We start from the raw sequence: 72,089 nt of genomic DNA, 5'->3' as shown, positions 1-72,089 counted from the left end.
ATGGAAGGTGTGCACAAATCGCAATGACAGAAATCGCATCCTGCTTTCGGGACATGGAGCAAGCTAGCTATCACTTGGCTATTGCATGGATCCTTTCCTACATGGTTACAATTGCCTTATCGGGCTTATCGTGACTAGAGGATCAATCCCTTTCTGGATCAAGTCACCTGCCAAATTAGGCTAGCCTCCTCCTCCTACTCAACTGAGGAGGTCAAGTCAGTGGGGGTCCGACAACATGTCCTCGACACTAGCCAAGCTTAAGGGAGCTTTGGCTCTGGCCGAGGTCAGGGTGACACGCCCGACACAAACAAATATATTACTAAGCTATCTAAAAAGGAGCAAAAGTTGTGAAATTGTAAGACTACCAAATTAGGCCAAATTGACTTAATAAAAAAGCATAGAGGATGGAATCATGTTGTAAGTCTTGAGGGAAGAATGAAGGTAACAGACCTCAATAACTAGAATTTCAATCATTTGTGTCACACTCCTAATCCAAAAATATGAGTCAAGGGTCACAACAATTACCGCATACTTATGAAAAACTCTCCACAAGTATGCAAGACTTTTCAAAAAAATATCAATATATTATAGTGAAATTAATTAAAATCACTAAAAGTCAAAATTTAAATTTATTGACCCGACACAAACAAATATATTACTAAGCTATCTAAAAAGGAGCAAAAGTTATGAAATTATAAGACTACCAAATTAGGCCAAATTGACTTAATAAAAAAGCATAGAGGATGGAATCATGTTGTAAGTCTTGAGGGAAGAATGAAGGTAACAGACCTCAATAACTAGAATTTTAATCATTTGTGTCACACTCCTAATCCAAAAATATGAGTCAAGGGTCACAACAATTATTGCATACTTATGAAAAACTCTCCACAAGTATGCAAGACTTTTCAAAAAAATATCAATATATTATAGTGAAATTAATTAAAATCACAAAAAGTCAAAATTTAAATTTATTGACCAATCTAAAGGATATCTAAATTTAAAAATCTTATATCAAATAATTTTTTAATAAAAATTTAAAATAATAATAATAATAGATCTAAGTTCAACAATGTTGACAGTACCAAATCTCACCTCTAAACTCTCTCTCAAGTAATACTCACATTCATAATTAAGTATCTGAATCTAAAAAAAAAAAAGAGATAATAAGCTTGATAGCTCAGTTAGTAATGAATATCTCAACTAGATATTTTAGATATTATCATATGATATAATGTTCAAAAATAATTATCATGAATAAACATAAGAATATATACCATGCTAAATTATGCAAATCAAATATTTTCAAATATTCACATGCAAACATAATCATAAATCTAATTCGATTCAAATAATATATAACTCAACAGTCTTAATTATGATCATACTTATATCCTATAGTGGGATCAGAACAGAAATAGTGAGTTCAATCAGAGTACCAACACATAACCCTCATTAGTAGGTCTAGAGAATCAATACAGAACCTTCATTAATAGGATTTAGAGAAACAATACATAACCCCTATTGGCGGGGTGTAGAACATAGTTAGCTTGAGAGCTCACATCCGATGCATATGAAAATAATTTTTTGCAAAGTAATATATATATATATATATATCATAATTCAAGTCAACATTTGCATATTCCATAACAAATCAATAATCCATAATATTTTAAAAATCTCAAATTTTCAAATCATTTTTTATTCAAAATATAATTTCACAAATCACACATGAATCAAAGACTAATTATTTTTTTTCAAAAAAAATTATGACATATGTCAAAAAGATGATTCATTATGTACCTCTATAGAATACTGAACAGATAGATTCAATTAATCATGAGAGGATCCTTCAAAATCTATTATTTAAAGTTATATTTTTGTATTAATTTTAATTCATAACTAATCAAAATAAAATTCTTAATTAAAACCCCAAATGAGATTGAATTGAAAATTGGGTGTGCCTCACAGATTGGATTCTCTTGGATAAGATTGGACTAGAATCAGTCTAATCATCGAAGATGGACCTCTAGCTAGATTCACCAATCCCAAGAAAAAGTAAACCAATAAGCATGATAGAGAGAGAAAATTATTGAAGAGAAAGAAATAATCTAGAGAGAGAAAATAAAAAAATAGAGGGTGAAAGTAGAAAGAAAGAGATGAGAGAGGAAAGAGAGAAGAAAGAATCTTTCTTATCTTTCTTTCTTTCTTTTTTTGATTTTTCTTTTTCTCTTTCCCTCTTTTTCTTTTTCTTTTTCTTTTCTTTTTTTCTTTCTTTCTTCTTTCTCTTTTCTTCCTTCGGTGGGTTCTTTGGCAAAACAGGGGACCTTCAGATCGCCCCTCCTTCTCAGAACAAAATAAAGCCCCAACTGGTGGTGGCCATAGCCGTAGTACCGATGATAGAAGACCACTAGATGGTGGTCGACAACCAATGACAGGATGGCTGGAGAAGAGAGAAAGGATTAGAATTCCAAGAAAAAAAATAAGGGATAAAACATGGTTTGAATTTTCAAAAGAATTCCAATGATTGCCGTTGAAAACCATGTTCTTAGAGCTAAGAAAGAGGGCAAGAGGTTCATCAAACAATTTAAGGGTTTACCTAACTTCTAATGATGATGGGGCCCCATTTTTGGCATACACAATCACGGATGTCCGAAAGAGGAGAAAAGAGGTTTTCTGATGATGATCTAGTGCCCAACTGTGGGGTTTAAAAGGGTGATGAGGGGGGTTTTAATAGGATGGGTGGGGGAGTTTGAGTCCTCAAACCTGACCTTTTCTAATAAAGTTGAGAGGGAGAAGACTCCAATAGGGAGTCCTCTTCTTCATTTTTTGCCCTACTTTAAAAATGGTGTGAGAAATTTTGGTTGTTTAGAAATTTTGGATATTACATTCTTCCTCCCTAAAAAAATTTATCCTCGAAATTTCTTATCTATGTTTTTGAAGAGCTATGGATATTTTTGCTTCATTTCATCCTCCAGTTCCTAGGTAGCTTCTCTTTCAGTGTAGCAACTCCATTGCACTTTGACATAAGGAATAATACATCTCAACACTTGATATTTATGATCCACTAGCCGCACAGGTTATTCTTCACATGATAAGTGAAGCGAAAATTTAGTGCAGGGGCAAAATGGTAATTTTAAAATTTTTTCAAAATTACTATTTTACAGCAGAATTATTAATTAATCTCATTAATTAATACTAATTAACCCTACACTAGGATCTAAATATGATACAACAGCATGCATTTAAATTTGAAATTCAAATTTGAATCAGTAAACATTTTACAGTACTGTGTTCAGAACACATCACCTTTTGCGGGTAGTCGATCACCGCAATCTGATCACCGTCGGAGGACTCTGATCGTCACATCATAGCCACACAAATGTCTGACCTCTGTGGATCATCCACACGAAGCTCCCGTCTGATCAGCTCCTCACGAATGCTAGTTCGTGATTTCATCCTTTTGATGGCAGATGTTGATCGAACTGCTTCGATCGATGTGTGCCAACTTTTTGGATGCTCCGGATCATCTGCACAGTTGCTTGAGAGGTTGATGGATCTCTCTCTGAAATTTGGTGGACTCACGACACTCGTGGCACACCAATCTCACTTCCCGAACCCTAGGTAGAAACCCTAGGGTACACACCAAAAACCCTGCGCCCAATTTTCTCTCTTTTCTTTCTTTTTTTCTCGGAAGGTTTTGGACCTTCACCTTACGCAGAAGCCTTGCTCACGTGCCAAAGTTTCTCTCCTAAAATTTTTATGCACGTCCCACCTTTCTCCTCTTTTTAAAACAACGTCGAACGTGTCTTATCCGCGTGAGAGGATAAAGACAAGAGGTTACACATTTGAATTCAAATCAAATTTGAATTCAAACAAAAACCAACTTATCCCTATCCTTTTGGGCATGAGAAGAGAAGGGGCGTGGCTCTTTGTGCGTGGAAAATGTTTCATGAGAAACTTTTTCTCGTGTAAGTAATGTGGCGCACAAAATGGATAAGGATGAAAGGGCAAATGATAAGTTATCCATTCAAATTCAAACATGCTTTGAATTTGAATGGCTAACTAATTATTTTATCCATCCATATGGCACACAAATGAGGGCGTGGGGAAGGGTTTTGCGTGAGAAAAATTTCACGAGAAGTTTCTTCTCGTGAATTCAAATGGGTGCAAGGAAGTTGGGTGTCGCAGGGAATTTAAAATAAGGTGGTTTGATTCAAATTGAGCCAACCTAGTTTAGAATAGGTCAAGCACAATTAGACCAGATTAAACCCAACATAATTAGGCTTAATTAGGCTCAATAAAATCCTAATCAAATCAAAAATTAACTAAACCTAACCCCTGATCAAATCAGGGACTAAACCACCTTAGCGATTAGGTCAACATTTAACCTAATCGGGTCAATCCAAACTGAATCCAATTCAATTGGACTTGATCCAAAAATAATTACTCAATTAAATTGAGTTAATTAGTGATTAAATCACTAATTAAACCTCTCATAAATATTGAGTCCAAATCCGATGGACAATCAGGCATCAGAGACCATCGATATGAAACCCTGATCAAAGAGTTCAAATTTCAAATTCAAAATTTAAAATTCAAAATTTTGACCTCGGTACTCAAAATGTGTGGAACTCATGATTAGAGAATCCTAATTCTCAATCATAGAGTCCTAGATAGATAAGACTCATAATCAGCCATCAGATCAGAAAGGAACCTCTAATGTGTGTGACCCCGCAGGTTCGAACCTAAACCGGTAGCACAGGAACCAATTCCTATACTAATCGAAATGACCATCTAGCAATGATACCCGACGATCGGATAGGTCGAATAATCGCAATCGCAATATTCAGAACCTACGTGAATATGGTTACCGTATAATTCATCCCTTTTGACCCCTGTGTTTAGGACGACTCAGGGTTAAACTGTCAACCCTGATGATATCATCCGAATCGTGCTCAACTCAATTAGTCCTGTGACTCCTCACTGGGACTACCTTGGCCAAAGTTTTGCTAAATTGAAACACGACTGTACACAGCTCCTAAACTGGAGTGGTCAATCCCATCTTGACACACGCACCGACAAGTCAAGTACTTGACTACACCCAGCAACCTTCCGTCATTGAATTAGAAATTCAGGTAGTCCAGTGCCTAAGTGCAGTGAGTTGCTTGCAAGTCACCGTGGCGGTCTCAGGTCGGAGGGACATTTATACCCATATCCCATCGGAGCAAATCTTGACAGCAGAAATAGCTCCGGAGTTGGTCACGTTCAGTGCAGATGTACCATTACATCTCACCTGTATGCCATACCAGTGTCTCCACACTCTTTGGTTATGAAGACAACCAACCCATATGACACACAACGACCTATGCTCGATAAACGTTGTCGTCTTTGGTAACAACGTATCATTTGGTCGCGAACATATTTAAGGACTAAGCGACAAATCCTCCTTTGTCGAGTCTAAATAGTCCTAAGGACTTCACCACAACACAAGAGTTCATTAGAAGATGAAACATTTGTGATAAAAAAATACCAAAATAACTTTTATTTATTTATAATTCATGTACTAATACAAAAAGGAGCACAACCGTCAACAGGCTGACGATTGGCTTTGGGACACTATTCCCAACAATAAGTCCTTCTAAATTTGCAAAGGCTCAAGTTTTATGTCATAATTTGGATCTGGCGTATATTTCTTTAACATATAAACATGAAAAATATTGTGCACTCGGTAAGTGAAGGTGGTAAGGCAATTCGATAAGCTACTTCACCAATTCTTTTCAAAATCTCAAATGGGCCAATATATTTGGGATTTAGTTTGCCCTGAATACCAAACCTCAAAATTTTTATTGAAGGAGATACTTTAAGAAATACATGCTCCCTAACTTAAAAATTTAACTCTCATCTTCGAACATCTGCATAACTCTTTTGTCTACTCTAGACTGCTTGAAGTCACTTCTTGATTAACTAAATCATCTCGACTGATTACTGTACAAGTTCAGATCTCAATAACCTTCACTTACTAACATCATCTTAGTGAATCGACGGTTGGCATCTTCTACCATATAATGCTGCATAAGGTGCCATTCGAACACTAGCCTGATAACTATTATTATAATCAAGGATAGGTGTTTATTCTATGAACCTTTCATATCCAAAATATAAGCTCTCATCATATCTTCTAAAATCTAAATAGTTCTCTCTGACTTTCCATCAATCTATGAATAAAATGTTGTATTGAAATTTAATTTAGTTCCTAAGGCTTTATGTAAAATCACAATATAAAACTAGTGTCTTGATTTGATACAATAGTCATAGAAATTCTATATAGCCTCACATTTCCTTTATGTATAACTTTGTTAGACTTTTCGAATTGAAACCAACTCTAATCGATAAAAAGGATGCAAACTTTGTTAATCTATTCATAATTATCCCAACTGCATCGTTACCACCAGGAGTCTTGGATAACCCAGTTACAAAATCTATAATGATATGTTCTCACTTTCATACTAAAATATCAAGAGGTTGAAGAGCCTCTAATGTTTAGCCTTGACCTGTTGACACATCAAATATTAAGCCATGAACTGAGCAATTTTTCTTTTCAATTATTCCACCAATACATCTCCTTCAAATCCATATACATCTTAGTACCATCAAGATGAACTATGTATCCCATCTCATAAGCTTCTCTAGGAATTTTCTATTTAAGTTCTAAATCTATGGGTATGCAAATTCTATTTTGGAATCTCAAAGAACCATCATCATGTTTCCTGAATTTAGATTGATCATCTGATTCCATTAATCCTTTTATCTTCAATAATTATGGATCATTACTCTAAGAGCAAATTTAATCTTTTCTATAAGTATTGGCTCAATTCTCATATCTGGTAGTCACACCCCTGAATCATACATTTGAATCTTTAATTCAAGCTTTCTCATGTCTTCCAAAATTGATTTGTGATTAAGAAAACCAAGTTTTCTACAAACTTTCTGCTCAAGGCATCGGCAACTACATTAGCCTTTTCAGAATGATAATTAATCATCAAATCATAATATTTCAATATTTCTAACCATCTTCTCTATTTTTTTTTTAGTAAATATATATTTTAAACTCTTGTGATCTATAAATACTTCTCACTATACACCATAAAGATAACATCGAATTTAAGAGTAAAGACCATTGCTGCTAACTCCAAATCATGTGTAGAATAATTTTGCTCATAAGGTTTCAATTATCTAGAAGCATAAGCCATCACTTTATCATATTGCATCAATATATATCCAAGATTCTTTCTAGAAGCATCACTATAGATTGTGAATCCTTCATTGTCAGAGGATACGGTGAGAATAGAAGCAGAAATTAATCTTCTCATTAACTCTTGAAAATTTTTCTTTCAATCCTTGGTCCATTCAAACTTGACTCCCTTTTGAGTTAGATGGGTCAAAGGTTTAGCTATACTAGAAAATCCTTGCACAAATCTCTTGTAGTAGCCTGTCATTCGTAAGAAACAGCATATTTTCAATATATTTGTTGGTCTATTCTACTATACCATAGCTTCAATCTTCTTTGGATCCACAGAGATTTCATCTTTAAATATAACGCGTCCCAAAATTGCTCTTTTATCCAATCAAAATTCACAGTTCTTCAATTTAGCATAAAGTTTCTCATTTCTTAAGATCTGCAATATACATCTTAAATGTTCCTCATGCTCCACTATGCTTTTAAAGTAGATCTATATATCATCAATGAATACCACTATAAATTGATTCAAAAAGTACTGAAACACTATGTTCATTAAATCCATAAAAGCTACTGGAGCATTGGTCAAGCCAAACGGCATTATTAAGAATTTATAACATCCATAACGAATTTGGAAGTCAGTCTTAGATATATCCTCTTCTTTAATTTTTAACTGATGGAATCTCAATCGACAATCAATCTTAGAGAAAACCCAAGCATCTTGCAATTGATCAAACAAATCTTTTATTCGAGGTAAAGGGTATTTATTTCTTATAGTAACTTCATTCAACTCTCTATAATTAATACCAAGTCTCATGCTTCCATCTTTCTCTTTCACGAATAGCACTGAAACTCCTTAAGGTGACACATTAGGTTGAATAAAACCCTTGTCCAACAATTCTTGCAACTATATTTTTAATTCTTTTGACTCAATAGGAGCCATCTGATAGGGAGCTTTTGAAATCGGACTTGATCCTGCTACTAGATTATGAGAAATTCAATTTTTCTATTTTGTGGCTATCCAGAAAGATCCTCAAAAAATATATCTAAAAATTTATTCACTATGGAGATATCTTTCAATCTCAGTTCCTCCTATCGAGCATCCTTCGCTCTAGCTAAATACCCTTTATATCCCTTTGTCATCATTCATTTGACTTGCAAGGTCGAGATTATACATAGAGGAATAACTCCTGTGCTTCCCATAAAACTACATTATGGTTTATAGGGAATCTTGAAGTTCACACACTTCTTATAGCAGTCAACTAAGGCATGATAAGTGGTAAGTCAATCCATCCCTAGTATCACATTAAAATCTCATATGTCTAATACTATTAAATCAGCAATCAACTCTTTATTTTCTATTCTGACTTTTTAAAATTTATATATAGTGTAAGTGCTTATTATTGGTGTCTCAACACATAGTTCAGTTCTCATACATAAATATAAATGCGCGTATGATCAAAGAACCAATATATAACCTCCATTGGTAGTGTCCAGAGAATCAATATAGAACCTCTATTGGTAGAATCCAAAGAACTAATGCATAACCCACACTAGTAAGGTGCAGAATATAATTAGACTAAGAGCTCAAATCTGATATATATAAAAACATCTTTTTGCAAGCTAATATACATATCATAATTCAAGTCAACATATGTATATTCTATAACAAATCAATAAATATAATATTTCAAAAATCTTAAATTTTTAAATTATTTTTCATTCAAAATATAGTTTCATAAATCATATATAAATCAAAGACTAATTATTTATTTTTAAAATAAATTATAAAATATTTCAAAAAGATGATCTATTATTTACCTCTACAAAATACTAAACGGATAAATTCATTAATCATGAGAGGATCCTTCAAAACTTATTATTCAAATTTATATTTTTATATTAATTTTAATTCATAACTGATCAAAATAAAATTATAAATTAAAATCTCACATAAGATCCAATCGAAAATTGGATGTGCCTCACAGATTGGATTCTCTAGGATAAGATTGGACTAGAATTAGACTAATCATGGAGATGGATCTTTAGATTCACCTACCCAAGAACAAGAGAAACAATAGGCATGATAGAGAGAGGAAAACATTGAATAGAAAGAAATAATCTAGAGAGAGAAAGTTCATAAAGAGAGAAAATAGAGGAAGAAAGTAGAGAGAAGATACTAGAGAGGAAAGAGAGAGGAGATAGAGAAAAAGAATCTTTCTTTTCTTTCTTTCTTTCTTTTTTCTTTTTCTCTTTCCCTTTTTCTTTTTCTTTTTTTTTTCTTTCTTTCTTCTTTCTCTTTTCTTCCTCCCATGGGTTCTTTGGCAAAACAAGGGACCTTCAGGTTGCCCCTCCTCAAAATAGAAGAGAGCTTCAGCCGGCGATGGCCATGGCCGTAGGACCGATGATGATGGTGACCGACGACCAACGACAGGATGGTTGGATAAAAAAGAGAAAGGATAGAAATTCTAAGAAAAAAATAGAGGATAAAACATGATTTGAATTTTCAAAAGAATTCTAGTGATTGTCAGCCAAAACCATGATCTTAGAGCTAAGGAAGAGGGCGAGAAGGGTTAATCAAATAATTTAAGGGTTTACCCGACAACGATGGGGCCCCATTTCGGTGAACATAATCATGAATGTCTAGAAGAGGGAAAAGAGGTTTTCCGGCGATGGTCTAGTGGCCGACTATGGGATTTTAAAGGGGGTTGAAAGGGGTTTTAATAGGATGGGAGGGGGAGTTTTGAGTCCTCCTCAAAGCTAGCCTTTTCCGATGAAGTCGATAGGGAGAAGGAGACCCCCATTGAGTCTTCATCTTCAATTTTTTTGGCCCTACTTTAAAAGTCATGCGAGATTCTCCTTTTTGGGTTGTTTAGAAATTTTGGATATTACAGTTTGCTTGGTGACTTCAGTAACAACATCAGAGGGGGTGAAATCAGGGTTGCTGTCCTTGCTTCAGCCTCCATATTAAACTGGGACTTGCTCAAGTGCAATGCATCTACAGCAAAGAAAGATAGAAAACATAATAACAAATTTTATCACACAATTCAAAAAGAATACAGTGTAGTAGAGAAAATATTTACAAACTCTGTGTGAAGAAGGGGCTGATCATCCTATTGAAAGCAAGGTAGCACCATGGAACATTGATGAACACCTAGCATATGGCACCCATGTTATTACTGATTTCCCTTTCGTATTAACACAACTCAGTTTCATCAGATCCCAAAGCAACTACGTAAAGATAAGAATAATGAAAACTGCTAACTTAGATGAATTAACTTTGCAGAAAGAAATAAGAATCCATCCAATTCATTAATCCAAAGCAACTAAAACAAATAAATCTATTTTTTTTAGATAAATTAACTTCATCCAACAACATCAGATTCAACTATCACAAAAGGAAGAAGAAGAAGAAGAAGAGACAATTAATTTATAATACTTTCCTTCTATCATAGACTCAACATAATTTCACCTAATCCTAAAACAGACGAATTCTGAAAGGGCAAAAGAATGAATCCAGCTTCATCAAAATAGATATCATGTTCTATTGGTTTAAATAATTAAAAATCCAACTCAATCTATCTCTACATAAAATAGAGCAAACAACCGAGACACAAATTCTTTTGAAACAAACACCAAATTCAGCATAAAGTCTAAAACCCATAGATTAAACTCAAGGAATTAACATAGAAAAGATGAGATCTTTATCAAAGAATACCTTCTTGGCAATGAATTCAGGATAGTTGTCTTGGAGCATGGTGAGGGCCTGCTTCGTGGCCAAGCCGTGCTTCTCCAGCTTCGATGAGTTCCTCTGATCAGTCACCTGGACCATGGAGAAAATCCCACCAAGAGAGAAGTCCCATTTTGAACTATTTTCTCCATCTACGCCTGACTCTTGGTCCCTTTCTCCAAGTACTGGATCCTCCACTTGAGGAACCTCTACCTCTTCTCTTTGTTGCTGAAGGCTTTGTCATTAAGCTCCTAGTTTTAGAACTCCCCTAGGACTTTATAGCACACGGGGTGGCCCTTCTTGTCATAGCTATGCATGAAGACCACCTTCTCCAACTCTGATGCCCAAGTCCTCCTCAAGGAGGGCTTCAACACTGAACTACTTCCTCCAGATCACGGTTTTCTTGATCATGGCCATAGCCTTCACCTTGAAGTCCCACGTGCAGGGGAACTTCACGAGGATCATGTTGCTCTTCTCATGCCCCACGTATAGGATTAATTTTGGTATCTTTTAAAGATAAATCATTCCATACAGACTTGGATTTTGTTAGATTTTGCTACAGTACTTCTTTATGATATTTTATTATAAAAATATTTATAATATTATATATTATTATTTTTTAAAAAATAATATTTTATATTATTTTTTTCTTACTTCCTTCTCTCTGCGGCTCCTCTCTCCCTTTGCCCTTCTCCCAGCCCAACCCCCCTCAAGTGCCACCCACGGATCATCTGCACCCTCCTCCTTCCCCTCCGGCCCCTACATGCCTGTGGTCACCCCCCCCCCCCCCCCGCGGTGCCCCTCTTGCGCACCCATAGTCCCCTTGGCGCTCACTGCTTCTCCATGCACCCCTGGCCCGCATCTCGTCTGCCCCCCCAACTTGCGATCCCCCCTCCTGTGGCTTCTCCACGACCCCTCGCTACCTGCGTGCCCGCGGTCACCACCTCCCCCCCACCCCACCACCCTCAACTCGTCCATCACCATCCCTAATTCATAATCGCCCCCTCCTGCGGCTTCTCCCTGCCACCCACATGTCTGCGGTCACCCAATGCCTGCGGCTCCTACATGCCACTACCTCACCCACTCCACCTGCAGCTTCTCCACGCTCCCCCACCCCCATCAATGCCTGCGGCTCCTCCACCCTTTGTCCATTCAACCCCTACCCTCCACTCCTCCACCTTCCGATGACCCATGGAGAAGTCTTCTTGAAAAAAAAATCAATTTAATGTTGAAATAATCTTAACTTTTGAAATATTTACCGCATTGGCATGTATATCAGCACTTCAATCAGTTGAAATCCAAATGGTCCATGTTTAATTCGATGGTTAGAAATATATAAATAGTAAAAGGATTGAAATACCCCTTGAACCATCATAGCAAAATTTGAGTTTTGCTATGGTGCTTCTCATGCCCTTCATATAAGGGTAATTTTGATATTTTTTAAAGATAAATTATTCTATATGGACTAGGATTTTGTTATGGTGCTCCAAAGAATAGTTTAGGCTTTTAATGGCTAATTTATTTTTGACTGTCGGATTGAAGATGGACAGCTTAGATTTCTCCATCAGCAACCAGTTGGAGTACTAATATGCATAACCAATGAGATAAGTATCTTATGGATCAAGGTTATTTCAATATTGAAATCGATGGCAAGTCCCGTAATTAAATTGAATGTCATAATTTTTTTTTGTCCAAAGCTTTCATCCCGGTCCTCTTCCAAATTGCGATTTCTCAGCAAAAGTGGGTAGCGAAGTTGGGGGAGACCCGAGAAGGAGTTAAGGGGGAGGGGGGAGGTCTTCTTTGAGGGTGGAGGAGGAAAGGTGGGGGTGGAAGGGTGCATCGAGGGTGGAGGAGAAGGAGAAAGGGGGCATCGAGGTCATCACCAAGGGTAGAGGGAGAGGGGTTTTGCCAGGGTTGTGTTGGGGGGTGTTCTCACCACCAAAAGGAGGAGGAGGAGGGGCTGGAGAGCTTAGGTCTTTGTCGAGGGTGAACGATGAGGAGGGGGCTAGAGAAGGAGGAGGACGAAGAGGGTGGCATGTGATAGCCGGAAGGCTAGCGATAGAGATGTGGGCATAGGAGGAAGAAGGAAAATAACATGCAGCGACAGAAAGATGAACAGTGGATCCGAGCGATGGAGAAATGGGTGGAGGAGAAAGAGAGGTGGCATGCGATGGTGGGTCCGAGTGGCGAAGAATTGGGCAGAAAAAAATGAAGGGGGGTTGTGCGGCCGTAGGGAGACAGATAGTGCGAAGACAGATGATGAGAAAAAGTTATGAAAAAAATTAAAAACTAATAAAATATTATTTTTTAAAAAATAATAAAATATAAAAAAAAATGATGATTTGATAATCTTTTAAATATTTTTATAATAAAATATTATAAAAAAATATCGTTAAAACCTGCGGACTTTATCTTATCGTAATAAGATGCGGGGGCGAAGGTTTAACTACTGGTTAACGGGTCCAATCCTTAACGTGGTCAAAGAGCGGGACAGGGAAGTATTACCAAAAAAAAAAAGGAAAGAGAGGGACAGGGAATATTCCCGTTAAAAAATAAAAAAATCAAATTGCAATTTGTAAGCTTTTATCCGTTCTCAATTCTCTAGACTGTTGGTAAAAGCTGCCGGTTCCCTTCTTCCTTCACTCCTGATGGCGAATTCCCAGGACTTTCGTCGTCAACCCGTCCACCTCCTCCTCGTTCCGCTGCCGGCCCAGGGCCACCTCATCCCCCTCCTCGACCTCGCCCACCACCTCTCCAACCGCTTCGCCGCCGTCGGCGCCGCCCTCTCCCTCACCGTTGTCGTCACCCTGGCCAACCTCCCCCTCCTTGACTCCTTCCTGTCCGCTGTCCCCTCCGCCAGGCCCCTCGCCCTTCCCCTCCCCGCCCACCCTTCCGTCCCCGCCGGCGTCGAGCACATACGCGACCTCCCTCCCCAGGCCTCCACCGCCGCCGCCTTCGTCCGCGCCCTCTCCCTCCTCAGCCCCGACGTACTCCGCTGGGCCCGATCCCATCCCCACCCCCCATCCGCCCTCCTCTCCGACTTCTTGCTCGGCTGGACCAACCGCCTTGCCGTCGACCTCGAAGTTCCCCGCCTTATCTTCTACTCCTCCGGCGCCTTCGCCGTCTCCGTCATCGACCACGTCTGGCTCCGCATGCCCCGCCGCGAGGATGGCGACGGCCCCAACGCCCTCACCGTCCTTTCTGACCTCCCCTCTTCTCCGGTCTTCCCCTTCGACCACCTTCCCAACCTCTGGCGCCAGTTCAGGGCCGGCGACCCGGACTGGGAGTTCGTGCGGGAGGGCTTCCTCGCCAACGCCACCAGCAGCTGGGGGGCGGCCATCAACACCTTCGACGCCCTCGAGGGCCCCTTCCTTGCCCACCTAAAGCGGGCCTATCACCGCGTCTGGGCGGTGGGGCCCATCTCCCCGTCCGGTCCCGCGGCTGGGCGCGGTGGCCGGAGCTCCGTCCCGGCGGAGGAGGTGGTGGCTTGGCTTGACGCGTGCCCGCCGCGGTCGGTGGTGTACGTCTGCTTCGGGAGCCAGTACACGCCGACGGAGAAGCAGGGGCGGGCGCTGGCGGCGGCGCTGGAGCGCAGCGGGGTGCGTTTTGTGTGGGCCATCGGCGGTGGCGGGGCTGTGGTGCCGGAGGGCTTCGAGGGGCGGGTGGTGGGACGGGGGCTGGTTGTCCGGGGCTGGGCGCCGCAGGTGGAGATACTAAACCATGTGGCCGTGGGGGCGTTCGTGACGCACTGCGGGTGGAACTCGGTTCTGGAGGCGGTGGCGGCGGGGGTGGTGCTTCTGGCATGGCCGATGCGGGCGGACCAGTTCGCGAACGCGAGGCTAGTGGTGGAGGAGTTGGGGGTGGCAGTGAGGGTCGGGGAGGGGGAGGAGGGGACGCCGGAGCCGGAGGATCTGGCGAGGGTGATGGCGGAGGCCGTGGCGGAGGTGGCGTGGCCGGAGATGAGGGTCCGGGCGGCGGCGCTGGGGAGGAAGGCGGCGGAGGCTGTGGCAGAAGGGGGGAGCTCGTACCGGAATCTGGAGCAAATGGTCAGGGAGCTCTCCGAGCTGCGTACTTAGAAATGAAGTGATCTATAATAAAATCAACTTATATTCGGAATGCGTGGATGTAACATGAAGTGGGGATTATGAATTTATGACTGCTTTTGCTGGAAGCGATAATTATTGCTGGATGGATGATCTATTTCATGAGATATATATTTTTTTTTTCGATGTTTGATTGAAGAAATAAACAAATAATTTTGCATCCATATTCGGGCTTTCTCTCTGGCCTTTGACGTGCAGGCTTTGGGTGAGTTCCCTAAGGGTTCATTATGGCTGAAAAAGGGGAGGACCTAGTGATAGCAGCCGGTCATCGCGGGAGATCGTGGGCTCAGCTGGTTGAGGGACTGCTGCCTCCGGGGGAATAGAGATCGTGGGATTGGGTGGCTGAGGGACTGTCTCAGCAGTCCCGGTGGATGACGCATAAAATCTCGCCAGAGGATGTGGAGAGTTTGCAGAGGTGATGGAGGAGTTGAGGAAGCAATGGGCCAGTATCTCGGTGCTGGTTCATAGCCTTGGCTGGAGGGTTCTCACTGATTGGATAGTATTAATTTTAAAAGTTCAGTTTCTCTATATATTATTTTAAATAATTTGTCTGGTTGTTTAGATTGTACATGCATCTTACATTTTTCATTTATATTCATATCATATTTAAAAATAATATTTAAATTTATTATTCCTTTAATAATATTATAATTTACATGATCAAATCTACCATACAATAAATTAGAAGATATAATATTGTAAACAAAAACAGAACTAACTTTATTATCTTCAACTTTTATTACATTCAATTTAAATAAACCATCAGATACATAACCTTTTCCAATAAAATTATCATTTCTAGTTAAAACAACCATATTTGACTCAAAATTTATTTTATAGCCATCCGTTATTGAGAAAGAACTACTGATGAGATTCTTCCAAACTTCTGGTACATGCTGCACCTGATGGAGAGTGAGTCTTACCAGATATTATATATCAAATCTATTCTCCCTTCACCTCTCACATATACAGCACTAGTATTCTCCATCTTTACAATATTTTCATTGGAAATCTGATAAGTGGAGAATAGGGATTTATCAACATAAAAATATATATATTAGCATCAGTATTAATCTACCAATCAGTAGATTGATATATTAGATTTATCTTAAGTTTTATAGAAACAAACATTTCATCAGCTACAAGTGCATGGGATCCAACGGTTACCATATTTGCCTCTGGGCTATTCAGATTTTTCTAACTCTTTAGGAGCGTATTTTTCTGATAACGACAATTTCTTACAAAGTGCTCGAATTTATTACAAACATAATATTTTTTATTTATATTTATATTTTTATTAATTTTTGACTGTGGCTTAATATTATTATATTTTTCTTTTCTAAATTTCTTATTTTTATTTCTCTCTACTAAATTTATCTTACTTTAAATAATATTATACAATTTATCCTTTTCTCTATGTTTTTCTTCTATTTGAAGGGAAACTATTAAATCACTCATAGTTAACAGATCTCTTTTATGTTTTAATGATAAAACAAAAGATTTTTATTTAGGAGAAAACTTATCAGCAACTGTAGCTATAAGAAATTTCTCTTCAAGATTGATTCCTTTTTTTGGTCCGATCATGAATTAAAGCTTGTAGTTCATAAGTTTATTGCACTATAGATTTTTCATCTATCATTTTATAGCCTAAAAACTTTCCAACAATATATTTTTTTAGACCTTCATCTTTTTCACCATATTTTTGTTCTAATACATCCCATAACTCATGTGCACCAGAAATGGTGCAATAAGTATCATGAAGTGTATAAGAGCATGAATTCTACCGTGACAAATAAATTTTTTTTTTTATATTAGATTGTGCAGTGGTAGAGGCGGCAGTGTCCTTACAGAAATCAGAATTTTCAATAACAAAGTATAATCCTAAAAATGTTAGCCAATAGCGCATCTAGCATTGCCAGCAACTAAAATTTTATCTAAAAAATTTCTCTAGTTTGGTATAGGTATAATCATCTAAGGATGTCATAAGTATAATAATAAATAAAACAAGAATTCTACTCCACAATTATTGAAAATCTTTCTTATTTAATATTATAATTTTATGTTTGATATTTAAGTAATAGCTTTTTACACACAACAAAAATAAATTAAGCTTTGATTTTATCAAGTTCAAGACACGCTTTGAAAAATACTTCCTTTAGAGTAGAATTCTTTCCATCCGAATGCAACTAGTTGATGGCGGTCTACTCCCAAGATATAACGAACCGTTTCATGCTCTTCTTGAAGTGTACTCTATTGAAGGAGAATCAGGGTTGAATCCGAATTAACCAAAATTCAGATACATTGAAAATTAGCAAACTTGATGAAAATAATTTCTTTCAGTCCCCTTTTATATGGATAAAATCCTCTTCTCAAGCATTTATTAGGTATACTTGAGTTCACTCAATTAGTGCTCTCAATTCTCTCCTCTAATCTGATGTTATTCATATGAAAGGAGATACTGTTCCAATAGATAGAAAGTATGATATATTTTTTATTTATAGATATGAAAGATTGAGTATGTTTAGGCATCTTTTCATTGGATATATTTTTTCACATAATCCATCTGTTCGTCGAGGATTATCTCCATTAAAATCGAGATCAGATCAGATATATTTTTTTGTTAGAATGCATCTCTTTATTTATAGAAGTCTTCCAAAAAATCTGTTTATGTGTATCTATTCAGAATTATATGTTATGCATATAATAAAAATTAAATAGTAAAATATATATTTTTTAAATATTGGATGGGAATCTATAATTATCCCAAACCCCTAAAAAGGTTAATCATATTTTTTTACGCAGGAGGGGTCCCAAGAAACTGGGACCCCAACAAACTAGAAACCAATGGAGCTTCAACTAGGATATCTGCCATGCACCAAAACAAATAAACAAGATATTTGCATACATGGTCAAAATTATTTTCCACGGCAAAAGGCAGTAGTGTATTGGAGGTACTCCTCAGGATATTTCATTATTCAAATTATGAGAGTTGTTTCTTCAAATGTTGAACATGAATATTTTTTTCAATCATTTATATGAAACAATTAAATTTTTTATCATCATCTTTGATTTTTTTAAAAAGTCAATTATATGTGAGGTTAGAGCAACTTGAACACCAATTCAAATAACACAGGTCCACAGCTCATACCCATTTTAGAGAGGTCCTCATGAGATGCTCTAAATACTCGTAGGCATATCCCCTAAACCTATAGCGAGGTCCATACAGCATTAAAGGATGGTGATTTTTGTGGATGATTGCAACAAGAAAAGTAGGATGGTTTCGTAAGTAAATGAACTTAACTTGCCCTAGAGTTTGCATTGGAGCCTCCAGATGTGCATTATCCTTAACCTTAAATATAACAAACTTGCACCTTAGGTCTTTAAGTGAGAGAGACAACAATTTAAAAAAAAAAAAAATTAGATATTGCACTAGGGCTAAAAATAGATTCGATATTAAAATATTTATATTCATATTTATTTTATTTGATGGATAAGATATGAATATAGATATTGATTGGATGTAAAAATGTATATCTATATTTATTTAAAAAAATATATCAAATTGGATATTGAAAGTATGGATATAAATGTAAATATAAGTCAGATAATTAAACTTTATGATCACAAAATCAAAGATATTAATAAGTGAATGATAAATCAAGTTAATAGCATATAAATATAATTATATATTTTATTTAAAAATTTATAAATACTATATAAAATTAAATAAGCTTATAATAGACTTGGATATTCGAGTATAAATATAGATATTAGTCAGTTGCTTAAATTTTTATCTATATTTAAATATATTTGAATATAAAAATAAATTCAGAAGGATATTATCCGGTCTATTTTCACCCCTATATTGCACAAACAACTTATAATATTTTTTGTAATTCATTATTAGAGAAGGATTGCATGCAAAAATGATTTAAAAATTAAAAATTATTTTATATTTTAAATTAAAATGATCCTTAAAGATGTTTGCAATTTAAAAATCATGTAATTTGAAGTCCGAAGCATCAAATAGAGAAAAATTAATTTTGTTAGGAATTTACTGTGTTACTAAGCTTAATAATATATGATGTACAATTTCCTGAGCTTCCAATATATGAGACGTGTACATCCGATATGCACGAGTCCGGTACCGGTACCAAGAAAACCGGGTGCACTCGCTTTTCCGAAGGGGCTCGGCATATACGCGGGGAGGGGAGGGGTGCTCTCGTTTGGCAAAAGGATGGCGGATGTCTTCGAGCTCCGCGCGTCCCCGGCCAAGCGCCTCAAAACCCTAGCTGAGTCTCCGTCTCTGGCTCCCGGCTCCAAGGGCAAGGAGAAGATGGCGGAGGAGCCCGCGGCCGCCGAGGGATCCGCCGCTCTGACGGCGACGGAGGAGAAGATTTGCGGCATCTGCCTCTCCGACGGCGGCTGGTCGATCCACGGCCGGATCGACAGCTGCGACCACTGCTTCTGCTTCATCTGCATCATGGAGTGGGCCAAGGTCGAGTCCCGCTGCCCCATGTGCAAGCAGCGCTTCCGATCCATCCGCCGCCCTCCAGTGCCGGGGATCTTCGCTTCAGAGCGGGTGGTCGAGGTTCCAGTTCGCGATCAGGTGAGTTACGGTTCCTCAATCCTTATATATGAGGCTTTAATTTTTTACTTCGTAGCTCTTCTGGGTGGATTTGATTGGAATTGTATTCGTTTATATTGGCAAAATTATCCCTGAAACCTGCTAAGATTCGAAGTAGCGAAGTTAAGTCTTTTGAAGCTCATTTGAAGTCCAAAGGATCTCTCTGTAACTCACATCGTAAATATTGCACCCTGGCTTTTGTGCTGACAAAAATATTTTCGAACTTAAAGAGATTAGGACCCGAAAATGATACAGTGGAATCAAAAGAGGGTTATTTTTGAAGTATAACGAGTAATTGAGCTCACTTGGTTGGTGCATGTCAAAGCGGGCGATCTTAAAAGTTTACAGTCGCAAAGATTTTAGTGAACATCCTGGATAATAATATTGAATTTAAAAAAAAGAAGGTGAATATAAATTTCCAGAGACAAGTTAGTAGTAAAAGTGATATCATCGTTAAATGGGACATGTAATATAATATTGAATATAAAAGAAGGTAAATATAAATTTTCAAAGAGAAGTTAGTATGAAATGTGATATCATCATTAAATGGGACAAAGGCCTGTACAACCTCCTAATTTGTATGCATGGTTAGCTAATCTAAGCTGGACCTTTTTTTTTTTTTTTGCTGGATCCCTATATTCTGTCCAGATTTGGTTGACCGTACAAGATAGTGGTCCTTTTGTATTCTTTATTTTTAATTTTGTTGAATTCTAGAAAGGTTTGAAAAAATGATGTTATATTCGATATATCTTCCTAAGTCTTAGGGGGGAGAAAGGTTAATCAATCTCCTCTGTTGCCTCGTGATCAGGCAGGGAAGAAGGAGGCTGAATGATCGAGAGAGGAACATCTCCTTATGAAAGAGTTGTTGAGAGGTCCTCAGACAGTTGGAGGTATGGGGAGCACTTGGGCAAGCCTGAGGTTTCTAACCTGTTCTTTTAGAGGTATAGGACCCTTCATTTCATAGTATTGGTGAGTTGTACCAATAATAGAATGGCACATTCTAATTTGTGCATAAACAAGAGCGAGGGGCTATTTGATGCAACAACAACTGCCACTTAAAAATGAATGGAGTTTATGACCACATTGGCTCTCTCCTCTCTTCCTCATCCCTATTAGGTGTATTGCATGTCCAAGACTAATGCCTATTTTGTACAAAAAAATTTTCATATATTTATTCTTATGGAATGCAAATTCCTATTAGATTTGACATTGAAAAGATCTGATCTGCCCATCAATAGGCATGTCGTATTCTAGAAACTAGTGGCATATAAGTTGTTGCATGTAGGATCATATCTCTGCTATAGTACATGGGGATGGGATGAGCATGGCTCTCTGTGATCCAAATAGATAGCCTTCCTGCTATCAGACTTGAGTAACCCACAATTAGTCTGATGTCCATCTAGCATTGTTTTTGACTGTAAAATATATATATATATATATTTTATCATCCATTAGATCAGTTCTCTGTCTCTCACCTAGGTCCTCACTGCATCAGTGAAAACAATTCGCATATTCTGGAGCTTTATGCTTCTTATACCTGGAACTCCGCTCTATTGTAGACATGTGGGCTCTGTAATGCAGTCTCCACTAGTTTTTCATATTTCTCTGATTGAGTGAATATAGATGATATCATGACCAGGCTTTTACTATGTGCATTCTGATGCTTCTATGTGTATTACCATTTCAATAATGTAGAAGAGTGGTTAAATAATTCGCTTTTGCCTAAAACTATTGTCCACCAGCCTGTCAAGTTTGATTTTAAATATTTCACATTTCTTGAAACAAGTTGTGTCCAAATTAAACTATGTTTGGAAAAGTTAGCTGACCCATTTGGTTGAAACCAAGGATTGCTGAGCCTTGTCAAACCAGTTAGTTCAAACATGCCAAACCGGACTTGTTGGTTACTAGCATGATTCAACTCATATATTCAAGATGGTTTAGTCCATATATATTTGAGTCTGCAGATTTTAGAGATTCTTCTTCTTTTTTTTTTGTTTCTTTTTTGTTGGGTTTTGGTGTTGGGGGGTGGGGGGGTGGGTTAGGTTAGGGCAATGGTTTGAGAAAGCCCCCTTCCCTTGCTGCTTCCAATAGTTCAAGTGCCCCCTCCCCCATCATTGGAGGATTTCGATGGCATTGGACACTACTCGCTCCCTTTGGACCGTCATTGGAAACCCTCGGGCCCTCCCCTTCCTCTCCCTCGCTTCTCTCTTCCCTCCCCCCCTCTCCCTCCTCCCTCCTTCCTGTGGTTAGGAGCCCTCTCTCTCTCTCTCTCTCTCTCTCTCTCTCTCTCGATCCACTAGGGTTAGAGTTAGGGTTTAGTCCTCGTCCCTCCCCTTCATCCCTCCCTTCCTCTCCCTCTCTCCTTTTCTCCCCCTCCCCTTACCTCTCCCGTACTTTTCGAAGCAACATGGTATGGACCTGTACCGTATTGAACTGGTCGCTAGTTGGTACAACCTTCGGTGTTGATTCTTCTAGGTGGCCCAATGCACAAGTCCTGCCACTGCAGAAGTTGGGAAGGGTCAAATGTATATAGCTTTATACCCACACGTGAAGAGGCCATTTTATGCTTGAAACTCATGAGGCCCAGATTACATTGGAACAACCTACCATTACACCAAGACTCACCCTCAGTTGACTCCTTTTCCTTCTAACAATTAAAAAAGGAGGAAATCAATTTGTTTCCCAAATGGGAACATAACTAGGCATGGCAGCAGTTGTAGAGCAAATTCAGTTGCTCACTTACTTATCATGTTTTTATATGTTATCTGTTTAAATCTGGAATGACTATTATATTGTTTTCTAGACTGTAATTTTTTTATTTAGTTTCAAAGTTTTGTAGCCATCAAATTTTTTATTCATTTTTTCCTCCCGTTCATCACACAGATCATTTGCTTGTTCCACTGTTTCTTTGGTGTTGCTATTAGTTAGCCATGTGTATGCTTCATTCTTATCATATAGCTTTCAGGTGCAAAATATATGAACATGATGAAGAAGCAGATGTGAAATATATGAACATGATGAAGAAGCAGGTGTGAAATATACAAACATGATGGAGAAGCACTTGTAATGTTGAAATCTGTTTATTCAATTAATAAATGTGCTTCAAGGATCAATGAACCTTTCAAAGTCTTGGGACCTGGTTCCTTTGTCATAATCATTTAGTTGAATGGTTTGGTTTGTTCATAATCAGTAAGATTTTTGGGATTGATGGAGCTTATTTCCATGTGAGAATAGTGATGGGTTAAGCTTCAAAAAGAATCCTAAGAAGCAACATAGTCTCCTGCAGATAAATGATGCATTTATGTTAGTATAAATTGGCACATCTGGAGGGGACATTTGAACTGCATCCTGTGCCTTACTACTTTTTCATGGGCCTACATTTTTCCTCATACATTACATGTGCCTGGATTCATAGTCAATCATCACCATAAACCGTAGGTTATACATGGATCTACCTTAAAAGGTTATTTTACTTTGGGTTTTCCATTAACATCCAGGCAGACATGACCTGCCCATTAACCTAATACTATTTTATGCCCATTTAATACAATGGGGTGGATTCAATTTGCAGGTTTACCATCCACTGGGCAATGAAAGTACTGGGATTTCTGATCCATATGCAAATGTCAGCTGCAGTGCATGCCACAATTCTGCAGATGAAGAACTTCTCCTACTTTGTGATTTATGTGACTCAGCTGCTCACACTTACTGTGTTGGTCTGGGGGCTACTGTACCTGAAGGTGATTGGTACTGTCCTGATTGTGCCATTTCCAGGGATGAACACTTGAAATCTCAGTCTGATACTGATTCTTTCAATCAAGATTCCTACAAAATCACCCATGCAGTTCATGTTTTTGAGCCACCAGTTTCAATTTTTGAGATTGTGGCTGATGAAAGAACTTCTTATTCGTCACCAATATATTCCACTATTCAAGTTCCTGAACGACAAAGAAATGACGGCAGTTCATCATCCAGACATACTTCTTGTAGGGTAACTCAGGGCTCTGTGTCTAATACAGAGCAGTCATCATCCCCTATTGCACCTGCTGGGGAAACTGTTTCACCTACTCAAGCAAAAAGAGTCGAGCAAGCTGCAAGGACATTGCGCAGTTGCCGCAATTTGCATAGCCGAATACGTGTGCTACGTGAAAATTGGAATGCCCTCCGTGCTGGTTCATTAGCATTTTCATCAAATTTACTTGGTTATGGTACCAAGATCAATGAAAGAGAACAGAATAGTGGAAGATCTGGATCTGATTTATCAGGTCGGCCAGAGCCTTCAGATCCTGTCCACAATGGGCAAATTGCAAATGTTAATGCTTCTAGCAAGACACGCAATAGTGGATGCACTAGTGATCTCAAGAAAGCATGGAAAATGATGGAAGTTGCAAAATCAGCACATGGAACTCAGATAACTGACAAATATCATTCCCTAAACTCCTTCAGCAATAGGAATGCCTCAAAAGCGGCTGAAGATCTTCACTATGGTTTCCTTGTCTCCAAAGGTAGACATACTGCTCATATGGTGTCTGGAAGAGCTGCATCAGAAGACAACAAAAATTTCTCTCCCAAGGTACTGTACCATTATTTTATACCCCAACACCAGGATAAGCAAATACCAGGAATGCAGAACACTAAGGTGCAGCATGTTCGCAGAGGAGATATGAAAACACACCTATCAGGTTACATGAGTCTATCATCTGTGAAACAAGATCGGCCAGTGCATCAAGATGGTCTGTGTGATGGAAAGAGTAGGCTGGCATCTCAGCAGGCCATGCATGAAGTATCAGTGCCATTTGATACAAGGGAAACTCCAGTTTGCCCAGGTTCATTTGCTTGTTCACCTTCTGGAGCTTCCATTCTATCATTCAACAAGCCTGGTGAATTCTCTTCCTGCATGGAGCCCCATGATAGAAAACAAGGTTTGGGTACAAATTCTGGTGAAAGTTTGTCTAGAAAATTCGACATGGTAAACAGCAATGTCATGGGTAAGGTTGAATCAGTTGTCAAGCTCAACATGAAGTTGCCGAGCAAAGACCAACATGTGGGGAATGGGAAGCTTGGTGCAGGCACATTTGCTGATAAAAGATCATCAAGAAGAAGTGACAACGCAAATAACAATGCCAAGAGTGACATTCAGTCATTGGTTAAGCTCAACCTGAAGTTGCTAAGCAAAGATCAACATTTAGGTAAGAATTTTATTATTTCAGCTCTGTCATCTTGCAATTTAAGCCAGCACATTCCATGCCTGCCTGCAATTTTTTTTGGTCCCAACTTTTTATATATATATAGCATCATTTTCTGGGACAGCAGGCTTTATTTGGGTGTTGTTTTTACTGTGGACCATTTCTGGTGATGTATGAACATTGTTTTTCTATTAATGGCTTATAAATTGTAATTAGGTTAATTACTTTGTGGTCCTCTAAAGGGTTACAATAAGTTTGGTCGTGCTTGTTGTATTGGGTTTCAACCAACCAAAATAGGAAAGAAAAATTCCAAAAGAAAGAAGGAAAAATTCAGGCAGTTATTTTTTAACTTTATTTCTTATCCAGTGATCAGGTACCATCCAATCCCTGAAGATGACATAGGGTGTTTCTGAAACAAGACATTGGCAAAAGGCAGGGGATATCCCCTGAGGAATTACAAACGCTCACAGAAATATCCTCTTGCATTTGCCTGGGCGCTAGCACACATATCATAGGGATAGAAAGATGTCCATTCCATTCTTTCATCCAAGTTGCAGACCAGATTCAACAGAAAATAGGTTCTTCTTTGGTTAAATGCTTTTTACCATGAATGTATGGTGATGATTTTGATTGGCAAGTTCTCACGCTACCTGCTACACATGCTAGTCCTAATCTGACCTTGTCATGTAGTCTCAAAAGTTGGTTTTCCAAGTAATGCCCATATATCCTAAATTGCGTACCTATATAAAAATTTGATAGGACTTAAGAAAGCTGACAAGTAAAGGGACAAAGGTCCCCTAATTGCTAGACTAAGGAGTTATGGTGAAAATTGTATTGCATTGCTAATTATTCCATCTGATTAATATGCATGATTTATGACTATCCTTTCTAAGATGGTTAGCAGTTGTATGAAGTGCAGTGACACAGGTTTTCCTATGTTTCTGGAAAGGGAATATTGTAAAGGTGGCCATAGAGTGACTGCAATCTTTTCTTTTAGATATGGAATGATGAATTGGACTAGTAGCTTGTGAATATACAATGACTTTCATTTCAGTAATGCTGGCATATAAGCTCTTTATATCTGTTTTAGCACAGCTTTTCTAATTAAAATTGAAAAAAATGATTATATTTAATTAGGAAAAAAAGCTGTGACTGTACTGTCATATCTTGTCTTATTGCAATATCAATGGTTTATTAAATTTTACATTTTTCAAATTGAGTTGTTAAGGCCTAATGCAGATGAATCAATTTGCTATCCTGATCTGGCAGCCTGGATGTATTTGGTGCTCCTTTGATACAACAAATTCAGTGTCTTGATTATTCATACTTTGTTCGCACATATTGAGTCTCTCCAAATGTTGTTTTCCTTGAAACAGATGATTTTCACCCCTCTTACTGCTTCGATATATGATTGAAAGGCAATATTCTTTCTGATGTGGAGTCTATTGAACAGATGTTGTCTGCTGCAGGTGCTGATAAATTTAAGGAAGTTGCAAGGGCTGCTACTCACACCATCTTGGCAGCATGTGGGTTGGAACATTCAAAATCGAATGCTCGAACTGTCTCAAGCTCAATATGCAAACACAATGGACAAATTAAGCAGACGCGTCGATCCAATCTTTTGCCTAATTCTTGCAGAGAATGCTTCTACACATTTGTACAGGATGTTGTCAAATCTATATTGTCAGAAAAACATATCCTTCCAACTGCTGCTAAATTCAGTTGACTTCCTATTTTTTATTAGGGTTGTTTTTTCATGGTGGCCCCTAGGATGAAAATAAGGGGAGGGGAAGGCCAGCAGTGCCAACCGTCTTCTGTCTTAACCTTTTTTCTCCTCCTTGTGTATTTGTGTTCATTTCTTTTTTCAAAATTGTGTTAGAGAGGCTACCACTAAACTAAAAAACGATATGCAGTATACACCCTTCAGTAGAATTCAATTTAAGGACGTCCATGTTTCACGCTTGAACCTTTCTTGGACCATGCATGTGGTTCTTTGTAATCTGCTGGCAAGACTGTTGGTGAATTTGTTTTCTTTTATGTATTTCTGTTCTCTTGTGCCATTGGAGATTCCGTCATTGTCTTTTTCACAGTTACGATCTCTCATGCATTGATGTTTTCTTTACAATTTCGTGTCAGCTGACAGGCCATTTTATCTTCAGTCCTTTGTTTCTCATCTTCAGGATCATTTTGGGGCGATGCACTTTCCGGTTTACTCATGCCTATCGTTAGCATGATGTAGCAGTGGGTTAAAAAGGTGGCCTCTGATTTTGCCAATCACACTGATTCTGTTTACGGGGGCTTGATGATGACTGCCCCTCATGGGCATAAATATTATCTTCGGATTTTAATGGTTGCATTTACTCTCGCCATCTGTAATACATCATGTTTACGCAAAAATATCATATATAGATCACTAGACTTCGACAGATCCTACAATCTCCATTGTTGGTTAATTGGGTATGCCCTCATGGTTTGGTGAAGGTCAATTTTGATAGTTTCTTCAAAGATGAACAAAGAGCTTCCTACCACAGCTTTCTTCAAGCTAAATTGTAACAACATTGTCTGACTCTCTTATTGTGATCTAACTGGATTAGAAATAGCATTTTTGCATTCACTTCTGCAAGATACACTGACGATTGTCTCAAGGCCAACTCTATTGCAGACGGGCTGGGATACATCTAAATTGTGACTTCTTTGATGTTTCTGGTTTTCCTTCTCGACTGACCATTCTAGTCCAATTAGATGCTATAGGATAAATATAGATATTAGCCGCTCCAATCTATAAAAAGTGGAATAACCAGTACATGAGATTTTGAACCTATATTTTAAGATGGCCTAACCACCACCTTGGCCAATAAGCCACAATTATCTATTTTACATTGATTGTTAATATATTTATATTATTTAAACTCTTATATGTAAGGAAAACCAACAAAAACAAAGGATAAATGAAAAAAATTCAAAGGTAAGATCAAGATTAATCTTTTTCTTCTTGTCGTGTCCTTTTTCTTTTCATTTATTTTTTTTTTTCAGAGATCCATAAGGAAAGAAGAACTTGAGGGAGATTGGAGGGTTTCTTAGATTCTGATTGGAATGGAACTCTATGCGAGTTATGGAGCAAGACGGCGACAAAGAGGTTGAGGATAGTGGCATCAAAGGGTTCCTCATGGTAGCCGGAGACGGAGGGCATGGGAGGGAGATGAAAAGGCGGGGAGGTGGAAGAGAGGAAGGGTGGGGGAGGAGATCGTGCACCAACACGGTAGGGTATTCGAAGCCTGGTAGCTTAAAGCATATGCCAAGGACGAACATATTTATTCCAGAACGTGTATATAGGTCCAAACCTGTCCATGATATATACACTTTGATGACTACTTTTCTAAACCAAGTCAGGTTCGGCTTACCCAAAACCAAGCAAATTTTAAATGGGTCAAATTTAGCTTATGAACCAAATGGATCATGAAGGCCTCAACCAATTCTTCACAGATCTTATTGAAAGAAAAAACAAAAATTCAACCATCTCAACTCGACCCTTTAAAAATATATATATATAATTAATTTTAAAAGTGAGAAAGTCAAAACTAATACATAAAACCTCAATTTTATAGTAGTGAGATTTAAGTCACCGAAACTGAGTCCAGGTTCCTCATCTAGTTAAAAGAAGACTCAAGTTAAGGTACATTAGGACCTTTTTCACTTTTCTTTGGTCCATACGTAGAAACCTGGAGTACAGGGTTTCTATTACACTGCTAAAATCCATCCTTCTAAAATCTGATTGGTTACTTTTTAGATGGATCAAAATTTTTCAAAATAGAAAAATATTTTAAAAGTCTAACTTAAACAAAAGTTAGATCTGGAATCGTACGCTAATTTCACTTTCTATCATGCAGCCAAATTTTTTTTAGATTGGCCACCAAAATTTTTGGTTCATAATTGAATCATGAGGTAATCTCCCAAACCCCGCTAAAATCTTGTTGAGGTGGCTAAAATGGTTCATAGCAAGATCTAATGATCCTCATTGTCGGGATCCTACCCCATCCAGATTCCTACTGCATGAGGCTCTTATTACAGGGTCCAGAGAGGATCAGACACGTATACCCTTACCACCCAGCATACCAATGCATAAGACTTCTATATCTATAACCTTAACCCCACATGTCATTGCACTAAACTTCCACCATTGCAGGATCAAAAGGAGAATTAGATGTAGAAATTGCTTCTGTATTTGAGAACCATGATACACACATCACAATGAAGCAATCTTGCCGCAGCACCAAATCATGCTATCTAAAATCATACTTCACCAGCTTAGTTAACCATCAGGTAACTAATATATTTATTTGAAAATTACATTTTTTGATGAGATATGAAAATCATATTACTCTGAGAAAATAACTAATATAATTTTCTTATAGTATAACCTCATATTATATTACTTATGTTTGTCAATAGATTTGAAACCACAATTCTTTTGCTAGATTCTCTCAAATTTAAAAACCATAATCTACACAACCACAATCAATATAATACCCTCATATCTCAAGCCAAATTTCATCCCTCCAAACCGAACCATATTGGGCTGGACCAGATACTGAGCCACAACCCAATATTAGGGGTGAAATTACTAATAGCCCGCTCTGCTCTTTTTAAATTCTATGCTGTTACTTACCATTTTATGATAAATTGAAAACTAAACTCAAAATCATTACATACTCGAAAACAAAAAGCCGAGCACATTGCAGCAGCAAAGATTTGCAAAACTTAATGAACTGCAGCAATCACTTAACCTTTTCCCCATTCTCGTTTCTTCTACCTGTATTTGAAGTATATCTTTGTTTTTTCTGTCTCTTGTATTCCTCATACAACTTGATGGATGATAGGGTATGATTCAACTCTCCCCTCAGTCTCTCATTTTCTGCAATGTCTCTAAGCACCATGAAATGATCTTCCAACCTGCGTTGCACCTCTTGCTCATCTATTGTGTTCTCCACTTTCTGAACTTCATCAGGACTGATGATAACAAAATCCCTTCCCCTCGTCCTTTTTCGATTTAGAGAAACTGGTTTACCAATTGGTTTGAACAGCTCTCGTTCAATTGACAAGTCTTTAAAGGCTTGTGGCGGCGATGCCGTGGACAGGTAAACCTGATTATGGGCAGGGTTCATGCTTGCCATGCTTGAAACACTCGTAGCCATGGATGAGATGGAGGGATTGTAATGCTTTGCCAGAAGACTAAGCTCCCATAGAACTGAAGCGAGAGCACCACTCAAGTTCGGGTCTGTAGCCTCCGGTTGATACTTCTGTAAGTGGGCAGCACCGCAGCAGGGTGAGAGAGAGTAAAAGATGGAAGAAAGTGGATATTTGTAGAGGGCATAGGTGTTACCACTACTAAACCAGAGAGTGAACCACCACCAGCATCATTCTCCAACAAATTACGGCACTTGCTGTTCTTTTGGAGTAGATGTTTTAGTGTCACCAAGGCTGCATTACATTTACAAAAGTAAAGTAGTATGATTGTGATCACTTCCAGATACCTGATTATTAGATTGTAAGTTTAGAATTAGGCATAAAATTTCTACTTCCCAATGTCTGCTTGCCAGGTTCTATTAAATGCCAACAAGAATGATAGGGGTGAAACCTAAAAAAATTATGAATCTTCTAACAAAAATAGGATCTCCTGCTCTTAATTTCAATAGCAAGTGGAAGGACAAAACAATAAGTATAATTCAGAGAAGAGCAAAGTCTCAGAAAAATATCATCGACCGTGTTAGTTTATCATGTCACTTCAAAGCCTACTAAACTAGCAACATAGATTATATTATTCACATAAAACTCTGCACGAAGTATAACAACTCCCCCAAAACATTTGTTTCTCTAAAAACATCACCTCATCATCATGTGCAAAGAAAGGTGAAAACATTATAATAATCTAAAAGATCTAACCAAATATGAGAAATATTAAGAGAGAATAAATACCTGCCATAGCCTCCGCAGAACCAAAGGACAAAGAAAAAGTGGCCAGCCGTTTTATGAAAGCAGCTGCTCTTTGCATATCATGTTGTTTTCCTTCCCATAGCATTGCTTTTAGAGCTTCAGCCAACACCTCACCCCGATCCCTGCTAGCACAGAATAACTAATTGAATCTTCCCAGCTAACTTAACATATTTCAAGCATATTCCACAATTCTGACCCAGTATGATAAAAAAAAAAAAAAAAATAGTAGTGTAGTATTAAATGCAAAATGTAAAGAATAATTCTGAAGATGACATTCAATTTCCGAAGTATGAATAAAGACGAAGCCACTGGAAGTTGAGATCACCTAGATGGAATAATTACCAAGTTTTCAAGAATTAATGAACCAACCAAGAATGCATGATGATGAAAAAAGAAAAATTAAGTGATTGAAAAATCATGAAGAAAGACAAATGGAACAGCATGAGATGGTTATACACAGGCCAATACAAATTTCTGTACTCTCATTCCATGCTTGTTCTACTTACCTACCATTAAAAGAAGACTGTTAGAGAGCTCCTGCAAATCGCACAGCAAACTGGGCTACCTAAATCCATTATAGCTTAAGACATATTTCTTAATATACCAAACCACTTGGATATCAATTGGACCAAATAAATAACTATATAAAACATATTAGGTGAATGAGGATCCATTGAGCCAACCCAAAATAGTTGGGAGGGATAGTTATGGATATACAAAACTATATCATGACTACCTAAAATATCGAGGTTTAAGGTTAATATTTCATACTCTTAGATAAGCCCAACATCCACCTCATTCTGCAAGGCATAAGCTTCACGGTCTTCCTATTCATGAAGAGAAATTTAAAACAAGTTGTTTCATGTATCTAAAGGAAGATGGAACCAAAACTGGGACCTATATGGCCGATAGTACGCATCGATATGGGTCCGTAACGGACCGGACCGGTGCAAACCGATACACAAGAGAAGGGAACTGGGGAGGAAAAGAGAGGGAGGAGAAAGAAAAAGGAGAGGAAGCAGCCAGAGAGGCCGCCGAAGGACCTCCAACTAGCCGCCGTGGCTGCCGGACGGGGCAATCGAGGCCTGTAGTGCCACAGACATGAAACATGAGCGATCGCCCCTATTTCACCAGATTTTTTTAAAAAATCCCGATTAAAGTAACGCTAGCAATGGATTTGCCAGTTTCACTTAAGTGAAACCGATACACCCATTGCCAGCTTCATTATTTTTAAAATTTTTTAAGAAAATTCTCAAACAGTGGCTTCATTATTTTTAATTTTTTTTAAAAAAAATTCTCAAACAGTGAAGCTGGCAATGGACCCATTACCGATTTTACTATTCATTGTCATTTTTTAAAAAAAAAATGCGATAAGTGAATAGGGACGACCGCCCCTGTTCTGCGGCTCCACCCACGCATTTTCCACCGCCCGATATCCGACACCCTCCAACAACCTCTCCGTCGATTGCGCTCCCTCCAGTACCATTGCTCCCCCTCCCTCTCTCTCTCTCAATTGAACGCCCTATCGAACGACACCAAGCCGCGGAAGCCTCCGCAGCCCTCCAGCTATCTTAGCAGGCCACCACCGGCATCATCCCCCCTTTCCCTCCCCTCCTCTCTCTCTTTTTCCCTCTCCCTCCGATGTTTCAATTTGCTCAGCCAAACCATCCTAGTTTGCCACCAATACGGCTCAAAACGTCTTGAACCATCCAGTTCGGGAAGGTTCGGCGAAACCAGATCTAAAGAAAGAGCCAAGAAATTTCTTTTTGGGACTTGGATTATCATACCGAACTTTGTAAATATGATGATGAGCGCACCGATTATATGTACTTGATTCAGATGTATCAGAAAATAATATCAGATTAAAAAATTGAAAACTAAGTATCATCAAGTCTTAATGCATTCAGATTGTAAAATAAAAATATAAGTATATACAAGTCTGGCATTCAAGTCCAAATACATCAAAAGCATTCAAAATAATAACACAAAAACCCTCCTATCTCCACAGATTTTGAAAAAATAATAGCATGATGTGCCCCTACTAAAATTATTTACACATAAGGCAAAAAAATTGCACCACTGACTTGTGTCCTTGTACATGACAATTACACATCACTTTATAGCCTTACCTGAGATATTCCAGATTTACTATCCCAAAACGAACCTCAATTAGAAGGTTGAGGTAACTTGAGCTTATACTAAAACGAACTACAGTGTGTTTGTAGTCTTTGGTGTTTAAATCTTAATAAGGTGATGCAAGATTTTGGGTATAACGTGGTTCTGAGCAGTCTAGACATAGGAGCAATTCATGCATTTCATAGTGAAAGCTATGTTCACTCGAAGAAAAATATAAAAATTAGATAAATAATATAAATCTACTCATTTATAACTCCTTTTTATAAATTACAGTCTAAGAAATTATAGAATGGTAAAAAAATAAATTTTCAGTAAATTCAGGATTGTTATTGTAAAAAAATGTTTCATAAAACAAGGCTAGAAGCACTATGAAGTATGTGTAGAACTAAGAGCAAGATTCAGGAGCAGATAGAGTGATAGGTTCTTCTAACTTGTTTTTATTAATGTGGATTGAGAAAAGCAGCAGCAAAATGAAGTGATTAACTACCAACAGAACTAATCATTAGTCATATAACTAAATGCAGTATGGAAGAAACATATCAACCAAAAAAGAAGAATAAAATAAGAAACATGGCATATTACAAGAAAGAGATAAAAATATATAAAAAAAGAGTGACAGATAGATAAAAAGTAAAGAACATAAAAATTTTTGAGCACTTCAGAAATGTTATCTAAAACAAACATATAAAATTAATTGTAATTGGCATTTTTTCTTGCAACTAAGTATGCGACACAAATGAGGATGTATTCATATATCATGCTCAGATATTTCACTTGATAATTGAACAGAACATTGAGCACAATTAGAACAAGTTCCAATATCAAATATACATGCATTGCTGTTATATTATGAAGAATCAAGCTCCTTTTATAAAGAAGGCATTATCAACTCTACCATAACCCAAACAAAGCTTACAAGATGCAGCATATGAACGCAATCCAGCACCCTGAGATAAAAATTTCAAGTCTTTGTGAAGCCTTAAAACTATGGCACGACAGCCATAAAAAAATTATCCATTTAGTGAAGAAAAAAACTTCATCCTGGATAAAGTCCCAACAAGGTCATATAATTCAACTTTAGCTAGACAATATAAGAAGATGGATTCATAGTAAGCATCTAAGTGATGCAGGACCAGAGATTATGCTTAAAGGAGCAATATAGAATAAGAACTTCTAATAATGGTTATGTAAAGATTATCAAGAAATGTTTTTGGCAAGGATCGATTATTAGAGCCTGGATGTCATTGGAGCAATTGAGATTATGGAAGCAAGGGAGACCACCTCTGTGAAGGTTAATTCTGATGGTAATGATGGAAAGATGATAAGTGCATGGAATAAAATATTCATGACTAAAAAAGCAGGTTGAAAGAAATTGCAGCAACGATGCCTAGGGCTAAATCTTTACATTCCGTTGATCAGAGTCATAACACTAGTTTCTTTCCTTCGTAGAAGGGTTTTATATTAAGAACTTCATACGAGATGCAAACCATGTACTTCTAAGTAACCTTATATGACAAAAGCATACAAGAAAGGTTCTGATGATTTTTAGGACCAAATGGAAAGGAGGTAGGCCCTCTTGTATATTCGGCATGATATCATGTATGGACTCATTCTAAATTATGATAAGAACTGTTATTTAAGTGGGTCCATACACATCCAACCCCCCTGACCAAGCTGCATCAGTATAATCTGCTTTTGTATTCAAACAAGTTGCATGGTGGACCACCAAGTGGCCGGCATGAGCCCAACCCCCGGAGATGTGGCCCTATACCTCATATATACTACCTTATTTTGTCTCCTCTTTATTGAACAACTTCTAAATTTCTATCATTTCATCTTTATGAATTCTTTTTTTTTTATTATTATTTTAAATACAAACTGCACAGATGCTGGCCTAAGAGACCGCATACTCCTTATGCACTATGCACTACTTTGACCACCTACATACTACTGCCACATTTTTAGATAAGAAATTTCACTATATACTAATCATGGAGAACCAATGCGCATTTGTCAAGTGTCGATTTGATCTGTACCAAATTCCATATCCAATTCTAAACACAACACCTGCAGTCTCTAACTTGCTGTTTGTCACAATATTTTTCTTACATCCCCAAACATTTTAAACAATAAATAAGGCTTGCACCTCAACTCCTTAAGAATTTAAACGCCTTGCCTTATGCCTTTGAGTTTTTGAACTTAGTACAATAGTTGCCATGTTGGATATATGCCCTAGAAGCCAATCTTGGCTGACACATTTCACATCTCTAGGACATGATTTTGTACTTATTGGGCAGTTAAATTACCATTCATGTTTATGTGTCCATTAATCATCCAAGGGATTAACAAGATGATGACACATATTCTGAAAGAGTTGAGAATTTGAGACATGTGTCAGTAATGGTTGATTCCTAAATTGCTCCTGATCGTAGAATCATCATGGGGATGATGATTGATCCGGATAGACCAATGCACGGATCGCTTTCTTCGAGCAGATGGGTCTCGAGTTTGCAGTATAGAGACATCGGAGCAAGAGTGCAGGTGGTTGTTACAGAATAACTAGCACTGAACGTAACCAACAAACATATAAAATTAATTGTAATTGGCATTTTTTTCATGCAACTAAATATGTGACACAAATGAGGATGTATTCATATATCATGCTCAGATATTTCACTTGATAATTGAACAGAACATTGAGCACAATTAGAACAAGTTCCAATATCAAATATACATGCATTGCTGTTATATTATGAAGAATCAAGCTCCTTTTATAAAGAAGGCATTATCAACTCTACCATAACCCAAACAAAGCTTACAAGATGCAGCATATGAACGCAATCCAGCACCCTGAGATAAAAATTTCAAGTCTTTGTGAAGCCTTAAAACTATGGCACGACAGCCATAAAAAAATTATCCATTTAGTGAAAAAAAAAAACTTCATCCTGGATAAAATCCCAACAAGGTCATATAATTCAACTTTAGCTAGACAATATAAGAAGATGGATTCATAGTAAGCATCTAAGTGATGCTGGACCAGAGATTATGCTCAAAGAAGCAATATAGAATAAGAACTTCTAATAATGGTTATGTAAAGATTATCAAGAAATGTTTTTGGCAAGGATCGATTATTAGAGCCTGGATATCATTGGAGCAATTGAGATTATGGAAGCAAGGGAGACCACCTCTGTGAAGGTTAATTCTGATGGTAATGATGGAAAGATGATAAGTGCATGGAATAAAATATTCATGACTAAAAAAGCAGGTTGAAAGAAATTGCAGCAACGATGCCTAGGGCTAAATCTTTACATTCCGTTGATCAGAGTCATAACACTAGTTTCTTTCCTTCGTAGAAGGGTTTTATATTAAGAACTTCATACGAGATGCAAACCATGTACTTCTAAGTAACCTTATATGACAAAAGCATACAAGAAAGGTTCTGATGATTTTTAGGACCAAATGGAAAGGAGGTAGGCCCTCTTGTATATTCGGCATGATATCATGTATGGACTCATTCTAAATTATGATAAGAACTGTTATTTATGTGGGTCCATACACATCCAACCCCCCTGACCAAGCTGCATCAGTCTAATCTGCTTTTGTATTCAGACAAGTTGCATGGTGGACCACCAAGTGGCCGGCATGAGCCCAACCCCCGGAGATGTGGCCCTATACCTCATATATACTACCTTATTTTGTCTCCTCTTTATTGAACTACTTCTAAATTTCTATCATTTCATCTTTATGAATTCTTTTTTTTTTATTATTATTTTAAATACAAATTGCACAGATGCTGGCCTAAGAGACCGCATACTCCTTATGCGCTATGCACTACTTTGACCACCTACATACTACTGCCACATTTTTAGATAAGAAATTTCACTATATACTAATCATGGAGAACCAATGCGCATTTGTCAAGTGTCGATTTGATCTGTACCAAATTCCATATCCAATTCTAAACACAACACCTGCAGTCTCTAACTTGCTGTTTGTCACAATATTTTTCTTACATCCCCAAACATTTTAAACAATAAATAAGGCTTGCACCTCAACTCCTTAAGAATTTAAACACCTTGCCTTATGCCTTTGAGTTTTTGAACTTAGTACAATAGTTGCCATGTTGGATATATGCCCTAGAAGCCAATCTTGGCTAACACATTTCATATCTCTAGGACATGATTTTGTACTTATTGGGCAGTTAAATTACCATTTATGTTTATGTGTCCATTAAGCATCCAAGGGATTAACAAGATGATGACACATATTCTTAAAGAGTTGAAAATTTGAGACATGTGTCATTAATAGTTGATTCCTAAATTGCTCCTGATCGTAGGATCATCATGGGGATGGTGATTGATCCGGATAGACCAGTGCACGGATCGCTTTCTTCGAGCAGATGGGTCTTGAGTTTGCAGTGTAGAGACATTGGAGCGAGAGTGCAGGTGGTTGTTAGAGAATAACTAGCACTGAACGTAACCAACAAACATATAAAATTAATTGTAATTGGCATTTTTTCTTGCAACTAAGTATGTGACACAAATGAGGATGTATTCATATATCATGCTCAGATATTTCACTTGATAATTGAACAGAACATTGAGCACAATTAGAACGAGTTCCAATATCAAATATACATGCATTGCTGTTATATTATGAAGAATCAAGCTCCTTTTATAAAGAAGGCATTATCAACTCTACCATAACCCAAACAAAGCTTACAAGATGCAGCATATGAACGCAATCCAGCACCCTGAGATAAAAATTTCAAGTCTTTGTGAAGCCTTAAAACTATGGCACGACAGCCATAAAAAAATTATCCATTTAGTGAAAAAAAAAAACTTCATCCTGGATAAAGTCCCGACAAGGTCATATAATTCAACTTTAGCTAGACAATATAAGAAGATGGATTCATAGTAAGCATCTAAGTGATGCAGGACCAGAGATTATGCTCAAAGAAGCAATATAGAATAAGAACTTCTAATAATGGTTATGTAAAGATTATCAAGAAATGTTTTTGGCAAGGATCGATTATTAGAGCCTGGATATCATTGGAGCAATTGAGATTATGGAAGCAAGGAAGACCACCTCTGTGAAGGTTAATTCTGATGGTAATGATGGAAAGATGATAAGTGCATGGAATAAAATATTCATGACTAAAAAAGCAGGTTGAAAGAAATTGCAGCAACGATGCCTAGGGCTAAATCTTTACATTCCGTTGATCAGAGTCATAACACTAGTTTCTTTCCTTTGTAGAAGGGTTTTATATTAAGAACTTCATACGAGATGCAAACCATGTACTTCTAAGTAACCTTATATGACAAAAGCATACAAGAAAGGTTCTGATGATTTTTAGGACCAAATGGAAAGGAGGTAGACCCTCTTGTATATTCGGCATGATATCATGTATGGACTCATTCTAAATTATGATAAGAACTGTTATTTATGTGGGTCCATACACATCCAACCCCCCTGACCAAGCTGCGTCAGTCTAATCTGCTTTTGTATTCAGACAAGTTGCATGGTGGACCACCAAGTGGCCGGCATGAGCCCAACCCCCGAAGATGTGGCCCTATACCTCATATATACTACCTTATTTTGTCTCCTCTTTATTGAACTACTTCTAAATTTCTATCATTTCATCTTTATGAATTCTTTTTTTTTATTATTATTTTAAATACAAACTGCACAGATGCTGGCCTAAGAGACCGCATACTCCTTATGCGCTATGCACTTCTTTGACCACCTACATACTACTGCCACATTTTTAGATAAGAAATTTCACTATATACTAATCATGGAGAACCAATGCGCATTTGTCAAGTGTCGATTTGATCTGTACCAAATTCCATATCCAATTCTAAACACAACACCTGCAGTCTCTAACTTGCTGCTTGTCACAATATTTTTCTTACATCCCCAAACATTTTAAACAATAAATAAGGCTTGCACCTCAACTCCTTAAGAATTTAAACACCTTGCCTTATGCCTTTGAGTTTTTGAACTTAGTACAATAGTTGCCATGTTGGATATATGCCCTAGAAGCCAATCTTGGCTGACACATTTCATATCTCTAGGACATGATTTTGCACTTATTGGGCAGTTAAATTACCATTTATGTTTATGTGTCCATTAAGCATCCAAGGGATTAACAAGATGCTGACACATATTCTCAAAGAGTTGAGAATTTGAGACATGTGTCATTAATGGTTGATTCCTAAATTGCTCCTGATCGTAGGATCATCATGGAGATGGTGATTGATCCGGATAGACCAGTGCACGGATCGCTTTCTTCGAGCAGATGGGTCTCGAGTTTGCAGTGTAGAGACATTGGAGCGAGAGTGCAGGTGGTTGTTAAAAAATAAGTAGCACTGAACGTAACCAACAAACATATAAAATTAATTGTAATTGACATTTTTTCTTGCAACTAAGTATGTGACACAAATGAGGATGTATTCATATATCATGCTCAGATATTTCACTTGATAATTGAACAGAACATTGAGCACAATTAGAACAAGTTCCAATATCAAATATACATGCATTGCTGTTATATTATGAAGAATCAAGCTCCTTTTATAAAGAAGGCATTATCAACTCTACCATAACCCAAACAAAGCTTACAAGATGCAGCATATGAACGCAATCCAGCACCCTGAGATAAAAATTTCAAGTCTTTGTGAAGCCTTAAAACTATGGCACGACAGCCATAAAAAAATTATCCATTTAGTGAAAAAAAAAAACTTCATCCTGGATAAAGTCCCGACAAGGTCATATAATTCAACTTTAGCTAGACAATATAAGAAGATGGATTCATAGTAAGCATCTAAGTGATGCAGGACCAGAGATTATGCTCAACGAAGCAATATAGAATAAGAACTTCTAATAATGGTTATGTAAAGATTATCAAGAAATGTTTTTGGCAAGGATCAATTATTAGAGCCTAGATATCATTGGAGCAATTGAGATTATGGAAGCAAGGAAGACCACCTCTGTGAAGGTTAATTCTGATGGTAATGATGGAAAGATGATAAGTGCATGGAATAAAATATTCATGACTAAAAAAGTAGGTTGAAAGAAATTGCAGCAACGATGCCTAGGGCTAAATCTTTACATTCCGTTGATCAGAGTCATAACACTAGTTTCTTTCCTTCGTAGAAGGGTTTTATATTAAGAACTTCATACAAGATGCAAACCATGTACTTCTAAGTAACCTTATATGACAAAAGCATACAAGAAAGGTTCTGATGATTTTTAGGACCAAATGGAAAGGAGGTAGACCCTCTTGTATATTCGGCATGATATCATGTATGGACTCATTCTAAATTATGATAAGAACTGTTATTTATGTGAGTCCATACACATCCAACCCCCCTGACCAAGCTGCATCAGTCTAATCTGCTTTTGTATTCAGACAAGTTGCATGGTGGACCACCAAGTGGCCGGCATGAGCCCAACCCCCGGAGATGTGGCCCTATACCTCATATATACTACCTTATTTTGTCTCCTCTTTATTGAACTACTTCTAAATTTCTATCATTTCATCTTTAAGAATTCTTTTTTTTATTATTATTTTAAATACAAACTGCACAGATGCTGGCCTAAGAGACCGCATACTCCTTATGCGCTATGCACTACTTTGACCACCTACATACTACTGCCACATTTTTAGATAAGAAATTTCACTATATACTAATCATGGAGAACCAATGCGCATTTGTCAAGTGTCGATTTGATCTGTACCAAATTCCATATCCAATTCTAAACACAACACCTGCAGTCTCTAACTTGCTGTTTGTCACAATATTTTTCTTACATCCCCAAACATTTTAAACAATAAATAAGGCTTGCACCTCAACTCCTTAAGACTTTAAACGCCTTGCCTTGTGCCTTTGAGTTTTTGAACTTAGTGCAATAGTTGCCATGTTGGATATATGCCCTAGAAGTCAATCTTGGTTGACACATTTCATATCTCTAGGACATGATTTTGTACTTATTGGACAGTTATATTACCATTCATGTTTGTGTCCATTAATCATCCAAGGGATTAATAAGATGATGACACATATTCTCAAAGAGTTGAGAATTTGAGACATGTGTCATTAATGGTTGATTCTTAAATTACTCCTGATCGTAGGATCATCATGAGGATGGTGATTGATCTGAATAGATCAGTGCACGGATCGCTTTCTTCGGACAGATGGATCTCGAGTCTGCAGTGTAGAGACACTGGAGCGAGAGTGCAAGTGGTTGTTAGAGAACAACTAACACTGAGCGTGACCAACACGAGAAATCACATGGATGTCTACTCACTCGTTAGTGATTTTCTCAATGCTGCAGTTGTATGACTGATCCTTTGACCTGAGATGACATTACTGCTCATAGCGAGGCTGCTCGAGTTTGACTAACACATCAACATGGATCTCAACGAGCTCTTGTAGTGGATCTTGACAACAGTTGGTCTACTGTAGGAGTGGGGTGTGCATCAAGATGGGATCTATCGATCCTAGCAGAAGAGAGTGGTCCTATGAGATTTAAGAGGCTGAGTCCTTAAGTCTATGACCATAATAGTGTGATCGATGGAAAAGAGTTTTCATAGAGTCACATATGAACTCAAGCTGATTGAATCTATCATATTACCGATGTTAAGGTTTGACAATTCATCCATGACCTGCCATCTGATCGGAACTTACGATAGATGGACTGTATCATGCGTTAACTGCACCTAAAGGTTCACCATCTTTTATTCTGCTGGATTGCTACTACATACTGCTAGGTGTCACTGATGGATTGTGAGACTCATGAGGATCATCTTGATGATCAATGATCCTTGACGGACAAAGTTGAAATTATTTCAACCCATTGAAAAGAATTTCAATGATATTATGATAGAAATCACAATATATCTCATTACCAGACAATAGAACCTATGGGGTCACACACAAAAGAGACTTTTGACTGATCAGATGGTTGAATTACGATTATGAATCGTAACAGAATTTGATTATCAATTTGATTGATAATTGATCTAATGCAAATATTGCATTATGTAACTTACTAAAGAGTTAGTAAGTTATAGAAAGATTAATTAGCAATAGGATTGCTAATTGACTCAATTTGATTGAGCAATGGGGCTTGTATCAAGTCCAATTTGATTGGATTTAATTTGACTCATTATGGATTTGATTTGATCAATCCCAATGAAGTTATAAGATAACCCTAAAAGGATCGGATGATTAGCTCCAGTTGAATTAGGATTTGGGTTTGACCCAATTCCTAATTAGACTAGAATATATGAATTCCTATTTGGATTATGAATCCTCATTTTCTTGGGTGCATCAAATCCTAATAGGATTAGGATTAAAATCAAACACCAAGAAAGAGTCCAATTGGACTAGGACTCCTCCAATTAGGAGATATCTAATCTAAATTAATTGGGCTCCAAATCAGATTTGGATTCCTATTTATTTGAGTCTAATCTGGTCCTAATATGATTAGGATTAATTGATGTTTTAATTGAATTTAAAATAGCAATTTAAATAAGAGTCCCATGTTCTTGAAACACCTTGATTCCATGCGCAACAAGAAATCCCACGCCACCTTGTTTTTGTGTCCCACGTTGAACCATATTGGGCACCACTTTTTCTTCCTTATTTCAACGTGTAAGAAGCCCCTTAAAATCCCTATTTATCGTGTAAAATCTGATATGAAACCTGGTTGTTGGGCGGCATAAAAAAAAAAAAAAAAAAAGGAAGAGTCCAAGGCTACAAGGACTCTTAATTCCTATCTCCTAATCTATTTCTAACTCCCTTTACATCTATTTAAAGGGCAGCGTATGGGACGGTTACTAAAAGATATCCATCAGGTTATGACGCCCAAAACAGGAGCCTTTTGTGCGTGGAAAATATAGGAGAAAAAGGTGGGACGACGTGCATGGGTGTGGCGCAAGGTGAGATAGATTTGATCCCTTCTTTCTTACACAACCAATGGTTGGTTGTTAGGACAATCTCCTCTCTCCCTCTTGTCCATGTTTAGACATGGATGTCTCCTCTTCCTTTTATCCAAAAGTTGGATAAAATTCCTACATCTCTATTGTAGAAATTTGGTGCATAGATTTTAGAAAGAAAAGAAAAGAAAGGATTCTTCTCATGATCTCTAGCATAGAGATCAAGATCCTCCTACATCTTCTTGTTCTCTAAGAGTGTCTTAGGATAAAAAAAAATTTTCAACCGTCAAGATGCGATTTCTGCAAGGAAGCTAACACCCCAATGAGATCAAAAAGCTTCTGATCAGATCAGAATCTCGTGTGGTACCCGTAGAGGTCGGACGCTTGTGCGGCTAAAAAGGACCTTCAAAGGACATCCATGATCATCTGTTCGTATTGAAGATTAATCCATGTCCAGGTATGTTTTTATTTATTTTTTTCTATTTGATTTCTGTATCTGAATCTTATCTCACATATGATGATCCTGTTTATGGTTTGAAGATTTGATCTTATACATGCTTAGATTCAATTAGATTCAATCTGAAAAAGTTTTAAATTCCGCTGCATACTGGTTTTGAAAAATCATGCGTGCATGAAACCATAAAGCCCCAACATGCCATATGCGTCTTAAGCAAAGACATGAAAGAAAAACCAAATTGGGAACAAAAACAAAGATAAAGCATATGATTGCCATTGAAGAATTCATTGGACAATGAAGCCAGGTCTTGTGTAAATATTTCACATGAGAGATGCCAGATGCAAGATCCATTACATGGCTGAGCAGGTCCTAGATGCACCACATTTCAATACCTCAGAATGAACTACTTCAGTTTTCATGTGAACAAGGTATATTCTCTATCCAGAAAAACCCCTAGCCATCATCTAAACTTCCCTATTCGGCCCCCACCCAATTAAGACTCCCAAGAACAGATCTAAACTTCCCTATTCAGCTGCTCCGAGCCTGTTACCCGATTAAGACTCCTGAGAATGGGAAAGGCAAAGGAAAAATCAGAGAAAAACATAGGAAAAATCAACAAAAACAAAGGGAGGGTGGAAAAATTAAAAGGCAAGACCTTTTCCCGCATAGATTGGTCAATCTTTTTCCTTTTCCTTTCCTTTTCTTTTCATTTCTTTCTCATTTTCGGAGATCTGTGGGAAGCAAAGCACCTAAGGGAGATCGGAGGGGAAGGCTGACATCGGTGTGATGGGGAGGAAGACGATGGTGGAGACCGATGGGAGGTGGCGGCAAGGAGAGCAGCGAGAAGGTTGGCGTCTCTCTTTTTTAGAGATCCATGGGAAGGAAAGCACCTGAGAGAGATTGGAGGGGGAAGGCCAATGCCCGTGATGATGGGAAGAAAGATGATGGTGAAGACCGGTGGGAGATGGTGGCGAGGAGAGCAGAGAGGAGGTGGGCATCTGCGAGGGCTCAGGAAGGGTTCAAAGCAAAATAAAAAAATAAAAAAGAAAAACAAAAAAAGTGCTGCTGCTTGGAGAAAAAAAAAATCATCATGGAGAGTCCAAAGCTCGACACCTGTGCACTAGGAGAGCTCTAGACTCTCTTTTAATGTATTGTATAGATAGATGATCATCAGTTAAACAGACAAATACTAAATACTAATAGAGGGCAAAGATACCAGGATAATAGCAAAGATTTTTTTTTTTTTTGGAAGGGAATAGCAAAGAAAGTAACATAACAGATTTGATGTTAATGAAGCTTAGAACATATATCATTTCTACTATATTTACTTATTACTTTGCTAACACAGGAGAGTTTATGAGTCCAACCTGTCGGGTCTATGCTCCAAAAGAAGGTTATAAAGCTGAACGAAAAACTCCTGCAAATCGACATTCAGCGCATCTAGGTTGTTCTTCATTACTCTAAATGCCACTATGCAGCATTGAAGACGTTCAGAAACAGACAAGTAACTTTCAGATGAAGAGCCTTCAAAGTGGTCACTGTATCCAGCAAGCTTCTTGAGGCACCCCATAAGATCACCCATAAAGTCTAAATCAATCAAATGCGAGAACTTCCCTAAGCCATTCAAGCATGATGCAAGTAATGGTTGCGATCCAGATGCACCAGTTGCTGCAACAGCATTGGTTTTGGACCTGAAGAACTAAATAAGATTAATCCTCTCAAATAACAAGTAATATTTAAATACACCAAATATTAAAAGCATAAAAGCCTACATCTTCATGAGAGTTCATAGAGACAGGAGTAATAAAAATGAAGAATTAAATTTTAGACTCAAAACTGTCCATCTAGCATAATCAAAGAGAAAATCAAGAAAATCATGAAAGAAGAAAAATAAAGCTTATAAAAAAGTTATTTATATAGTGAAGGAGAAAAGGCATAACGACAAGACACAATCACTCATGCTTTTGATTATATCTGAAAATTTTTTTACTAGAAATGGTTTTAGCAACCAAGAAGGTACGGAACAGAGATCTAGTAAGGATTGAAGTTCAGGAGAAAACAAATACTAAACAAACAAAGTTTGAGCGCAAAAGATAAGCTTCCATCATTGCAAGTGAATATTCCTTGTTTTTACTAGTTAAGCGGTTTGCTTAGCTACCATAAAACATTTTTATCAAAAAAAAAAAAAGGGGGTCATAAAACTTAGGTGCTGTTTGCCATTGTTTTTATTTTTTTATTTTCAAAAATAAACATAAATATTTTATTTTATTAAAAGTTTTAAAATATAGATATGTTTGATATAGTCAAATTATTTTTTTAAAAACACATGCTAATGATGATTGAAGTGATGGTAGTAGCGACAAAAGCAGTGGAGGTGCCCGTGATGTTGGTGACGGGGAGGTGACAGTATGGACGATGTGCCAATAATTGCTGGGGCACCAACGATTTGGCAGATGCACCAACTATGACAATGAAGATGTGGTGGAGATGATGGTGGTGATGGTAATGGCAAGCCCACCATGCAGTAGAGGAGGCAATGATTTTGCAACGGTGGTGTGGCACCAAATTGCAATGGTGGTGGCTGGGTACTAGCAATATGATAGAGGGAGCGATGATGATGACAGTGATACTATTAAGGCAATGATAGTGGTTGGGGTGGGGGTGGGAGTGGTGGCAACATCAGTGGAGGTGATGACAATGGTGGTGTTTGTGTTAGTAACAAAAATAAGTTACTTGTTTTGAAGATATCAAAAGTAAGGATTTCTTATCTCATTTCTTCTAGACATAATAAAAGTAATTTTTGAAAAATCAAAATAAAAACAATAGCATCAAAGTTGTTTTTTTTTTTTTTTAATCTCGGTTACTGTAATTTTTCCGTTAAAAATAATTGAAAACAAGAAATAAAATGATGTCAAATAGGCCCTTAATTTTATTGCCTTTTTTGATACATTTTGTTTTTCATTTTTGCTATAACTAGTAATTAAACATCAGCATACAAAATGTTCTCACTTCCATTCATCAGATTATATTATACATGATAATAATTTCTGGTGATAGTGTCATTTAGTTTCCAAGGTTAGAGAAATGAAAATGGATTGCTTTATTCTGTCAAGTTAATCACACACAGCATCACATAGTTTTTTATTCTAATATGATCATTCCTAATGCATGGACCTAAGGTTTGTGGAAATTAGTGTCCATGTGGTATGTGGTCAAGCATTTAACACCAACACTATTGATCAAATGACATTCAAGTCCAAAAATGCAGATCAATTATAATTAAGCCTACTGTCAAGAAGAGATTATATTTACTTCTTTAACAGTTCAAAAGTAGAGATGTAGTGTGTGAAATGTATTGTAGTTTTAAGATACACTATTACAGACTTTACATCTTTCCACTCATGAAAAGCAAAAGGCAAGCCATAATGTGAAAAGCAAGCCAAAATCATCGAAAGTTTACATTACAACTAACAACTTCTAAAATTTTTTATATCACTAAAATGTAAGGAGCAATCACAACAAATTTATATATCATGCAAGCACCAAATCAAATGACAACCACAAAAAGATAACAATAGGCTTAGCAAAATAAGGATAAAACAATAAAGCTTTTTTTCCTTTATTAATAAAAATAGAAGTTTTTTTTTCCATTTTCGATATAAATACTTTACTTTTTTGTATAGATCTTTACAGATGGATAAAATTTCCTACTTTGAAACTCCCTCCTTCTGTAAGGGAGCCTTGGAGATGACATGATTTTGAACAGCATAATCAAATCTGAGAGCTGCCCTATCCACTTACTGGCCTTGTAGGTTTAAGGACAGCCCCTTCGCCAGCTCTACGATATTCCTGGTTAGGAATTTGATGTACATTTAGAGAGCCGAGTCCTCAAATGTTGCATAAATTTCTGGACCATGCCATGGTTTATAAAGCCAACCCAATTAGTAAGGCTTGTTAATCAATTATTAACAGGATAAATTTTGCAGATGCAAGTACACAAGAATCTTCTTGCTCTCCCCATGTAAGACAGATCCAACTCTCATACTCATTTCAATGCAGCAAGGGCACGGATAATTAGAATTTGCACCTTCAAATAGTGCTTGAGCTATAAAGAAGGATGACTAATCATAATAACAAACTTGAGGTAACCCACTTAATGTTGGATATGCAGCTAAAAGAAACAAGAACAAGAACAGGCAGACAATTGAATGCAGGAAAGGACCACCTGCAATACAGGAAGATGGAGTGCTAAAACAACAATGGAACAAATTACAATTGTCTCGTACAAAAGCTAACTTTGTTATGTCTTATTAACATTATATTTCTTTATAGGAAAAATAAAAATGCAGAATGAATTTACTACAGTAGATAGTTAACTTGCATAGATTCATAGAAAATCTAGGTAGCATATGAGTTTCTGGGAACTTGTGAGCATCCACAACCTAGAGCAAGAACAACTACTTGGATCAGGTTTAACCCCCAAAAAGGTTTCTAAGCCTAAGGATGATAGAATTATTTAAGTGAATATTTAGCATGATTGCAGCTGAACTTTTCATTTCTAGCTTTAATTTCCTTTATTTTCTTGATAATGATAAGTTTTTTTTTTGATCATCAGAAAGCTCAATATTCAAGTAACCATATCGGCCACCCTTTCCATGATGTAGAGTAAAACAGCTCAATGCTTCTCCAGTATGAAACACACCTCGAGAGGGAAGGATCCATGCTGTGTTTCAAAATACGGAAGTATGTCTCAAAAACAGCAGAAAGTGTTTCTGACTGCATCCTTCGTCGCTCTTCTGAGTCTGGAGCAAATGAAATGGCCTTAAAATCTGCATTGACCTGCAGACAAAATAAAATTCTTAAATTAGTAAAACAAATCAACACATTGAATAGTTTAAGAAGTGGATTGTTGTACTGCACCTCTTCTCTCGTCTTCACCATTAATTCCTGCCTGACTTTCTTTCTGTCACTCCCTTGCACTTGATTTGAGCCCTCTTGATTCTGCCGACGCTTTTTTTTCTTGGGTTTCACCTTTTCCTCGTTACTTTCAGATTTTCCAAGATCTTCATCAAATGTCAAGGATAAAAAGACCTAGCAAATCATAAAAAAGACATATAAGACAAGAAGCATGAAGCATTAAAACCAGATATCTTCTATACCCCCAGAGGACATGCAAAATATACATATTCATGGACTCAGAAGTTCACAGGTGATGGTTATGAGAATACAATTAGCCTTAGGTAAAACAAAAGTGAAAACAGGAATGCTGCCTAAATTTATAAATAAAAGTTGGGATCATAAACACATACATCCATACTGTCGGGATGAAGTTGGCAATTATGGAACTTCACATGATCAGCAATCAATCGAACAGCTTCCAGAGTTGCCCGACCACCGTGCTTTCCCTCATTGATGAAAAGTGACCTTATCGCTTCACAACAGAGCTTCCTATTAAAGAGAAAAAAAAAGCAAATGTCTTAGCTTCTCCCAACATATCCACAACAATATTCCTCCAATAAGCCACAATCAAAAAGATATGCGAGCTTCTAGCCATTTTCATCACCGATAAGCAATCATGCTTCTTCTCCAAGCCAAGATTTTGGACAAGATCATGTTCTAAAACATGACGACAAAGAGGTGCAAGTTAGTTTATGTAGCACTTGCAACAGTTGTGCCAGCTGTATAACCATATGAGTGCAGTCAAGGAGATGCATTTGGAACTTCAAATTACATACATACATACACGTACGTACGTACCTATTCATATGCATACATACATACATACATACATACATATATATATATATATGGTAAGCTACCTTCAACAAAGCTTTTGTCTGTCAACTCGCCAATATGTGTGTGCGCGCGCACGCATGCGTGTGTGCACGTGCGTGTGTGTGTGTACATATATATACACATATGGACACACACACACCAGATATATATATCTTTGTGTGTGCAATGCGTATGTGTATGTGTGTAATGCATGTGTGTGTGTGTGTGTATGTATGCATGTGTGTGTGTGTGTGTGTGCACATGTATATGGATATGTACATATATATATATACATGTACATCTACATTTACATGTGCATACATACATACATATGTGTGTCTACATACATACATATGTATGTATGTATGTATTTTTGTATGTATTCTCATGGTCAAGGCAATAATAAGGACATTTAATATGATCATCATCATGATGATATTGAACTCAATGTGCTTCCAATGAGATTTCATCATCATGTCTGACCAAAAAATCGCTTTATATGGTCCAAAATCTTTAATTTTTATTACTAATTTTTCTGTAAGATAAAATGCAAGGTAGCCTGAAGTCTAAGCTTGTTTTCAGTAGCATACAAATTATTAAGCATTTCAATATTATAGTATGATATATTGTAACATGGACGTCCGAGAATCTAAATTTATGATAGACAATTATATAATGTACATTGCCTTCCTATCTTGAATTTACTTCCCTTGGCAAATGCTAATGAACAACCCATCTAATCCTATTCATTTTTTACTTGACTAATAAGTTTAAATAAAAAAGTAGATAATAACCAACAGAAATCCTATCAGTGTGGATCTCCTATCTTTGGCCTTCTCAAATCTCAATTGGGAACATCTCTCTCTCTCTGAAATACTCTATTCACAGCTGGCCTCCCTTCTCATTGGTTTTTGTTCACAGGTCACGACTCACCTCCTGCCTTTCCAGGTTCCTATATTATACTTTCGCCACCAGAAGATGAGTGACTTCATCCCTGCAGCAATAATGTTTATAAAAGAAAATGCTTGCTTCATGCTCATGCTTTTTTTTCCTTAAGTAACTCTTTTTGTTAGGTTTTTTCCCTTTTGGATCAAAAGAGTGGAGATTTATTAAGCAATATATCAAGTGTTCTTTTACAAACAATCCTTAGTTGATATTCTAGACTTTGATGAACTCGTGATGAAAGAGTCACATTTTGTTAGACCAATTGATTTAAGTTAACATATTGTAGAAAACAGAAGTCAGCCTAGTTCCCCACATTTTTTGAGAAATATATGTTATAGAAACATCCTTTGCAGTTCTTAATAAAATCGAAAAGTGTACCTTATGCTGATTATATTTGATATCATAGAATAAATATGGATTCAATAAAATTACCAACACTGTATTGACATATAAAAAAAACCATTTAATTCCTAATTTATGTTCCTGTGTCATTTTTTTAACCATGAAAATTGTTGTTTCTTCATTCAAAAGTCTTTTCTTTGAGAAACATTTTGCATTCAAATTTAATTGTATGAAAGAATTCGTACACACCTTAACTAAAGATGCATTCAAATTCAATACATAAAAAACTGTAAAATAAAATTATTACAATTTTATTAGATAAATATGTAATTTTGAATAAGTTGAATGTCTCCCACCCCACAATCCTAGCTTTACTCCTGTTAATGAAGAGAAACAACTCCAACTATTATGTTATTTAAGCCCCGGAAGACTCGCAAAAGAACAAATGATATAGTATGTAAACGTATAAGAACCTTACGACATCATCCGATGAGCTTATATTCTTGACGACATTAGCTAATAAGCTCTCACGAAAGTTGAAATGTGGTACAGCATCTAGAAGACTACACATGCAACGGACAGCAACATGGTGAAATGTAGTCTGCTTATCCAAGGTTATCAGTTTTTGAAGATATGCCTGCAACATATATAACATTCACAAAAGTTGTCATGCAACTGTAGAATTACAAAACAATGACCAAATATAAAATTGTCCAATAATACGTAATATATAGGTACAATGCCTGCAACATAAGATTACGTTACGAACTTACGATAAATGCAAAGCATGTGATTTCCATACCATGAAATAGACATTGTGCATGTTATTATATGGATGTGATGCAGAGCTCATAAACCACATTAGCTAATAGTCATGTGCGAACCATGTTATGGCAACAGGTATAGAAAGTACTATACCATATGCATACATTTATATAATGCGCCCAAGAAATCATATTGCATTACCTGTACAGTAGATTCACAAGCATAGATGATTTAGGTTGTAAAATTGAGCTGCTTCCTAACAGCTATTCTTTAAATTACTTTACACCACAAAAGCCTTTCGATAACCAACACCTATGAGGCACATTTTTAATATACCAGCAATATGATAACCATCAATCTGGAACACCGCCGATTTACTAATCATTCATGCTTAATATTGAGATTTTCTATTAAAAAAAGGATGCACAAGTCAGTGGATCTCTTAAATTTGATGCACAATTTCGGTCTTAAAAAGCATCAAATGTTGGAGTAACTTATAAAAGTGTCGCATCTTCCATTTATAAGGGCAAACAGAAATGCATTTAGAAGACTTCCACATCAAGCATCCACCCTTCTATCGAACAACTAGACAGCATCCATCAAAAAGGAATGAAACAAAGTTGTTGACATAAGTGAGTATATAAATTTCTATGCTATTTGCTAAGCCTTTTGGGAACCAAAACCTCCATCAAAGCATATATTTCTGGGAAGCGCAATGCACAATATTTTTCCATTACAATCTCTCATTGATCAGCATATTCAATTTTCTGCATGTATCATTTAGAGGACCAATTTTTTCATTACAACTTACAGTGACCTGAAAGAGATTGCAAAGATCAACTTTTCATTCTCCTGATATGGGATATGAGTTCCATCACCTACTTTAAATTATATGCACTAGGGATATCGTCCTTTTCACACATTTCTTTGTGTTCAAGGATCCTCCAACTTTACAGCATCTGTTTACGATGATCCATCCAGAAAACTTCAAATTTCCTCCTCAATTCTAAATCCTAATCTTGAAACGCAAGATTTAGCTCAATGTCCATAAATAGACAAAGCTTTATACATCGTTTATTATAAGATTCCACAAGTAAACAAGGAACTACTAACATAGATTCCACGAGTAGAGTACGAAAGACAAGATTCGTTGTTCATATACTTATACTCAAGGATTATTATTCCAAAAGGTGAAATCTCTAGTACATTTATGTGGTTGATACATAAAACAAACTGAATAAAATGCAGCCAAAACCACAACTAAAATTATTTATATAAGCAAGTCAAGTTTGGGCTTTATGTCTAAAAAGACAAAAATCCGAACCACTGTTGTTAAGGGCAGTCACTTGGGCAATAAACAGGTGGCCAACCTAAGCCAGGTGCTCCTGGCATCATACATGCCCAGTAACATGGCTGGCACCTGAAACAATGACTGCATGCAGGGTTTATCGCAGTACAGAGCCCTTGTGCTATATAACTTCAATTGCCGATATTAAAGTTTTAAACTTGTATTTAACTTTGAATCCAAAGGCACATCATTTGATAAGGAAAAACTTTAATTTATATCATATTATGACAGACCTAGTCATCAACCTAGGGATATTAATACAGATTAGTAGGTAATCAATTTCCAAGATCATGGCCCAAATTGATAAGTGGACACATATGATCTCCTAGATATGAATCTAGATCCAGGACTATATTAATAATGGATTGGAATTCACACTGGAAGACCAAGTAAATAACTAGTTCAGGTAATTAGTTGCTTCAGTACTATTTATCCCATTAAGAAGAACACTTCATCTAATTATGCCTATAGAGCCGAAATTATCCTTATTTAGTATTAGGGCAAAAACCAATTAGCTAAAGGAAGGATTTTTAGATAATAGAAACCACAGATTTAAGAAATACAAAAATTGTGGCCACAACATAGCTTGTCAACTAAAAGGACTGAACAACTGACCAAATTTACCCACTAAATCTGCACAAATAGAAATGGAGTGTATTATGTTAGGTGCAAGGTTAAATCTTTGAACCTTGTACTGAATAATAGGCATCAGAATGGTTCTCTAGTCATCATGGAACCAATTCTCTGATATCTGCTAGAAAGAACTAAGATCCTCAACTTGGCTTCCTTCATGTTCAAAGGAAATTTTCATGAAGTATGGTAAGAAAAATTTGAAGAAATATAGAGTTTATCATTATAAAATTCTAGATGTAACTAATTCATGACAAAAGTAGAGTCTAGAGAACTTACGTAAAATAAATCTTTCAGAGATCGGGTGAAACACAAAATGTAATGACTGCCTTTTGACTTCTACAATTATCCTGGGTTAGGATATACTACTACTTAATGCTTATAACTTGTATGTCTCCTAATAAGAATCAATACCACAACTTGGCTCTCTAGAAGTTCTAAGAGAAATATATTTTGAGGTAAGCCTAGAGAACTTGTGTAAAATAAATCTTTCAGAGATAGGGTGAAACACAAAATTTAATGACTTCCTTTTGACTTCTACAATTATCCTGAGTTAGGATATACTACTACTTATAACTTGTATGTCTCCAAATAAGAATCAATACCACAACTTGGCTTTCTAGAAGTTCAAAGAGAAATATTTTAAATTTACATAGGTCATGACAAAGGTAAATTCAAGAAAACATAAGTAAAATAATCCTCGCAGAGGTAAAGGAGAAGAAGATATTGGATGACTGCTTTCTTTTACTTCTACATCTACCATGTTAGGGAATAAGCATGTTCCCAAATCCTGCTTGGTACCAATTATACTTTGTGTTTTGGGATGAAGTAGAAAATTTTGCATTGTTACTTCGTTTGGATGGAAATGCATTTCAACAAGCCTATATGAGGAATCATCTGAATAATGAGCATGGAGTGATTGCATATTTTCCTGATTCTTGTAATTGCTATGAAGAGGATGATCTCATATTAGCAAATAGGCTAATGTTGGTGTTACCATTGTATCATGCTCCAACAATCCTTGCATAAGCAAGTCTGATCCACCAAAGCAAATTAGGAAAGTTTAATTCCTATGTCATGCATTTTGCTCTCCATATTCTTACTCTTCTTGTGGTTTGATGCAAAGCAAGGGGCCTAATCGTGATTCATCAGAAAAGGATATGGAGAAAAAAAATGAATGGCAATGGTTCAAAAATGAAAAAGAAAAGCTTGATGCCTGGCACAAAATATGCTATAGTCATATAATAGAGAAAAAGAGAGAACCTTGTATGAGCGTAGAAGTGTAGACTCATAAAGCCGTGTTTGCTGTACTGCTTTCGAAACTGTCATCTCCAGCTCTTTTTCAGTTGGTAACCTGATATGATAGCTGTAGAGACAAAGAAACACATTAAATGAAGAAAGCTTCATTGAACATATGCATACACTTTGAAGGTGAGTTTCATATAGAAGGGGGAGAATTCAGAAATTTGTAGAGAATACCCAGGAATGATGTCTTTGAAAACAGCCAGTAGAGACATCAAGCCAAGCTTGACTATGTTATGGTCTTCATCATCACAAATCTGCAACAACTCCTTAAGGGACTTAATATTTGCCTCAGGATTTTCAATCAATGCTATCCCAACTTCTGCCAATCTAATTTTCTTCTTTGCAAATAACTCTTCAGCTGAAAGGTCCTCCTCCACCTTAGCCTGCAGATGATATCAGAGTTCAATGAGTGGTTAGTATACATGTATACATTTGTGTGTATATACATCCATGATATCAGCGTTCAGTGAGTGGTTAGTACACGTATATATTTGTGTGTATATACATCCATCCACGTAAAGATAAGGTGGAGACAGGAACAAAAGGGTAGATCATCTCTAATTATTGTCACAACTCTCTCATGTTCCATAAATTGCAGGAGGATGGTGTAATAACAGAAATAAAATTATGTTAATATTCTTGTTGAATTAACCTATATGATCTGAAATTTGAAAAAAAAAAAGGGGGTGGGGATTATGATACGGTCAAAAGACAGTGATAGAAGAGCCAAAATCATCTACACAGATAGAGGAAAACATAATATAGCATAGATCTAAATAATCCCATTTATACTGAGTAAATCAGCAAGCTTCTAAAGTCAAATTGACTTTTCATAACAACACTAGATGCAATGGTCATTTGAAAAAAATACGTTTGATAAAATGATCAAATAGTAACCTAAAACACCCTTAAGCAATGGTATCAGTGATATCATCAACATCATTACCACTATAAAACAGAAGCATATCTAAGAGAGTGTAAAAAAATCGAGCATAAAAATATCTCTATATCCAAATTTATGGAGAAACCTGAACATGCTATGTTGACAACTTTATCATGTACTATGGTTTCCTCCATCCTCATCAATAACATAAGTTTCCTAACAGATAAGTGTCAGGCCGGAGTAACAATTGTCACGAGTTATACAGCAAAAAATGTTGATCAAATCACAGAAAACTATAACTACACATGTCATTGATATCAAAAGGCCTGATCAAATTTGATTTAAGAACATGTTACGTTAGAAGTGCATTTTTACCACATCACTAAACAGTGAAGGAAATGATTTTAAGTGAGCCAGCATTAGAGAAGATGAGAGTGACCAACATCTTTCAAAAACTTGATCACAACTTTCCTTTTTCTTTTTTCTTCCTTCTTTGCAGAAGTTGGTCAGCGATTATAATAACTAAATAGACAGTAACGAATGGGAAAAAAGAGAACCCAACACTAACATGATCAAAGTTTATTGTCTCAATATTAGATCCTATACTGCTACCATCCTATTATAGTGTCGGTACACAGTGCGAGACGGTGAGGCATACCAACTAACGGTACGGTATAAGACTGCATTTTTGGTACAATATGGCGCCGATCGGTACAACAAGCCTGAACATGATGATCACAACAGAAAAGATGGTTTATGCACCACTTTATCTGGGTAGCAGGCCATAGGTCTGCTAAAGACTTAGACCAACAAACAACATTAGAATTCTAATTTTACTTAATATCCATGCACCACTTCATAAGCTACTCATATAAGCAATTTGCAAAGTCCAAGATGTAATTAAAAGAATTCAACAAACAGTTAATTCCTTGGCCAGGCTATTTCCAGGTAATGCACTTCATGACATGAGTTCACAGAATATGACCAAAGATTTTATCCTAACTAGTAAGCGGGCTTGTGCAATGCACATATAAAGAAGAAAGAAAATAGAGCAAGTGATAGAGACAAATCAGTTTAGAAGTCCAATCAAGGAGTTCAATATATTTGGAATGCAAACTAGAGAAAGAGATAAAAGTCCAAATAAATTTAGGAGTTTTAAGAGGGGGTCCAATTGAATAGGGAATGTAGATAGAGGGAGAGCGCATATGTTAGTTAATGTAGGCAAGGAAGTTAATGGAGTAATTAATGTATTTTTTAAGAGAAATATGAGGGATATTCTTGGTTGGATGGTCAAGCTTATAGCAGGCAGAGGCCACCCATTCTCTGTAAAAGTATTGAAGTATCATGCCGCCAAAAAGTTTACATACTGCGCACAGGAAGCTATGGACCATAGAAATGTTATCTCCATTATTTGTATATCTTTTAATTTGTACAATGACAAATACAATATGATAATACAAGTTACAATATGCAAATATTTTTAAAGGCTCAACTAATCACAATAATAAGGATTTTACACACAATAAACTGAACAGATCAAATGTAGCGGCTAGACATAAGCTCCAGGAACTTGGCATTCAAGAACCTGCCTAGCCAAAATATTGACTAGAATGGCTAGTGTAGATTGGAAACCATGCCTGTGTATCTAGAATTGCTCCTGGTTGTCTGTCAAATCATTGTCTCCTAATTAGTAAGCAATTGTTCAATATAGAATTATTGATGGCACCTTTGTATGTCATTTATTATGCACAGCCAGAAAACTTCCAAATATACAAGTCACATACCGCTACTTTGATTATAAATCATGTCATCACTCATTATAACCTATTCTTTTATGAGATGTTTTTAGAATGGCAAATGCTCTTCAAGGAATTCCAAAACAGCAGTTGCTTGATCATACATTTCTTGTCATCACAACTTATCCTTGATTCGGAAAGTGAAAATTTTCTTGTTATTGATACTATCTTCTACTCAATAAAATTCCACTTCAAATTTCAAGTTGGTCTTAGAATAGTATTTCAATTAAAACATACCAAAATGTTCCATAAAACATAAATTAGCATGAATTCTAGCACCTCCTATCTAACACAAATATTCAATCATATTTGAACTCTTAGATAATGTTTGGATACACAAATTCTGGGTGGAATAAGGGCTTATTCCATCTTATTCCCCCAAACAGATGAAAAAGTGGTGGTGGGCCATCCTGATTTAGCAATTCCGGTCCACCCTCCCTAATTCCAAGCAACCCTGATTTAGCAATTCCATGGTGGACCATGAAGTTGCTTATTCTAAGTCTTTAATGAGCACCATCTAGGTCATAGAAATAACATTGCATTAATTGCACTAGAATAAGGGCTGAAATACCAAATTTCCAACCAAACAGAAATCTGAAATAACAAGGGTGAATAGCTATTCTTCGAGAATTCATATTCCTATTCCAGGAATAAGATTTGGGTATCCAAACACTACCTTAAAGTCTTTCAACCCAATTCCAACATCTCAATAATTAGCAAGTCCATATAAAGCATGAGATCTACAAATCAACAAAATTTCTATGATCTCACATATGTATAGAAAAGTTAAATCGATCTACCAACAATCCCTTCTGATGATCTACTTGAAGTTTGTGAGCTTGAGTCAAATAGTTCCAAAAATAAAGTAGATGTGTATGTCTATTTGATAAACAAAGGGACTCTTGAGCACAGATAAAAAATCATCAAGCACTGTTCTACATATTTTTAGAAGTTCTAGTATCACTTGGTGATGACTAACGATCTAGGTAATTCAAGATGTCAATATTCGACACGGTAATTCTAATTGTTTCAACACATTAATAGTGGTCATAATAGTTAAAAATAGGAGCATTAATTTTTGGGCTAAAAAATGAAGAAAAGAGTCCAATTTTTCAAACTCACACAGAAAATTGTCCAATCATACTTAGCATGGAATTTAAAGAAGAGGGCAAAGCAATATGGTAATTTCATATTTTACAAATGGAGACAAATCAAACAGCGGATCATTGCATACAGAAGGTAAATGTTTCACAAACTGACAACAATAGCCTATGAGGTCATGTACCAGCACTTCTGAGTGTAGGTTTTCTTTTGAAGCATCAACTTTTGCCTCTGCTAGTTTCTTAGCTTCCCTTCTGCTTTTCTTTATCTTTAGCCTTCGTTCTGCTTTTGTAAGCTTTGCTACACCAGTATCATTTTCACCATCTTTCATCCGAGATGCAGACTCATTTTCATTGGGTATGTCTTCAGATCTTGAACCCTTGGCTACAGTTCATGCTACAAGTGTCAATAAAGTAACAACACTGAGAGTATTTATTGCATGAAACACCACATCAAAATATAAAAACACACAGGTTAATAGAATGGATTGGCAAAAGTCAGCTTAATGGAGAACTAATTGCATTTTCAATATTTAAAAATAAAAGAAACACATGCACATGCACTTGTTCTTTTTCAAATTTGTGAAGGTGACTGCACACCTTTAATCTAAACTACAATCTGAGAAGACATTGAGCATATTTTATTTGAGGTAGAAAAAAATTTTAGCCAATTTTTAGCAAAATGAACTTATTTACTAGTCATCCAACTACCAAAGCAACTCTAGATGGAAGAAAATTTCCCAAAGCCCATCTTAGGCCAATAAGATTCACTACTCTACATCTTAACAAGTAGCAATTATCAACAACCATCCTTTTTCAAACATCAAATCTTGTTGCATTATCAGTTTCCAATTAAAAGTACTCTTCATGGCTTCTTCTATAACTCCTTCATCCAATCCAACCAGAACTTTTCATTAAAGACAGTGTCCACTTCTTCCTACATTTACCAAGTGAAATAATTAAATGGATGTTGACCTTGAAAAAAGATGAAGAGATTAAACAGATAGACCATTGCTAACTCAAATAGGTTATTGTCAGTTTAGTTGCACAACCATCTACATTTCTCAACAAATAAAGAAATTTTGTCCCCTATGTTAATGTAAGCCAACCTAATTTAAGCACCTTGCAAGACCATGATATCCAAACTTAACCAAAAAATAGATAACAACTTCATAGAAATCAATAGATTTCATGTCTTCCAATGATATAGTATGGAATATATTGCAAGCAGAGTATAATGTTCGGTTTAATGGTTACCCGTCCTGTATTGCAACTCTCCATCTAATGTCTTAATTGGAAGAGCATCAACAGGATCCATGCACTGCTCATCTTCTTCAGATTTCAGCGAAGCAGCTTTCCTGTTCCGCTTCTCATAAAGAGCTTCCAGTTCATCTTCCTTATGATCAGCAACTAGCATAACATGTCTTCAACACCAAATTCAAAAATAAAAAAAATAAATACTAAACAAAATAACAAGAAAATTCAGTTGCTGATAAAACAATAAACCCTATCATCTTTTAAAAAAAACGATTTTGATATGAATATTGCAATAAAAATCAAATTTTGCATCTGGAAAATGAATCGACATAGATAATAGAACTTCCAGTGTTAAGAAATTTTCGTACTGGTTGATTGTGTTCGTGTCCAATTTGGTGAGAAATTTGGCATATTTCAGATTCTCTCTCACGAAATCGACATCCTCGTCGGATACTTCAACCTCATCGTCGGCAACCTCTGGAGGGAGCTCGGGAGTGAAGATCGCCTTCTTCTTCTTCCCCATTAGATTCTACCACAACATCAGAATGGAAAATTATGATCCACCAAGAAAGCCAATAGCCAATAGTGCGAGAAAAATAAACAAGAAATTACAACAAACCCAGGAACCAACCTAGCCGAAAGAGCTGCAATTTGGAATAAGAGTATTTAGGGTTAGGGTTTTAGTGGATCCCTTAAGCTTCTAAAATCTTAAAAATCCTACCAGGTCGTCCTCCCATTCTATTCCTACCACCTCTTTTAAGCTACCATTTTATTCCTACCACCAAGTCGTAATGATTTAAACTATAAATTTTTACATATTAATTTTTTCAATTTTCTCTAATATCTCATCGCCATAGATTTTTGTTTTTTTCAGACAAATAAATTTATTGATTTATACTTATGTAACCTATGATTCTCAGTTCTCACATAAAATGTGTAGTCACAAATCCCACATTCTCAGTTCACACAATTTCACAAATCCACATTGAAAAAACCACCTCAGCCATGGCCCCTCCACACAATCCCACACTGACGATCCCACATTGACGAAAAATCAACGAAAACAAAGGAAGAATATAGAAAAAATCAACAAAAACAAAGGAAAAGTGGAAAAAATAAAAAGCAAAACCTTTTCCCGCATAAATTGACTTTTTTTTTCTTTTTTCTTTTTCGGAGATGTGGGAACCGGAGGCAGATGACGGCGGAGACCGGTTGGAGGTGGCGGCTAGGAGAGCAGAGAGGAGGTCAGCGTTAAAGAGATCTGTGGGAAAGAACGTACCTGAGAAAGATTGCAGAGGGGATGGCCGACGCCGTAATGAAAGAGAGGAAGGCGACCACGGAGACCAGCAGGAGGTGATGGCTAGGAGAGTAGGGAAGAGGTGGGCATTCGCGAGGGCTCTGCAAGGCGGTGGCGGCGAGGAGGTGGAAGTTCGCTGGGGCTCGAGAAGGGTTTGAAGAAAGAGCTCTTCACGTGGCGTCCTAAGAGAGCCCTGGAGTCTCTATAGATTTTTTTTTTTAAAATATATTTTTTAATTATATAATAAGTTAAATATAATTTTTAAACAATTAAATTATATAAAAATGATTTGGTTTTTCAAACTTTCAATTTTATATTAAAAGAAAATTACTTGCTTACCCTTTATAGATTTAAATTTTTTTATAAAATTCTAATTAATTTTTTTTAAAAGATTCTAATTTTATAATAATTCTAACTAAATATTTAAAATATTTTTATTGAAAAATATTTAATTAGTTTTAATTATTTTTTTATAAAATTTTAATTGAAAGGATCTAACATAAGATTTAAAAAATAAGATTAATAAAAAAAAGAGAAACAAACAAAAATAAATTATTAAAATGGACAGTTCGATCTAATTTTTTAATCAATACATATAAAATAAATTTAATAAAATAAAATTAAAAATTAAAAATATTAAAAAAAAATACTTCCATATATCGAGATATTTTTTAGAAATTTTTATATAATAATAATATTTTATAATCAAAAATTAAAAATAAGATGTAACATACTAGCAAAATTTAATATATATATTAAAAAAACTTCTGCACTGGTCTTTTGACACGTGGTATGCTCATGAAAGCTTTATTTGACACGGTCACATGCTCACAAAAGTTTGCAGAAGTGCCCATTGCATGTTGCCCTTGGTGGTCTCCGTCTCTCCATTATTATCACACATTGTCCTCGATGGCGACGGCCTCCACCTCCCTGTTGCCCGTTATCTTCGACGGTCAAAATAAATAGAAGAAGGATCCGAATAATCTATCTTACAAGATAGCATTGCAATCACTGCATTTATAGATCGTGAAATCAGAAAGCTCTGAAAGAAGTATATCACACTTAGGATAATGCACCACTCGCTTCTGTCGTTCTCATCGAAAAAAGAAATTAAAAAAAAAATCTACAAAAGTTTCATTGGATTTTAGAGAAAAAAAGAGGAAAAAAAAAAAAAACACCTCAGCCCATTCGGCAGCTGGCGCCAGTGGTAGGTCGCTGGTGAGAGCTGCTATCACTGGAAAGCAGGTGTTGAAAAGATATGTGCCCATCTACGGTTTGTTTGGAATCCTTCCTACCCTGATCCTTTTTATCCGTTTGTTTTCTTTTCTCTTCTTGATTCTAAGGGGACCAAAGTATGTGTGTCCAGTTTTGCACTTACGTGCGATCATGTAGTGGCCGGAAAGGTCAAATAATTGATTGGAATAAGCTGATGAAATAATTGATAGTATCACTGTTTGTATTTTGGGTTGGAGGATTAACTTATGTAACTCTGTTCTTGATATGTGTTTCAAATCTGCCTCTCTAATATACGTGCTCTTTAGGTGTGCAAAGATGTCATTTTGTTGAATTTTGTATAGTTTCCAGATTGGTGGATGAAAATATCTTACATAACACATAATAATTCCTTTTTTCGTTTATCTTCTCTTTCCTTTTTTTTTTTTCCCCCTTTTTGAGTGATTAATCTTGGTAGGAGCATGATATTTTATTTTATGGGGTTTGGGAAATTTTGATCAAGAGAATTCTCCATTGACTATATTCCACCTTTTTAAACTGTAATATGGATGTAGGCTTCTGCATTAGGATTAAGAAAAATGGATACAATAAAATATTAAAGCACATTAAAATTGATAAATATATACTATTTAGAATAGGTATTTGAAATAGATAATGTACATAAATCATAGATATTTTTAAAATAAATATGATAAAATAGATGAATAAAATTAAAAATTATTTTAAAAAAATCACATCTCATATATCGTATGGGGTTCTAAGCTAGTTAATTATAAGAATTCTTTCAAAATCTTTTAGAATTTAGGCTTTGGTGAAATTACTCCAAATTTAAAAACTTTAGCAACCATGCGACTCTACATGTATATTGTAACTAGTAAATTAAATATATACAACTTATCGAATCGAACTGGGCCAGATTAAAAAAATACCATCCTCGAGCCCATCTTGAATTTAGTTGTGCTTAAAAAATAGAGGCTCAGCCTGATCCATAAGTCAAAAACCCCAACCCAAGCTTAGCAAAAATTGAGTGAGCCAAGTAATTTTGTGTAGATCTACCTCAAGCCTGACCCAAAAAAAGACTAGATGATTTGACATGACCTATAACATCTCACCAATTACCATATAAGAAAATGAAGGTAAAAAAAAAGAGAGAGAAAGAGGGAGAAGTAGAGATATAGATAGAGAAGGAGATTTTTTGGGGCCTTTGGTTGGCTTGGAGAAGTGAGAGAGAGAGGATTTGAGTGTACCTTCAAAGGTGATGAGAGAAACTACTAGTTAGTAGTAGTCATCAGAAAGCAGAAAGCAGAGGAGGAGAAGGATGGGAGTTGTTGGCTAGAGAGCTACAAGGGAAGAAAAAATAATTAAGATTCTCTCGTTTTCGATTCTCATTTTTTTCTCTGAATTTTGATATAAAATTTTAAATTTATAATGAGTTTTGATATGAGATATGTGATTTGTATTATATTTATGACATATTCTTAAATGTGTGTTATAGATTAGGCTGCAATGGGAACTTCGGTTTATTTTGTAGAAGCCTAGAGGCTATAAGGCCTAAATCAATAGCACTGGCCATGGGATCTTAATATGTTTGGCTAGCCCACTTACCTAGTTAAGTGCCATTTTTCAGATTGCATGGCAAAAGAAAAAAAAGCAGAAATAAAGAATAGTAAAAGTTGAATGACGAAGGTAATAAGTGGAGCAAAATAAAAAGATGTGGGCTTAACCAAGTTCTTAAAATTAGTTCTCCCTCTCTCAAAATATCTTTTAGCCGTGTTAAGCACCAATTTAATTTCTAAACACTAATCGAGAGATAGCTAATCTTAACCATCAATATTGACTACTTGACCACTTAACCAATTAACCATGAAAAAGAACAAATATTATTTGTTTGCTACCCAATTAACCACAACATTTTGTTAAGATGATAGAAATGTTGTTTAGTTGCAAAAAGTATGGGCTAAATAGTTAAATGCTACTTTTTGGGTTAATGTTATATTGACAAGAAAGGTATAATAGGTAAAAGATGAAGTGAGAAGGGTAAAGAGGGGACAAAAATGAGGGGAGGGACCTTAAAGAAGTCGTTGAAGTTATCCCTTCACCCCTTTTATTAGCTAGGTTAGCAAGATAAATAGGCTTCAGGGCCAAGTTTAACCACCCAAATGTGGCTTGTTGGGCTAGTTAAATGGATAATCTCAACTTAAAACCAAGCAAGACCCTAAGCCATGCCTTTTTCAACAAAATGCATTTCCCACATCGGTAAAAAGGGTTGTTTGAGTGAGCAGCAACTAAACAACAGTTTTTTAGCTTCATGGTTGACTGGTTGATATCGATGGTTATGGTCATTAAACCCCTTATCTACCAAGGACCAAATAGGGTCTTAGTAGTTACAGCCAGGTCATCAAGTCAAGCCTATTTAAAGTGCTACAGATGCTCTATCCAAATATTAGCTTGCTAACATTCCTAGCACATTGATGTTAGACGCAATGGGTCACAATATAGATTGATGAATTCAGATCAATCCAAAAGTAGAATCATTTAGGTAACAAGAGCTAGGACCCAAAGTATGGATGTTAGCATGACAGGAGCAAAGTTTTTCTTCATTTGTTCTTTTCATTTTGATTTATGAAAACTACTCAATTACATAAGTCTGTAGGATGGCATTGGAATTTAGAATACAATAGTTCTAAAATGTCCCCAAGGAAGGAAGAAGATTGCTCAATGTTATGGCTCCAAATTCTTCCGATATCCACTAACTTGTCTGCCAGCCTTATCCATATACATAGGTGCAAATGGGATGAGTTGGACCGAGTCATGAGTGATCCCATCCAACCCAATTCCTTGATTGGGTCTTAATCTTGGACCCATATCTGCTCCAATAGAAAATTAGATCAGGTTATATCTGATCCAAGATCAAAATTTTTGATCCAATGAATCATTCGAGTCAGATCGGGTCTATAGATAATCCGACCCAACCCAAACAATTCAAATCCAAATCGGGTTTAGTTCAATTTTAGGTCGGATCATAGCTGTATTGCATAATAAATTCTAGTAAGAAAAAGTAAAATATATGAGACAGATTCGAGTTGTTCGCTTCAATGCAATGTTTTTAGTTTGAGTTTGTGTAGACCACAGATTCCAACTTTGTGTTAAGAGCTAAAATACATACCATCTGACTATATAGTTTCGATTGTTATGATTACCAAATCATCAGTATCTCCTATTGTCTTCACATACCACCATAAATTATGAAAGAAAAACAAAATAAGAATAGGCTTGCAACCCAAACTAAATAAATTAAAGAATACATAGGGACTTACAATTCATCTAAATTATGCCTAGAAATATTTTTTTAATAGTTTTTCCTATGATTATCGGGCTTTATCTTCCCAGCCCTATCATGTCGACATGTGATCTCCTCCCCCTCTTCCACCTCCTCCCTCTTTCTAAGTGCCCCCCTCCTTCCTCATCCTTCACCTTTTCATTTCCCTCCCCCATGCCCTCCATCTCCTCGCCACCTTCATCAACCGTTGTGAGGGCCCCTTTGATGCCACTGCCCTCAACCTCCTCATTGCCATCCTCTCCCGCTCACACCACCACAACCCGCATAGAGTCCCATATGCTTGAGAAAAAATCTCAATTAGCAATTTTCAGCTTGATGATGAGGGCTTCGTATTTGGTCTCATTGTTGGTAGCCGGAAACTCAAAACACAAAGCATATTCTAAGATAGTTTCCTCTGATCCAGTGAGGATTAGCTCGGCTTTCGACCCATTGGAATTCGATGACCCATCTACATGCACTGCCACTGGTCCTTGGATTCTTCTTCAGGTGGATCTTTCGTTGCTAGTTCACTTTTTCCAATACTTTTCTCAAAAATTACATATTTCAAGACAAAATCGGCCAAGGCCTACACCTTGATAGAAGGGGGGGCTGAAACTTCATATCAAACTCTATGAGCTGCTGATACCAGACCATCTTGAGAGGTTGATTGATCAGGATCACTATGGTATGCATCTGAAAGTAGGGTCCAAGCAATTGGACCAAGATGATAAAGACGTAAATTAACTTCTTGAATCTTGTATACCTAGTTTCGGCATCGTGAAGGATTTTGTCGATCTAATAAATTGGCCTTTGAGTTTTTTCTTTCTCACATATGAGCACCGAGCTTATTGCTGTTGGAGAGACTGTCAGGTAGAGATACAGCTCCTTGCCAGGCTCTAGTTTGACGAGAAGTGACGATGAACTGAGATAATTTTTTACTTCTTTAAATACTCATTGGCATTCTTCGGTCTACATGAAGTCTGTTGGTTGCTTTAAAATTTTGAAAAAAGGAAGATAGTGCTCTGCTGATATGGAGATGAATTGATTAAGAGTAGCTACCCTTCCAGTCAAGCACTGAACATCTTTTACAAACTTCAAAGGATTCATTTCTTGTATGGCCTTGATTTTTTTTGGATTGATTTCGATGCCTTTTCGTGAGACCACGAAACTAAGAAACTTCTTGGAGGTGACTTCAAAGGCATACTTTACTAGATTCAACCTCATTTGGTACTTTCGAAGAGTATCGAAGGTTACTCTGAGGTCAGCGATGTGATCCCCCGATGCTCGACTCTTAACCAGCATGTTGTCCACATGCACCTTCATATTGCGATCGATCTACTCCTTGAATACTTTGTTCATCAACCACTAGTAGGTGGCCTCTGTATTTTTTTAGCCCAAAGGGTTATAACCTTATAACAGAAAAAATCTCGATTAGTGATAAAGGTGGTTTTCTTCTCACTCCAGATATCATCTGGATCTGATTATAGTTAAAGAAGGCATCCATAAAAGTGAGGAGCTCATGACTTGAGGTAATGTCCACTAGTCGATCGATCCGAGACAGTGGATAGCTATCCTTTGGGTAGATTTTGTTGAAGTTTATGTGTTTATGCAGATCCACCACTTTTCGTTAGTCTTTTTCATAAGGACCACATTTGCGAGCCATTCCAAATAGATCACCTCTTTGATGAAGCTAGCATTGATCAATTTGTCTACCTCTTTGGTAATAGTTTTCTGCCATTTGGGTGCGAAGCTCCACTTCTTCTGTTTAATGGGTTGGTGTAGATGATCCATATTCAATCGATGCACCATTACCTCGAGATCGATTTCAGGCATATCCGCCACTGACCAAGCAAAGATATTCATATTCTCCTGCAAAAAGGATATTAATTGGTTTCGAGTTACCTTGTTCCGATGTGATCCTATTTGAACCACATGCTTTTCATTTCCATCATTTAGGAGGATCATCATGAGGTCCTCTATGGGCTCTCCTCACTCTTCAGTCAGCTTATCGTGAGTGTCCAACACTTCGATGGAAAAATAGGCTAATGATCTGGCTCCTTAAAGAGTGGTTGTGTAGCAGTGCTGGGCCAGCACCTGATCTCCACGAACCTCCCCAACCCCATACTTGGTGGTAAACTTCATCAACAAATGGTAGGTTGACACCACAACTTTAAAGGCATTTAATCCAAGCCGCCCTAAGATGGTGTTGTATGCTGAGGGTGCTCTGATGATCAGAAAGTCAATATTTGTTGTGGATTGTCGAAGCTCTCGTCTAGCTGTGATTGAGAGGATAATGACCCCCTCGATCAGTATTGTATCTCCAATGAAGCTTATAAAGAAGAATTGAGCCTATCCAACTGATCTGGAGAAATATCCATTTTGGAGAATGCATCGTAAAATAAAATATTGATCAAGCTTCCATTATCTATCAAGATGAGGCATATATCATAATTTATGATATTCGGAGATACAACCGCTGCATCATTATGTCAGATCTGAACACCTTTGGCATCCTTCTCGAAGAAAGCAATTGCTTCCTCAGATTTCTACTTTTTGGCCGACCTCCCGGGCTCCATCTTGCCATGCTCTCTAATGAGGTGTTGATCATACCAACCGTGGGTCGATCGTCTGTTGGTCGCTCTTGCTGTGGCTACTCCAGGCGTTGTGGTGCTCTTGGTGGTTGCATGGGTCCTTCTCTTATATGGCGGATGAAGTGGTCCAATCGATCCCGCCAGATAAGCTCCTTGATCTCATCTTGCAACTGGATCGGTCGAGACTTCATTCTTCCTGCTCGAGGTAGTTGCTCCCTAATCTCTATGAGCACCTAATTTTTAGAGGCATTCAGAGGAGTGCAATTAGTAAAGCTCCTCAAGGGAGACCAATGCCTTTGCGATTGGTGATGCTATCCTTCAAGATCTTTGGGTCATTGGTCTCAAGGAGGGGTACTGGATCTTCATTGATGAGGTGGAGTTCTGAATCATTGCCGATCCCTTGAGGGATTGTCTCGGATTTGAGAGAGTTTAAGGTCTTCCTTTTTCTCCTTGAACGTAGGTTGGCCGAGGTGCTATACTTTTTGAAGGCTTTATTAGTCTAGGCATATTTCTCAATCTGGTCCAGCATCTCTGCCAAGTCCTTCGATTACTTCTTCTCCAGAGAGTAGAAAAAAAAATTCTTCTGGAGTTTGCCTTTACAGGTGGTCATGACGACCGACTGGTCTAGTTTGTACACCTCCAGAGCGGCCACATTAAAATAATTTATGTAGTCATAGAGAGATTCTCCTTCTCTCTGCTTGATGTTTATCAGGAAGCCAAATTGCATGTGTAATTTTTTGTTGGTCACAAAGTGGGCGACAAATGATCAACTCATCTGATCGAACAAGTGAATAGAGCCCAACTTCGGATTCGAGTATCAATCCCGAGCTACCTTCCTAAGGATAGAGGGATAGGCTCACCACAGGATTCCATCACTTGCTTCCTGAAGGAGCATAAGGACTTTGAAACTCTCCAGATAGTTTATAGAGTCAATTGACCTATCATAGCTTTCCAAGTGAGGCATTTTAAAGTTGCCGAGCAATGGATCCCGCATAATTATGTTGTCAAAAGGTGGGTCAATGCGGAAGCCGACCTAATTTCATCGGTCTGTGGCTTGATGCTAGAGTATCTCAATTCGTCGGTCCATCTCTTAGAGTTTATGGTCCATGTCAAGATTGCGGACCGTGAAGACTTTCATGCGGCATGACGAAGATTGACCCGGAGTGGATCCCTTATCAAAGAGAGGGTTAATGAGCATCTCCTCCACTTGAGACTCCGGGGCCGGCTCAGCCCTATCTGTCTACCTCGATTAGAACTATCAATTTGGGTTGGACCTATCAGGTTGACCCACCCTACCATGTAAATGGGGTGGATTGGGTTTATATTTTAAGAACCTGTTTAAAAGTAGGTCAAATGACCCACACCATTTGGGTTGGCGGGTCGGGGTGGGTCGGTGCGGGCTGGCCTGCCTTTTTTTCTTTATATATATATATATATCAAAATTAGTCAATTACTTATTGACCCCCAACCCCAAACCCAAATCCCCTTATCCCCTTTCCCTTATCCCCTTTCAACGAAAAAGAGATGAGAGCCATTGCTGCCGCTGCCACATCCAGATACCGTTGGTCATTGTCCAGTTTCCATCACCCACTGTGAGTCTCTTCTCTTTATTTTTTCTGGTATAGCCTCGGTGGCCAATGAGCTCCTCCACACTTCCCGATGCCCGCATTGCGATCTCGAGCCCCCCTCCTCCCCCCACTCTTCGACGAGCGCATCCCGACCCCCCATGAGCTCCTCCGTGCTCCCCGACGCCCGCATCATAGCCCCCCCTCCCTCTCCCCTAGTGCCCGCATCTCAGGCCCCTACAAGCTCCTCCACGCTCTCTGATGCTTGTATCCCGGCCCCTCTCCTCCCCCACTCTCCGACGAGCTCCTCCTCCTTGGCACCGCACTCCCATCCCCTATGCTCTCCCCTTCCCTCTGCTCCTCGATGAGCTCCTCCACCCCGACACCCACAACTTGATCCTCCGTAAGGTCGCGACTTCCCCTGCAGCTGTATGCACCCCCCCGGCACCCGCACCCCACCCCAGTCCCCACTCTCCGTGCCCCTTCCCTATGATGCGCCCCCCATGACCACTGCACTCACATCCCCCCGGCCCCCCTCCCCCAGTCCCCAATGAACTCCCTCGCCCTCACTCCCTCCCAACCCCTCCACTTGGTGCACTCGTGAGTCTGCCCCACGCCCCCAGCCCTCCACCCGAGCTTCCCTGCGCCCACCGATGCCATCCGCAGAACCCTAACAACCTAATTTTTATGTTGTTTTCTTATGCACGTAACTATTTGAATCTCTTATTTATGTTTTTGTTTTGTTTGATTATTGTCTTAATTGATTTTTTTTTGTTGATTGAATGATTGGTAGATTATCTGCTTGTTTCTCTATTATGTGAGTGTGGCTGATTGCTTGCATCATGACTGGATCTATGAGTACAATGAATCAAGTTGTAAATATGAATGGTGATGAAGTGCCTAAAGAATCCAAATTAGATAGCAAAAGTAAAACTAAACCTGGGGTTGAGAAATTAAATAAGAGGACAAGGGAATATTCTGATGTTTGGAATTATTTCACAAAAATGGGGAAAGATAAAGATGGTGTGGAAAGAGCAACTTATAATGGATGTGAAAGACAGTATAAATATGGTGGAAAAAAATATGGGACCTCTTTTGTGACCTGTCATCTTCTAAAGTGTCCTATGAAAAAATTTTATGATATAAGGCAAATGATAATTGGTGCTGATGGAAAATAAAGATCTAAAAAAATAGATTAAAAAATTTCTCATAAATTGCATGCATCTACCATTATTCAACATGATTTGCCCTTTTTATTTGTTGAGTATCTTGAGATTAGGGCTTAGGTGAAGTATATCAATCCTGATGTTATTCCTATTTCTAGAAATATTGTTTGTAGTGATATTTAAAAAATTTATTTGAGGAAGAAAGAGAAGTTGAAATAACTCCTAGCTAAGATTCCCAATAGAGTTTGCTTGACTTCTGATGTGTAGACTGCATGCACTAGTGAGGGTTATATTACTCTAACTGCTTATTATATTGATAATGGTTGAAAATTAAATAGTAAAATTTTGAATTTTGCTTATATGCCTCTTCTACACTCGGAGGTTGAATTAGCTGCAAAGTTGTATGAATTTTTGAAGGATTGGAGAATTGAGAACAAGATTTTTTTTCTGACTCTAGATAATGCCTCTAGTAATAATAATATGCAAGATAATTTGAAACAGCAATTTTATTTGAATGATAGTTTATTATGTGCTGGTGAGTTTTTTCATGTACGGTGTTGTGCTCACATTCTTAACCTTATTATTCAAGAAGGGTTGAAAGTAGCCAATGATGCTTTGGTTAAGATTAGGGAATTAGTCAAGTATGTGAAGGGTTCAGAGAGTAGGATGTAAAAATTTGATGAATGTATTAAGCGAATTGGTGGTATTGACACTTCTATTGGCTTAGGTTTGGATGCGTATACCTATTAGAATTCCACATATTTGATGTTGAAGAGTGCAATCAAATATAAAAAAGCTTTTGCTTCTCTCTAATTGGTTGATAAGAACTATAAATTTTGCCCTATATCCCTTGAGTGGACAAGAAGAGAGAAAATATGTAAGTTTCTAGAATCATTTTATGAGACTACCAACTTGATTTCTGGTTCTTCTTATCCTACTTCTAATCTTTACTTCATACAAGTTTGAAAGATTGAGTGCTTATTGTTGGAAAATGAATGAAATGAAGATGTGGTGATAAGTGGAATTTGTAAGAGGATGAAAAGCAAGTTTGATAAATATTGGAGTCAATATAGTGTTGCACTTACATTTGGAGCTATTCTTGATCCACACATCAAGCTTATAATGTTGGAGTATTTTTACTCAAAGATTGATGCAAGTAAAGCAAAAGATATGGTGAAAGAGGTGAGGACAAAGTTGAATAATTTTTTTGAGCAATATGCCAACTCCACAAATGCACCAGGTAGGTCTTCCCAATCTTCATTCATATCACATGCATATATGCCAATGTCAAGTGGAGGATTAATCGGAAACAAAGACAAAAAAATACTTGATGTAAATGTCTCATCTTGTATTCTTTTT

General features: G+C 37.1%; 3 protein-coding genes across 8 annotated transcripts; 2 read left to right on the top strand and 1 right to left on the bottom strand.

Moving 5' to 3' along the window:
- Window positions 1–13,561: 13,561 nt before the first annotated feature.
- On the top strand, window positions 13,562–15,234 carry LOC105061106 (flavonol 3-O-glucosyltransferase UGT89B1). Its single transcript, XM_073257116.1, has one exon. The coding sequence runs from the start codon at window positions 13,616–13,618 to the stop codon at window positions 15,041–15,043; it is 1,428 nt and encodes a 475-aa protein (XP_073113217.1). The 5' UTR covers window positions 13,562–13,615; the 3' UTR covers window positions 15,044–15,234.
- Window positions 15,235–19,219: 3,985 nt separating this feature from the next.
- LOC105061080 (uncharacterized) lies at window positions 19,220–26,920 on the top strand. Of its 4 annotated transcripts, none has more exons than XM_010945031.4 (3): window positions 19,220–19,679; window positions 23,269–24,886; window positions 26,337–26,492. In XM_010945031.4, exons 1-3 carry the CDS (start codon window positions 19,308–19,310, stop codon window positions 26,357–26,359), a joined length of 2,013 nt encoding a protein of 670 aa, XP_010943333.1. In that variant the 5' UTR covers window positions 19,220–19,307; the 3' UTR covers window positions 26,360–26,492. The 4 variants fall into 4 exon arrangements, with proteins under 4 accessions (XP_010943333.1, XP_073113213.1, XP_029116538.1 ...); XM_073257112.1 differs by having other exon boundaries at window positions 26,260–26,393; XM_029260705.2 differs by lacking the exon at window positions 26,337–26,492 and adding an exon at window positions 25,250–26,247.
- A 2,413-nt stretch (window positions 26,921–29,333) lies between these two features.
- Window positions 29,334–61,032, bottom strand: LOC105061082 (nucleolar complex-associated protein 3). Of its 3 annotated transcripts, XM_010945033.4 has the most exons (14): window positions 60,839–61,032; window positions 59,928–60,088; window positions 59,560–59,726; window positions 58,488–58,687; window positions 54,698–54,906; window positions 54,482–54,584; window positions 50,949–51,112; window positions 48,723–48,861; window positions 48,334–48,504; window positions 48,116–48,252; window positions 44,781–45,104; window positions 30,857–30,996; window positions 30,264–30,361; window positions 29,334–30,180 (listed from the first exon to the last, which is right to left on the bottom strand). In XM_010945033.4, the coding sequence occupies exons 2-14, from the start codon at window positions 60,080–60,082 to the stop codon at window positions 29,659–29,661; spliced, it is 2,529 nt and encodes an 842-aa protein (XP_010943335.1). In that variant the 5' UTR covers window positions 60,083–60,088; window positions 60,839–61,032; the 3' UTR covers window positions 29,334–29,658. The 3 variants fall into 3 exon arrangements, with proteins under 3 accessions (XP_010943335.1, XP_019701552.1, XP_073113195.1); XM_073257094.1 differs by lacking the exon at window positions 29,334–30,180 and having other exon boundaries at window positions 30,283–30,414; XM_019845993.3 differs by lacking the exons at window positions 59,928–60,088; window positions 60,839–61,032 and having other exon boundaries at window positions 58,488–58,699; window positions 59,560–59,699.
- Window positions 61,033–72,089: the final 11,057 nt, after the last annotated feature.

Source organism: Elaeis guineensis, chromosome 1, assembly GCF_000442705.2.
Source record: "Elaeis guineensis isolate ETL-2024a chromosome 1, EG11, whole genome shotgun sequence".
NCBI classification, from domain to species: Eukaryota; Viridiplantae; Streptophyta; class Magnoliopsida; order Arecales; family Arecaceae; genus Elaeis; species Elaeis guineensis.
Note: the sequence above shows the minus strand (reverse complement) of the source record. Positions and strands in the feature narration are given on the sequence as shown.

Coding starts and splice junctions, on each gene's coding strand:
- LOC105061106 (XM_073257116.1), top strand. CDS start 13,616: ATGGCGAATTCCCAGGACTTTCGTCGTCAACCCGTCCACCTCCTCCTC.
- LOC105061080 (XM_010945030.4), top strand. CDS start 19,308: ATGGCGGATGTCTTCGAGCTCCGCGCGTCCCCGGCCAAGCGCCTCAAA. Junction 19,680..23,268: donor AGGTTCCAGTTCGCGATCAG/GTGAGTTACGGT, acceptor TTCAATTTGCAG/GTTTACCATCCACTGGGCAA. Junction 24,887..26,352: donor AAGCAAAGATCAACATTTAG/GTAAGAATTTTA, acceptor TGTCTGCTGCAG/GTGCTGATAAATTTAAGGAA.
- LOC105061082 (XM_010945033.4), bottom strand. CDS start 60,082: ATGGGGAAGAAGAAGAAGGCGATCTTCACTCCCGAGCTCCCTCCAGAG. Junction 51,113..54,481: donor CACTTCTACGCTCATACAAG/GTTCTCTCTTTT, acceptor TATATGTTGCAG/GCATATCTTCAAAAACTGAT. Junction 45,105..48,115: donor ATGGATCCTTCCCTCTCGAG/GTGTGTTTCATA, acceptor TTAGTTCTTCAG/GTCCAAAACCAATGCTGTTG.